The sequence below is a fragment of the Saccostrea cucullata genome, unplaced genomic scaffold (assembly GCF_032062105.1).
Source record: "Saccostrea cucullata isolate Sc308-1 unplaced genomic scaffold, CSIRO_AGI_Scuc_v1 ctg2684, whole genome shotgun sequence".
In the NCBI taxonomy this organism is placed as follows: domain Eukaryota; kingdom Metazoa; phylum Mollusca; class Bivalvia; order Ostreida; family Ostreidae; genus Saccostrea; species Saccostrea cuccullata.
Window position 1 is genome coordinate 278 of NW_026937124.1, and position 72,089 is coordinate 72,366.

General features: G+C 34.4%; 3 protein-coding genes and 2 long non-coding RNA genes across 5 annotated transcripts; 1 reads left to right on the top strand and 4 right to left on the bottom strand.

Moving 5' to 3' along the window:
* Window positions 1–795: 795 nt before the first annotated feature.
* LOC134247396 (uncharacterized) lies at window positions 796–2,321 on the bottom strand. The gene has a single exon (XM_062729771.1). The coding sequence runs from the start codon at window positions 2,251–2,253 to the stop codon at window positions 1,054–1,056; it is 1,200 nt and encodes a 399-aa protein (XP_062585755.1). The 5' UTR covers window positions 2,254–2,321; the 3' UTR covers window positions 796–1,053.
* Window positions 2,322–4,133: 1,812 nt separating this feature from the next.
* LOC134247398 (BUB3-interacting and GLEBS motif-containing protein ZNF207-like) lies at window positions 4,134–12,366 on the top strand. Its single transcript, XM_062729772.1, has 9 exons — window positions 4,134–4,195; window positions 5,990–6,116; window positions 6,490–6,628; window positions 6,906–7,148; window positions 7,404–7,422; window positions 7,542–7,671; window positions 11,447–11,584; window positions 11,845–11,901; window positions 12,346–12,366. Exons 1-9 carry the CDS (start codon window positions 4,134–4,136, stop codon window positions 12,364–12,366), a joined length of 936 nt encoding a protein of 311 aa, XP_062585756.1.
* Window positions 12,367–16,607: 4,241 nt separating this feature from the next.
* Window positions 16,608–25,289, bottom strand: LOC134247399 (BUB3-interacting and GLEBS motif-containing protein ZNF207-like). Its single transcript, XM_062729773.1, has 9 exons — window positions 25,182–25,289; window positions 22,440–22,566; window positions 21,930–22,068; window positions 21,412–21,654; window positions 21,138–21,156; window positions 20,889–21,018; window positions 18,165–18,383; window positions 17,812–17,893; window positions 16,608–17,148 (listed from the first exon to the last, which is right to left on the bottom strand). The coding sequence occupies exons 1-9, from the start codon at window positions 25,220–25,222 to the stop codon at window positions 17,012–17,014; spliced, it is 1,137 nt and encodes a 378-aa protein (XP_062585757.1). The 5' UTR covers window positions 25,223–25,289; the 3' UTR covers window positions 16,608–17,011.
* An 8,705-nt stretch (window positions 25,290–33,994) lies between these two features.
* LOC134247397 (uncharacterized) lies at window positions 33,995–38,032 on the bottom strand. The gene is made up of 4 exons (XR_009987825.1): window positions 37,971–38,032; window positions 35,660–35,799; window positions 34,750–34,905; window positions 33,995–34,454 (listed from the first exon to the last, which is right to left on the bottom strand). It is a non-coding gene; the product is annotated as an uncharacterized LOC134247397 (long non-coding RNA).
* A 6,463-nt stretch (window positions 38,033–44,495) lies between these two features.
* Window positions 44,496–45,770, bottom strand: LOC134247394 (uncharacterized). Its single transcript, XR_009987824.1, has 3 exons — window positions 45,713–45,770; window positions 44,863–44,961; window positions 44,496–44,550 (listed from the first exon to the last, which is right to left on the bottom strand). It is a non-coding gene; the product is annotated as an uncharacterized LOC134247394 (long non-coding RNA).
* Window positions 45,771–72,089: the final 26,319 nt, after the last annotated feature.

The following is a 72,089-nucleotide window of genomic DNA, read 5'->3' on the forward strand; positions in this document are numbered from 1 at the left end:
TTTTCAAAAGGTGAGTTATTTCCCCTGAAGGGAACTCTTTTACTGTGTTTAATACGCATGCGCTATAAATAAAGTCACTTCCGCGGACGTTCTTGATGTAAACATGTTCATGGTGTAATAGCCTAGTACCCGAGGCCTTCCGAGTGCTTGGAAGGCCTCGGGTACTAGGCAACATGGTGTAATGCCTCTGTCATATGGAAAAATGTTATTGTGTTTGTGAATAAAAAGAAATCTTAACTGATTCGTATTTTTTTTAAATTGCCCACTCATAGTCTCTTTCTGGATTTGTATTAATCAGTGTAGTACTATAATAAGGCCACCCCCCCCCCCCCTTACAAAAAAAAAAAAAAAAAAAAACGAAACAAATTACTGATAAATGCTGATACATATTCGAATAGGCCTATTTAAAATAAAAATTTTAAAAAAAAAATCTAATAAGCTAATTTTCGGTAGTTGATGTTCTACAGACGGATCATCATTATTTACAAATTGTGCAGAACAAATTTTTAGTTATAAAGTTTTTACGAATTAATCTAGCCTGCTGCAGCCATATTTTCTTTGTATCTCTAGGAATTTTTTGGAGACTGATGACATGTCCATCTACAGTTTTACCTCTGAATTTGCTGCATATACAGCAGTAGTTCGTCTTCCGCAACCGATATCAAGAAACTGCGTTTTTGCTCGATTGTATGTCATAACAAAGAACTTTTACTTACAAGAACACATTTGGTGATGTAAAATAATAGTCCCTGCCTACCAACCATTCTTTTTTTTTCTTTTTCTTTTTTTGGAGGAACCACACATTTTTTTTTCTTGGCCTTAGCTTTAATTTCCACATGTCAAGTTTCTGCTTTATTTTGATTACAATAAATTGTGAATTATTATATACATATGGTGTTATATTTTATTGGGAGATTACACACTTTTATCATTTGTCAGTATTTCTTAAAAAGGACTTCAAAGTTATACTTTGAAAGGAATTGTTGAATTGTACTTTGGAATGAAACACAGAGCTATTTTACACATTAAAATGTTTTGAGAGGATGATGAAGCTCATGCAGTATATCCATTAAATATTGTTATGAACTGACCAAAAAGATCAGCGGCTTCATTTATATTTGATGGTCTTTGGTGATTTGGCAAAATTAAGTTTGCAAGTTCTAAGAATTCTCCTGAACAGCCATGCATTGGGCGGTCTTCCCCGTAGTGTTCTTGACAGTAAATTATGTCCTCGGGATGGCAGTCGATTTTAAAATTTTGAGCACCGTATGATTCTGGAGTAAAAAATAATACATCAGGCTTTCCTTTTGGACTATTAGATTCTTTTTTAACTTGCATTCTGTGTTGATTCCATTGAATTACAATTTGATGAAGTTCCTCCTGAAGAACAGCCATAAAGCAGTATCTTAAACACTCAATATGCAAGTGGTCACCATCATTAAAAACATTAGTGTCACGTAAATCTTTAAAGAATGTGATCCACCAATCTGCCGCTTGCCGGCGTAAAATGCTCCACCAGGCCTCGATTCGTTGATTAGAAGTGCTTTTTCCGTATAAAAAGCAGTTACCATAATCCTGGTCTTGAAGACTATGCAACAGAACTTGTATTTCTTCCAACTCCTTGTTTTCCGTGCCGAGGTCACATCTACATACATTTGGACAACATCCTAATTGTTGCACAGTATCTAAAAAATATCTTGAAATAATTTTAGGATTGTTGTTGCTGGGTCCCACCTCCAACCACAAAATTCTTCGGGAGAAACCATCAATTGCGCCGTGTACGGCAAATCCAAAAGGTTTCAATTTGTCATATCCGTCGATATGCCAAATAAAATTTGGTCCAGGTGCAGCATACTGTCGCCTAAGTAATCGACGGTGCTTCCGTCTTTCTACTCCGTCTGGATCTATTATTCGCATCAGTTCCATGATTTTAGCACGCTGAACTACGAAACCGTAATCGGTTATCAAACGTTTCCATATTGCTCGATATCCTAGACATTGTCCACTGTTCTCTGTAATGTCCAAAATTGCATTCACAATATGAAAAAGGTCAACATCACCAGGACGACGCTTCAACCCTAAATTTCGCAATATGCGTTTCAAGTGAGATTTGCTGATTTTTACTTTATGAACGGTTCTGATCAGTTGTAAAATCTCTGTATTGGTGTACCCTTGTTGAAAATATCTTGTCACAAGCTCTTCCTTGGGAATATTATTAGGAGTCAGTGCCGGGGTGTATCTCGGCAACACCATAATGACCTGAAATTACAGTTTTTCAGTTGTATAATCATACATACTTTTTATATGTACTGTTATTTTTAGCTGGATGGAAATATAATTTTTGTAGGATTTTATTTTTTAAACATGGGCATCGAAAGCAATTTGAAAGGGGGGGGGGGCTAATTGAAATCGCTAAACCAACAGAAAAAGGTACCCCAATTTTCAATCCCTATATAATGTATATTTTTGCAAAAAAGAGGGAGGGTTGGGTGGGCTAACCCCACCCCACCTCTCTCCCATTTAGCAGGGTAATGTTAAAAATATCATTAACTATTCGGAACACCTAGCAATTTCTTTTCACCATATGAAAAGTACCGTTGTGTTCCAAAAAAAGTCATGAATATTCATAATGCAGCTAAGTAAAAGTTATATAGATAAGAAATGTTTTATTACTAATTCAGTGCCCAAATGAGCATACATTTGTTTATAAAAGGAGACGGTTAAGATATCCTCGATTCCATTTCAATTTAGGATATGTATTGTGAGTTCATCCGATCAAAAATGTTATTCAAGAAAGTACAGGATATTTTGATTGTATAAATTTGATAGGCAACAAGCGAATTCAAAGAATTGTGTTCCTCCGCTTTTGTGAGATGTCATTTTAATACCCCGCTTGAAAAGTGAGAGGGTACACTGTAATCGGTATGTCCGTCCGTCTATCCGTCTGTTACGCTTTGGGGTAACCATCGCTTGTCCACAACTCGTCTTATTCCACTGAGTGAAATTTAATAAAACTTTCACAGAATCTTGATTACATATTGCCATTGTTCACCTCCTAATTTACTTTTTGATCCGACACATATTTTGGGTTTACCGGCCACAGCAAAACATGGACTTTGCCACTATAATCATATGGAAGGCGGGGGGTACATGTATTATTAGTGAGTTCATTGCTCACAGTACCTCTAGTTTATGACATATTGTCTCAAATATGAACGCCCTATCATATGTCATTTAGAAATTTAAAAACCAATCCTGAAGGTCAAGGTCAAAAGGTCACAAATCAAAGCATGCTTGGAAATATTTTGTCACAGATAATGTACATGTTAAATATGAAAGCCATATCTCTTCTCAATATAAGGAACAAGATGTGTTTCTGAAATACCGAGGACACTTATGGCAATCTAGCGAAGATTAAACTTTTCTGAAATGCAAATTAAATATATATATATTACCCAAAGATTTTTTTTATATAAAAAGGAGGTCAAACGTCAAGTTCTTGAAATCCAATGAAAAGGTCCTGTTAAAAGGATTAAATATGTGAAACATGAAAGCCTTAGCCCTTTAAAAGTTATGGTCAAGGTTTGTTTTTTAAAAGTTAGTTACACTCCAAGGTCAAAAGGTGAAAGTTCTTTGTATCCAATATGAAGGGTCTTCTCACAAGAATTACATACATATGTGAAGTATGAAAGCCCTACCGTTCGCGAGTTATCGCCAAGGTTAAAGGTTTTTTACAAGTACAGAAATTTCCAAGGTCAATAGGTCAAGGTTATGGGTATCCAATGAAAGGCCTTGCCACAAGAAATACATATGTGAAATATGAAAGTCCTAGTATTTACCATTCAACAGTCATGGCCAAAGTAAAAGTTCAGAATTTTTGTGTAAAAGTGGGTCAAACTCCAAGGTCATATTTAGAGGTACCCAAAGAAAGGTCTTGTCACAAAGAATACACATATGAAATATGTAAGTCATAGCTCCACTAAATCAAAAGATATGGGCAATGTTCAAGTTTTTGTGACGGACGGAGAGACTGACGGAGAGACAGACATATACGAATGAGATTTAATGTCCCCTCGCTTTCGCGAAATCATCTTCGCTAGGCAAGGGTTTTCGGTCCACTCCGCTCCCCATAAATGGAGAGGGGAGTGGACCGAAAACCCTTTGCTAGCGAAGATGATTTCGCAAAAGCGAGGGGGCAAAAATATGAGGGCTTGTGCAACCCACTCCCCCCTTTTCTGGCACTTTCTACGGACCAGGCTTCAAGCAGATAATGCATATAACAAAGAACCCTTTTGTTATCTGGAATTCATAATAATACCCAGCAACAGCTGTAGCTATTTTTAATTTACCAGAACACGTGTTTGAATCTTTAATTTATAATCTTACGTGAGACGTGTGCTGTACTGGGTGTATCCTTAATGTCTACTGTAAATAAACGGTTCGAATTAAAGGCTCACATACAAGAAGAAAAGCACTGTCTTTGCCCTATTTCTATCACATATTTGCAACATCCTATCTACATGTACGTATATACTCTTACCTTTAAATTAATATGGCCACTCTTTACATTCTGAATTCTGATTCAGATATTACATTGTCTCTCATTGGCTTTTAAAACGGGTATTGTTACCTGTATTTCGATTGGTTAGTTTAGATATTGAATGTCGAATCTCGAATTTCGAATCTTGAATCTCGTACCTCGAATCTCGAATCTCGAATTCTGAATCTCGTATTTCGAATCTCGAATCACCATAAACAAATTTTTCACTCGCCATGATGAAAACATGTGAATAATACAATTAAAACAAGGAACTAACACTCATTAGTGTTATGTTTTTATTAAAGAAAAGATTACTAATTATTGTGATAGAAATCTTTTGCTTGTTGAAGGAAATATTTTTATTAGTTACAACACCCTTGTGGTTGTAATACATAATAGTACATGTACACAGAAGAACACAAGTAATCTGAGTGATCCTAGAATTAGTTTAATCAAAAGAAAAATAAAACTTTGACAGTTGTTGAGACAGGACTTTGCCAATTGTTTATCATGTTTACTTACTACTATGTATCTTACCCATTACACAGTCGTTATGAATGCTGCCAAAACAATTAATTGTGATATGCAAGCCGTTGACCAAATGCTTTAATAGCAAGGTCAGAGAAACTCTAGAAAGTTTACGATGTTTGGATGTCATTCTATCAGGGACGTTATGTATATACGTTTCTGGTTCTATCAAACTTCACTATTACAGCATTCTGTCATAGCATTACGTGATCTAAGTCCATGCGATGCTTTTTAAAGTGTGTTAAAGAATATATCTTTAAACGTTGTCTTGATAGAGAATCTTGAAAATGTAAATCTTGATCCCGATCAGAAAAAGATGGACATTGTCAGCCCAAATTTTCTCAGTCGCGAAAATGCGACTTATTTTAAATTTCTAGTTGTAAAATCAATTTTTTGGTCGCAAATGCTACCATTTTAGTCGCAACTTGGAGCACTGCTTTGTGGACCTTACAACAAATTTTTATTTCAAAGCGGTATTTTTGTTAGTTGAAGTGGTTAATTTGGCTGGTTGCCGGTTCTTAGGGAAAACACTGTTGGAATTCAATTTGAAATTACATGAAAAGTAGTCCAGATACCTATATCGAATTTAATATCATTTTAAAGAAGAGGCCATGAACATACAAATTACCATTTTCTAATAGACTGTAGGCAATCTGGATACATTTTCTTTGTCTGAATTGGAAAAAAACTCCCATAATCACTACAGCTTTTCTTAAATTTTCATTGGAAATGACAGTGTAAAATATATTTCATCTTGTTTACCTATAAATTATGCCCCGAAACACCTTATTTGACCTAGCTAAAGTAATAAAGCATCATTGAAGGAATTTATTTTTAAATTTGATAAAACTGTAGGCACCTTTCATTTACTAGATCTTGACCTTAATAGATGTACTATCTGTATATTCCTTAATAAAAAAGGTATTGCAACAGAGAATTTGATGATGAAAAGATTCTGATTCAGCATCAGAAAGCCAAGCATTTTAAATGCCACATATGTCACAAAAAGCTCTACATAGGACCTGGATTGTCCATTCACTGCATGCAGGTAATCCTCACAATATCACGTTAAATTGTGACACTCGAAATGGTGAGGTGAATTGAAATTGAGTTTGTCATAAATAAGGTTCAGGAATACTTGATCAGAACATTGTTTTGGGGGTGGGGAGGGAAAAGGATGTAGGGTCATGTGTTCTTTAGGAACACAAAGGTCAGAATGATATATGCATAGCACAGGTAATTCATCATTATGCTAGCAATGTAGTCTCAGAACTACATGTATGTTTGCTGTTAGAGACTTACAGTTCACCAAAAATGTAAAACGTTTGTTTGTTGAATGACTTGAAAAATGTCTTGATAATGGTTCATATGGAAAACAGAGAAAAAATATTGAGCTTGACAAATTTTTGAATTCTTACTAGGTTCACAAAGAAAAAATAGATAAAGTGCCAAATTCGCTGCCAGGGAGAAATAACTGTGAAATAGAAATCTACGGAATGGAGGGAATTCCAGAGGAAGATATAAAAGCACATGAAAAACAGAAGCAGGGGAATGAAGGAGGTAAAAAACAGAATCTTACTACTACAGAGATAAGTAAATATGGGTTATTGGATCTTGTTGTGTTTCAAGACATGGTACAACTATGGCTCTATTTCATTTGAAAGAATAGTTTGCTAAATAAATTTGAAGATTCAGTAACTTTGCTGGGATTAGAAGTTTTATTTTCTATTTGATTGGAAGGTTCAGTATCGTTGCTGCGATTAGAAGTCGTGTTTTCTAATTGATTGGAAGATTCAGTAACTTTGCTAGGATTAGAAGTCGGGTTTTCTATTTTTAGAGCCTCCCGGTAAGAAGTTGAAGGAAGATACAGACAGTAATGATGGAATGCCTGGTCCCTCAGGCAATCAAAACCCCCAGGTACCCCCACCGTACGGCATGAACAGAATGCCAATGCCTCCTGGTAATATGCCTTATGGCATGCCTCCCATGCCCCCTATGGGGCCTCCTGGGCCTATGGGTCCAGGTCCAATGATGGGACCAATGGGTCCTATGGGGCCAATGGGCCCTATGCCACCAATGGGTAAGTTATTACTTTTGAATTTGATCTTGTGTTGAAATTCCCTCTGAGCAACAATTTAAAATGAGTTTATAGACAATAAGCTTTTGAGAATCAGAAATATTTTTAAACCACCCCTGATATCAAAATCACAGATTTGATTTATAATCAGGTAGAGCTTTTAAAATTTTTTGTTTTTTTTCACTCCTTTTCCTTGGTGAATATATCATTAAATAATTTTGCACAACCATAATTTTATATTTTCCTCCTTTTTTGCAGGACCAATGGGACCTATGGGGTAAGAAATAATTTATTTTGAAAATCTGAGATTTAATACTCAGCAATTGTTGATAAATATGTAAGTAATAAATTAGAGAATTGAATAAACAAGGAGTATCCTTTATGATATCTTTGCAGTATGCCCCCTATGCCTGGGATGCCTCCACGCCCTAACTTTATGCCCAATGGACCTCCATCCACTATGCCCGGGACCATGCCTGATGAGTACGCAGAGTGGACCCGCAAACCACTATTTCCCTCAGCACAGGTCAGAAATTATGCCAAAGTTACTGTTGAGCTTCAGGCTACATACCAAACTTTAATGACGTTGTCTTAGAAAGTTTTATTTTATGTTAAGCAAAAAATATAGAAATACCTGGTATTATATGATCTGGAAAATACTGTAAATGTATTATATTTAGCGTGTACGATATTTGGCGGAAATTGATTTTATATATGCCCGTCTTAAGACTTGACGTATTATGTTATAGACTTCGTGTCGGTCCGTCTGTCTGTTAGCTTTTTCGTTTCCGGCTCATAACTTTAATACTATTAGTCCTAGGATTATCAAACTTTGTCATCTGATGCATCTTGGGTAGAAGGTGTGTCACGCACAAAAAGTAGGTCGCTCTGACCTTTTATTAAGAAGTTATAGCCAAATATGGAAAAATCCCATAAGTAGAAAACTACAAGACTTACAATCATCAAACTTGACCAGTTTATGCATCTTAGGCAGAAGGTGTGTCGCGACCTATTTCAAAGTCACTGTGACCTTTAATTTAAGTGAAATTTAAAAAAAAAATGTGTCTTTTTACTATTCATTTAAGTATCCCAAATAATGTAAGAGTATTGCACTGTCCTTATTAAAAAAGTGTTAAATCAAGAATACATGTACTTATTTTTTTAAGCATATACTTGACAGCAATCTATAACAAATATAATGTATGTTAGAGAAATCCTACCTCTCCCTTGAGTGTAATTATCAAGCACTGGTCAAGAAGAATTTTGATAACAGAAAATTGCATGTCAAATTAGGGAGAAATTAATGAGTTTTAAGTGTGAGGAGGTAACTGATAGAGCATTGGTGTTATCTATATCCCTTGGGTATTGGGCAGATGGGTAAGCCTGTTGGATTAAAAATAGCTCTTGTTGGCTAGCCTAAGTTTTAAGATTTGATGAAAAGTAATTACGCTAAAACTAATTTGATATTGCATAATAGACTAATCTGATATTATATGATATTATTAATTTAAAAACTAATTTTATGGGGTGGGATGGAATCAGCATGTCCATATGAATTACATATTAAAACCTGTGGGACATTAAATCTCAACCAAAAAAAATCTTTGAATATTTTATATGTTTAAAAAAAAAAGAATTATGGTAGATATTGCAGACCCATTCATCTCTTGGTAGTAATGAGTAGACAAGCATCCAGTTAAAGATTAATTAATGAGTTCATTGTAGGAAGGCCAGCTGTCTCAATCACTTTGATCAAGCAGTCTTATCTGTATCCTTTGGGGATTAGACAGAAGAAGTGCTGGTCAGTTTATAGCATATGTCATTTGATGGCCAGCTTTTTCTTTTCAAAATTAATTTGGTATAGATTAAGGTGTTCAGACTAATTTGATATTGTTTAATATGATGGGCATTTGACAAGGTCTCACACAACCAGCATAGAAATTTATTAATGATGTAATATTTATTATAATTAATGCCTACATCACAGGGAATGGATAAATATTTGAAGGAATGGAAAATCATGGAAATCTTAGAATCAAGGTTGATGTGATTTTCTTGCATGCTAAACTGTTCAAGAAAATTGTATTTTTTAGCAATGTGGCGCCCTCTAGATGCAATACCTGTTCATCAAGAACAGACAACTGATAAAAGAAATGTTTTTCCAGATGCATTATGGTCCTGTTCATGTTCTTCACCCTATAGCTATAGTTCTGCTAGACACGTATTACAGGTGACGCAAATATACTTCATTTAAATGGTCTCATATATGGGAACAATGAAAATCCTTCAACTCTCAACAGAATTTCATAAATATATATATTATTGCCATTAACGATGGGCCAGATGTAATAAAGAGTTTTTAGACATTTTGTCATAATAGATTAAATGTACCAGATCCATGTTACAACCACATAAAGATTGAGAGGCAATATGAAAACCATCTAAATTACTGTATTCAATTATCCAGAAGTGAAAGAAGAATTACATGATCAGTATATGGTCCCTGCTGACAAAGCAGCTTAAACATTTTCTTCGTCTGTGAGGCTCATTATATAAAGGGCTATATATGATAAGAGGCAATTCTGGCCCTGTAAACATTAACATTTTAGAATGATACTCAGATATGTTTAATCTATATTTATTTTGTAGAAGAGATTATATTATAGAAATATTTCCAATATATATATTTTAGGGAAAACGAGTACCTGGTTAACCGAGTATCGATCGAACGTCCAGATCGAATACTAAAATCGGAGTTACTCGGAAAATGTATATTTTTAAATATTTCTAAGCTTATTTATTAATGCATTAAAACATAGTTTTAAAACGTAAAATGTTCATTGCACTTGTACATACAGTAATTAGGGTTTCCTATGCCTCTAAATGACCGTTATCGCCTGTGGCAGTGTTTATACTGTAATTATCGTGACCAAACACCTGATGTACCTAAGGGCTTCTTTTGCACCTTCGACTGTCGTCTTCCCTTATATTTAGTTGAAAATGCTGTTAATTATTTGTTTTCATTGAACATCCTTGGTCCATTATATTTAAACAAATTAAATAATTTTGTCAATTCTCCACAGAAGCCGTAAATGTTGTCTTGAAAGATTTGCAGACGATATTGCACTCAAATTTTAAAATTTTGCATTTGATTACATGCCAAAAAATGCAAATGCTTTGAAAATTTATGTCCATCGTTGCTCTAAACTACAACATACCGTATCGTAAAATGAAATCTAGGATCAACAAGATGTGTTTGTGAAACACTATGCGCCCGGAGCAACAAAGTTCGGTTCATATTTTTAGCATATAGATCAAGATCAAGGTCCCAAGGTCATTGACCTTGGTGTCATTTGAAAGAGCTTAATTAGTGGAGTATGCAACTAAATATGAAGCAAATCTTGAAAAGTCAAAAGTTATGGCTGTAAGGTTAAAGTTTGGGGACATTTGAACACATCCAGCAAAGGACAAAAACCTACACAAGGCCACACATTTGTCATAAAATAGTGGGAAGATCGTAAATGATCTGTTATAGGATAACTTGATCAATTTATATGACAAAACATAAAACTTTTAATTTCACTTGGGGCCTGCATCTAGAGTTACATTACAATTATCTGTATACAGATTATTTTTTAAACAAAAACACTGTGCCAATTTCTGATTTTATTTCTCACAATTTACCTGATAAATAAATTGAACTTAAAAATATGTTAGATTAAATTTCGTCGGTTACAAAGTGGTCAAAAAAATTGTTACAACGCATTTGCAGGTAACCTCCCATGGTTTTGTTTCTACAAGAGTTTACAATGTTTTACAGTTATCAATATAACTTGTTCATATTTATTTACACTTTTACCAGTACCCTTATACTCGATCGGAAAAACGTCTGAGTAACCGAGATCAAATATTGACCGATTTGACATCAGTTATCATATATTTATGTTATATATTAAAGTACGATCGTATCAAAAATGCTGTGGCGTGCACTTTATTGAACAAGATAGAGTAGATTTGATTTAGTGGATTTCTCAATGTTCTTATATTGTATATATGTGCAAGACATTTAACGATTTTCATGAATTAGCAAAAGTTCCTTTCCGCCAAAAGCCACTAAAATATGAATACACAGCCAAATATAATATGTTTACAGTAACCTGCATTACAAAATTCAGTTTCAGATATTAAGAAATATAATCTTTTATAAGTATATAATGAATAGTAAACTGGATATCAGAGGGAAGTACACTTTCTAATTGTAAGCACTCTTAAAATGCAGTCATGAAAATTTGTTATTACAGCTAACTTTAAGGCAGCACCACATGGCTGCCCCTGTGAGAGCACGTTCCCCGCTGCTGCGGCGGCCCTCTCCAACTAAAATCAATAACAGTTTTACCATAACGGGTTACCCCCCAAATAAAGAAACGAGTCTAGTTCAGGTAAATTAATAAATATAGTAAGAAAATGCCTTTTAAGTACATGTATTTATTAGGGCTGGGTATCTGTCAACCAAGATTTGTAATGGTTAGTATTGGTTATTTTAAACATGCACCATGCATATTCCTTTCTAAAGTATTGTTTAGTCAGAACTAAAAATATTTTTATTTTTTGATAGAAACAAATAAAAATTATTGTAGATAAAGATTGATGCAACCTAAAATTATGAAAAAAATCTTTGATCAATATTATTTAATTTTAGGAGGAAAAAAGAGCCATGATGCCCAAATCTGAAAGGCATGGGGAATTTAAATCCCAAGTAACAAATTTTTAGGATTTTCATTTTGAGTGCTGCAATTTTAAAATTAGATTGCCAATATATCGAATATATTTAGGCAGTTTTAAATATTTATTTTGTTAGATATTCATGAGTATGTTTAAGTGCTATATGTCCTTCAATCTTCAGTTACATGTTTTTTTTATAGAAAATATTGCAAATGGTATATCGCAATACATGTAAAATGGGAGTGGGAATTTATCAAGGACAGAGTGGATCTTGGGCCAATGACCCAGCCCTAAAGACCACCTCTTTTATGTAAAGATATCAAATGTTTTTCAAATGTGTTTCACTACAGCTAAGTCAAGCGTTTGATTACCAAAATTTGTAACATTAGAGTTGCAGTATCAAAAGGTATGGTGCGAAATTGGACTGCAAAGTAAATGATTTTAATGTGTTTTATTTTGTGAGATTATATTATTGTAGATGATGATGCATGTACCATAAATTTTAATAATAATAAAGATCTGAGTATCAAATATAGAAAAACATAATCTGACAAAAGTGTTTTATCATCAAAAAGATACTGTTTAAGTCAGCTGTGCAGCAAATGTGTAATTCTCTTCATTGAATGTTCAGATCTTGTCTACATTTTTTAGTCACAATAAATCTACAATTTTATTTCACAATGACTGTCATGGTTTCAGGATAAAGAATCAAGTATGCACAATTAACACTGTATTGCAATCTATAGGTTGATAAATGGTTCCAAAATTGACCAAATTTGGAATATTTGAAAACAAGGCTGTAAAGGTTTGTACATCATGTATTGGTAAACTCTCCTGACACCCGATTCAAGGTTTCTTAAATTTTGTCATATGAAAAATCTTGTGTACAGTGTATTGCACCCCCAAAATGCATGTTGGTACACTAGAACAGCAGGGATTGATCCCTGTGTCAAGAAAACAAAGGCAAGTGGTCACAGCATAATCATCTGAGATTTGTGTGTTGGCAAGCTGATGGCAGGACTTTTGCCAGTATTCCAGACCCATGCATTCGGCACAGCAAGTTGTGTTGCTGTTGGGAGGCCCCCAATTTATGTTTATTTTGATCATGAAACAACTGGCTTTATGTCACAGCATGTATGCTGTTGAAAGGAAAAAAGAAACGTTGGTAAACTTTTGTTGGTGAATTGTACTGAGAATTGATAAAATAATGTTTTTATTTTGTAGAATCTACCTATTTAAAATCGTCTTTCAAAAAGATATAACCAAATTCTATTCTATGATTTTGTCATAATTATTATTGAAGAAAATACCCCCAAAATGAAAATTAACTCTCATTATCTTTAATGTCTATCAGTAATATTGTCAGAGTTTTGTTTTCTGCATGGAATAGGGCCCAGTCTGGTACAAATCCTGGCTATATTGTATCCAAACATGGGTAACCACGCAAAAGAGCATCTTACTGGGCGCGTTGGCAACATTGGTTGGCGATACAACATCTTAAAATGTTGATCTTTTCAATAAAACTAAATAAGTGAAGATTAAAATAACATATTTTTAAAAATTTTGTATTAATGTTATTATATATAAACATTAAAAATTTCTCTATAAATTTTGTTTTTGTGGATGGGGTAGGGGTATGGCTATCCTTAGGCATAGGACCAAAAGAGGTGGCAGGGGGGTAACCCGCTCGTAACATGACTCTGGGACAGGATTGCAATCTATAGTAAAACCTTGGTGTATTGAGGCCCTTTTTCTCTGAAGGGCAAAAGGGATTTGATTATTGAGGCCCCTGAAAAGATGACAACTAAATGGAGGATGGGTTGGGCATTATGAGGCCCCATCTGTACCTTTACAGCAGTTGTTTGATGCCATTGAACTGAAGGCTTCCAAATTTGTGTCAATTTTGGATAATGTTTATTAATTTAAAACGTACTCTTTTGCATACCTCATTGCATCAATAATGCAACAAGATTTGTTTAGTCAAAGAAAAAAATTATTGCCTTCTTTTCAAAATGACAGTCTCATGATAGTAACACGATTTTTATATTTATTGTGATAAAATTTTACAGATGTAGAGTAAGTTTTAAAAGATCGGATTTTGATTCAAGTAAGAGAATTACACATTTTGACCAATTTTGAATTTTGTCATGTGGTCAAATTTTTATTGTTCCTGAGAACTGAGTATCTTTTTGATGATAAAACTGACTTTTGTCAGATTATTTATTTACATAAATTTACTCAGATTTTTATTATTATGTTAAAATTTATGACAGTAAATTGATCATTCATTTAAATACAAGACAAAATATGTAATGTTGAATGTTTCATGTATTCAATGAAAACACACAATATAAAACTGTTTTGGTTGTCATATGATTTTGGCAAAATTCTGTGATTTCAAACTTTCAAAATATTCCTCGGAATCTTAAAATTATGTCTCAAATGAACTTCTTTGGAAGGATCAACTAAAAACATCATAAGGCAAGACTTATTTTGACAAAATCATCTTTTAATGACAACCAAAACAGTCTCTCAGCTTATATTGTAACAACTGTTTTCATTGATTACATACACACATTCAACATAATTCACATTATAACAGTAAACTTTACATCTTGATTTTTTTTTTCACAATTTTGTCAATGATCAATTTACTGTCTGGTATATTTCTACTTATTTTAACATGTTAATGTTTAATTTGCCAAAAAATCTGTTCTGCTTCCAACACCACTTCAGGTTCACATCTAATAAATAAATGTGCTCTTCTCCTTTAGAAATTCAGTTCATTTAAGTTCATTAGTCTTGAAAACTACTCACATTATTCAATCAAGAAATCAAGCACAGTTCTCAGTTCATGAACAATCACAGCAAATTCCATGTTCATTCAACAATTTCCTGAACAAGTGTTTCATTCAAATTTCCCAACACTAGTCTCAGTTCACTTGAAAAACCGCCATGTATAGAAGAAGTAAATGATATGCCATCTTTTAAAACTTGACCTTGACCTCTGAACTTGTCAATTCTATTTTTCAAGTCTGACAAAGTGAAAGTGCCTCCAAACATAATTAATACTTCCATCTTTAATATCCATAATACTTTCAACTATCTGAAAAGCATCTAACATACATATAATTTTTTTCTTTGAATCTAAAAAATTTCCTTAACATTCTTTTACACTTCACCATTGATATATGTAACTATACATGTATGCTTAAAAGAGTACATTTTACAATTAATAAAATATCATTTAGTCCCTGTGGTCTTAACAACCCCAACCCCATACTACATTTTGGCCCTATGCCTTCAGATCAATGGCATCAATAATCCCACATTCCCCTGTTTGAGCCTAAAGCTACAGATTATATAATGCCCAACCCATCCTCCATTTAGTTGCTCATCTTTAGATCAGGGGCCTCAATAATCACCCACCCCATCCCTTATTGCCCTTCACCCAGAGAAAAAGGGCCTCAATACACCAATTCCATTCCCCATTTCCCTGTTTTGGCCCTACAACTACAGATCCTCCATCCTGTCCCCAACAGAAGAGATCAGGGGCCTCAAATACCCCCACCCCCTACCCCGTTTTGGTCCTATGCCTAAGGATAGCCATAATAGCCCCTACCCCATCCCCCATTTTGGCTCAGGGGCAATCGATCTCTTCATTCAAAATTACTATAGAGGGGGTATTGCATGATAGCCTTTTTAATGTTTTCAATATATAATAACATTAATTAAAATTCTAATTTTTATTTTTTGGAAAATATGTTATTTTATATTTTCATTTATATAGTTTATTATTGCAAAAGATTTTAAGCATTTTAAGATGTTAGTGTCGCCAACCAATGTTGGGGGCCAACAGCCCAACAGTAAGATGCTCTTACTGTGACTGGGTACATACCAGTTTGGATACATAGATCAGCGGATTGTGTACCAGACTGGGCCCTGTTCTACAGAAAACAAACCAGTCTCATTATATTACTGCCTAAAGTTATTGATATTAGAAATTAATTTTATAAAGTGGAATAAAACATTTTCTTAATAAAATAATTTTACTTTCCTCTAGAATAGTTTCTTTTTATATGCATTACTTACAGTGTGTTGATTCTGTAAGATTCTACATGTACTAGAAATAAAAACATTATTTTATCAATTCTCAATACACCATGCAGCCAACTTAAACAAGAATGTCACCAACTTTATGTTGGGGGTGTTAAACCCAACAGCATTGACATGCTGTGACATAAAGCAAAAGTAACATGAATCAGTCACCAACATCATGTTGGGGGCCTAAAACCCAACAGCAACACAACTTGCTGTGACTACTCGCCTTCCAAAAACTGCAACAAAAGTCCTAAGCCACAAAATCAGCTGTCGCCAACACATGGTTGGGGGTGTGAAACCCAACAGCAAGACAACTTGCTGTGACCACTTGCCTTTGTAAATTGGACACAGTGGATCTAATCCTGCTGTTCCAGTGTCACCAACATAAATGTTGGGGGTGTAAAACCCAACAGCAAAATGTCAAAGGTCATTCTGCTGTGACCACCCACCTTAAATCGGGTGTCAGGAGAGTTTGCCAATAAAAGCTCTACACCAACCTTTACAGCAGTTGTTTTCAAACCTTCCAAATTTGGTCAATTTTGGAACAATTTAAAAGGTATTTACTATAGATTGCAATACAGTGTTAATTGTCTAGTACTTGCCTTCTTTTCCTGAAACCATGACAGTCTCATGAGTAACACGATTCAAGAAATATTTATTGTGATAAAATAATGCAGATGACAAGATCGGATGAACATTCAATGAAGAGAATTACACATTTGCTGTAATAGCTGACTTACCCCCTGAGTATCTTTTTGATGATAAAACACTTTTGTCAGATTATTTTATTCTTACCTTGATACTCAGATCTTTATTATTATTAAAATTTATGGACATCATTTAAATCTACAAAATATAATTAGTTCACAAAATAAAACACATTAAAATCATACACTTTGGCAGTCCAAGTACCTTCGCACAATACTTTTGATACATGCATATTTTAATGTCCACAACATTTTAAAAACGCTTGACTTAGCTGTAGTGAAACACATTTGAGAAACACATTTGATGATCTTTGGATCTACTCCTAGAGGTCATGGTCAGTACTGGCGGCTGGTCATCTGAGGCCTAAATCCACTCTGTCCTTGATAAGACATCCCACTCCCATACATGTTGGATCCACCACTACCATTTGCGCCGGACATCCCCATACTTGATGGCACACCTCCCATCATTGCTATAAAAAAACATGCAACTGAAGACTGAAGGACACTACAACACTTAAACATACTCATGAATATCTAACAAAATAAGATACTTTAAAACTGCCTTTAAATGTCTCGACAGTGTTTGCAGTTTTATTTTATCTCAAATCTAATTTTAAAATAAAACAAGCTGACAGCACTCAAAATGAAAATCCTAAAAATGTCAAACAAAATAAGACACTTTAAAACTGCCTTTAAATGTCTCGACAGTGTTTGCAGTTTTATCAATGTTATCTCAAATCTATCATACGCAATGTAGTTTGAACTTTTTTGGATTCTTCCCTGGAGTTGAAGAGTTCCACTAAATGAAGGACCTGTGTGCAATATTTTTGATGTCTAAATATGGATTTGTACACCTCTTCTAAAACAATATTTGATGGAAAAAAATCTGGAATTGATGTTTTATAATTTTTGTACATTTTTATTTGAATTATGCAAAAATTTTCAAAATTTGATATCTTTTCAAAACCCCTGGTAATGCATGCTGATTTTTTGTCTAAGAACATGTAATGATATTATAAGTTTAAATTTAGAATATCTTGAAAAATTATCAGTAGGTAAGGTACATTGCGTATGTCCTTAAAATAAAACAAGCTGACAGCACTCAAAATGAAAATCCTAAAATATCCTTTTACTTGATGCTGGTGGTCGGCCTGGCCCCTGATTTAAATTCCCCATGCCTCTTCTATATTTGGGCATCATTGCTCTTTTTTCCTCCTAAAATTAAATTATATATTGATCAATGTTAAATTGCACAAAGGAATCATTTCACAGCACATTTAAGCAATCATAATTTTAGGTTGCATCAATCTTTATCTAAAATAATTTTATTTGTTTCTCTATTAAAAAAATAAAAATATTTTTAGTTCTGACTAAACAATACTTTAGAAAGGAATATGCATGGTGCATTTTATCACGTAACCATATTACTAACCATTACAGTCGTTTCTCTGGTTGACAGAATCAGGGAACATATATAAATACTTACCAGGGAAATATCTTCCTCAGGGTGAATGAGTTTGGATGTCAAACCTGAACTAGACTCGGGTTTCTTTATTTGGGGGGCCCCCGTTATGGTAGCACTGTTATTGACGGGGGAGTTGGAGAGGGCCGCCGCAGCAGCGGGGAACGTAGGCTTGACAGGGGCAGCCATGGGCGCTGCCTTAAAGTTAGCTGTAGGAGGTGCTGAAATAGTCGCCGGCGATGACTGGAAGTAAGAGTGCTTACAATTAGAAAGTGTACTTCCCTCTGATATCCAGTTTACTATTCATTTGATATTCTTATAAAAGATTATCTTTCTTAATATCTGAAACTGAATTTTGTAATGCAGGTTACTGTAAACATATTATATTTGGCTGTGTATTCTTTTTAGCGCTTTTGGCGGAAAGGAACTTTTGCTAATTCAAGTACAACGCTAAATGTCTTGCACATATATACATAAATAAGAACATTGAGAAATCCACTAAATCAAATCTACTCTAACTTGTTCAATAAAGTGCCACGCCATAGCATGATACGCCCGTCAATTTAATATATAATATAAATATATATATTGGAAATATTTCTATAATATCTATAATATAATCTCTTCTACAAAATAAATATAAATTAAACATATCTGAGTATCATTCTAAAATGTTAATGTTTACGGGGCCAGAATTGCCTCTTATCATATATAGTCCTTTATATAATGAGCCTCACAGACAAAGAAAATGTTTAAGCTGCTTTGTCAGCATGGACCAGCATGTACTGATCATGTAATTCTTCTTTCACTTCTGGATTATTGAATACAGTAATTTAAATGGTTTTCATATTGCCTCTCAATCTTTATGTGGTTGTAACATGGATCTGGTACATTTAATCTATTATGACAAAATGTCTACGTCCTCTTTTTTACATCTGGCCCATCGTCTGGCAATAATATATATATTTATGAAATTCTGTTGCCAGTTGAAGGATCTGGGTTCCCATATATGAGACCATTTAAATGAAGTATATTTGCGTCACCTGTAATACGTGTCTAGCAGAACTATAGCTATAGGGTGAAGAACATGGACAGGACCAAATGAATCTGGAAAAACATTTCTTTTATCAAGTTGTCTGTTCTTGATGAACAGGTATTGCATCTAGAGGGCATTGCTAAATACAATTTTCTTGAACAGTTTAGCATGCAAGAAAATCACATCAACCTTGATTCTAAGATTTCCATGATTTTCCATTCCTTCAAATATTTATCCACTCCCTGTGATGAAGGCATTAATTATAATAAATATTACATCATTAATAAATTTCTATGCTGGTTGTGTTAGACCTTGTCAAATGCCCATCATATTAAACAATATCAAATTAGTCTGAACACCTTAATCTATACCAAATTAATTTTGAAAAGAAAAGGCTGGCCATCAAATGACATATGCTATAAACTGACCAGCACTTCTTCTGTCTAATCCCCAAAGGATACAGATAAGACTGCTTGATCAAAGTGATTGAGACAGCTGGCCTTCCTACAATGAACTCATTAATTAATCTTTAACTGGATGCTTGTCTACTCATTACTACCAAGAGATGAATGGGTCTGCACTATCTACCATAATTCTTTTTTTTAAACATATAAAATATTCAAAGATTTTTTTTGGTTGAGATTTAATGTCCCACAGGTTTTAATATGTAATTCATATGGACATGCTGATTCCATCCCACCCCATAAAATTAGTTTTTAAATTAATAATATCATATAATATCAGATTAGTCTATTATGCAATATCAAATTAGTTTTAGCGTAATTACTTTTCATCAAATCTTAAAACTTAGGCTAGCCAACAAGAGCTATTTTTAATCCAACAGGCTTACCCATCTGCCCAATACCCAAGGGATATAGATAACACCAATGCTCTATCAGTTAGATCCTCACACTCAAAACTCATTAATTTCTCTCTAATTTGACATGCAATTTTCTGTTATCAAAATTCTTCTTGACCAGTGCTTGATAATTACACTCAAGGGAGAGGTAGGATTTCTCTAACATACATTATATTTGTTATAGATTGCTGTCAAGTATATGCTTAAAAAAATAAGTACATGTATTTTCTTGATTTAACACTTTTTTAATAAGGACAGTGCAATACTCTTTCATTATTTGGGATACTTAAATGAATAGTAAAAAGACACATTTTTTTTTTTTAATTTCACATAAATTAAAGGTCACAGTGACCTTGAAATAGGTCGCGACACACCTTCTGCCTAAGATGCATAAACTGGTCAAGTTTGATGATTGTAAGTCTTGTAGTTTTCTACTTATGGGCCGGAAAGGATTTTTCCATATTTGGCTATAACTTCTTAATAAAAGGTCAGAGCGACCTACTTTTAGTGCGTGACACACCTTCTACCCAAGATGCATCAGATGACAAAGTTTGATAATCCTAGGACTAATAGTATTAAAGTTATGAGCCGGAAACGAAAAAGCTAACAGACAGACGGACCGACACGAAGTCTATAACATAATACGTCAAGTCTTAAGACGGGCGTATAAAAATCAATTTCCGCCAAATATCGTACACGCTAAATATAATACATTTACAGTATTTTCCTGATCATATAATACCAGGTATTTCTATATTTTTTGCTTAACATAAAATAAAACTTTCTAAGACAATGTCATTAAAGTTTGGTATGTAGCCTGAAGCTCAACAGTAACTTTGGCATAATTTCTGACCTGTGCTGAGGGAAATAGTGGTTTAGCGGGTCCACTCTGCGTACTCATAGGCATGGTCCCGGGCATAGTGGATGGAGGTCCATTGGGCATAAAGTTAGGGCGTGGAGGCATCCCAGGCATAGGGGGCATACTGCAAAGATATCATAAAGGATACTCCTTGTTTATTCAATTCTCTAATTTATTACTTACATATTTATCAACAATTGCTGAGTATTAAATCTCAGATTTTCAAAATAAGTTATTTCTTACCCCATAGGTCCCATTGGTCCTGCAAAAAAGGAGGAAAATATAAAATTATGGTTGTGCAAAATTATTTAATGATATATTCACCAAGGAAAGGAGTGAAAAAAAAACAAAAAAATTTAAAAGCTCTACCTGATTATAAATCAAATCTGTGATTTTGATATCAGGGGTGGTTTAAAAATATTTCTGATTCTCAAAAGCTTATTGTCTATAAACTCATTTTAAATTGTTGCTCAGAGGGAATTTCAACACAAGATCAAATTCAAAAGTAATAACTTACCCATTGGTGGCATAGGGCCCATTGGCCCCATAGGACCCATTGGTCCCATCATTGGACCTGGACCCATAGGCCCAGGAGGCCCCATAGGGGGCATGGGAGGCATGCCATAAGGCATATTACCAGGAGGCATTGGCATTCTGTTCATGCCGTACGGTGGGGGTACCTGGGGGTTTTGATTGCCCGAGGGACCAGGCATTCCATCATTACTGTCTGTATCTTCCTTCAACTTCTTACCGGGAGGCTCTAAAAATAGAAAACCCGACTTCTAATCCTAGCAAAGTTACTGAATCTTCCAATCAATTAGAAAACACGACTTCTAATCGCAGGAACGATACTGAACCTTCCAATCAAATAGAAAATAAAACTTCTAATCCCAGCAAAGTTACTGAATCTTCAAAATTATTTAGCAAACTATTCTTTCAAATGAAATAGAGCCATAGTTGTACCATGTCTTGAAACATAACAAGATCCAATAACCCATATTTACTTATTTCTGTAGTAGTAAGATTCTTTTTTACCTCCTTCATTCCCCTGCTTCTGTTTTTCATGTGCTTTTATATCTTCCTCTGGAATTCCCTCCATTCCGTAGATTTCTATTTCACAGTTATTTCTCCCTGGCAGCGAATTTGGCACTTTATCTATTTTTTCTTTGTGAACCTAGTAAGAATTCAAAAATTTGTCAAGCTCAATATTTTTTCTCTGTTTTCCATATGAATCATTATCAAGACATTTTTCAAGTCATTCAACAAACGTTTTACATTTTTGGTGAACTGTAAGTCTCTAACAGCAAACATACATGTAGTTCTGAGACTACATTGCAAGCATAATGATGAATTACCTGTGTTATGCATATATAATTCTGACCTTTGTGTTCCTAAAGAACACATGACCCTATATCCTTTGCCCTTCCCCACCCCCCAAAACAATGTTCTGATCAAATATTCCTGAACCTTATTTAAGACAAACTCAATTTCAATTCCCCTCACCATTTCGAGTGTTACAATTTAACGTAATATTGTGAGGATTACCTGCATGCAGTGAATGGACAGTCCAGGTCCTGTGTAGAGCTTTTTGTGACATATGTGGCATTTAAAATGCTTGGCTTTCTGATGCTGAATCAGAATCTTTTCATCATCAAATTCTCTGTTGCAATACCTTTTTTTTTTATTAAGGAATATACAGATAGTACATCTCTTAGGTCAAGATCTAGTAAATGAAAGGTGCCTACAGTCTTATCAAATTTAAAAATAAATTCCTTCAATGATGCTTTATTACTTTAGCTAGGTCAAATAAGGTGTTTCGGGGCATAATTTATAGTTAAACAAGATGAAATATATTTTACACTGTCATTTCCAATGAAAATTTAAGAAAAGCTGTAGTGAATATGGGAGTTTTTTTTCCAATTCAGACAAAGAAAATGTATCCAGATTGCCTACAGTCTCTTAGAAAATGGTAATTTGTATGTTCATGGCCTCTTCTTTAAAATGATATTAAATTCGATATAGGTATCTGGACTACTTTTCATGTAATTTCAAATTGAATTCCAACAGTGTTTTCCCTAAGAACCGGCAACCAGCCAAATTAACCACTTCAACTGACAAAAATACCGCTTTGAAATAAAAATTTGTTGTAAGGTCCACAAAGCAGTGCTCCAAGTTGCGACTAAAATGGTAGCATTTGCTACCAAAAAATTGATTCTACGACTAGAAATTTAAAATAAGTCGCATTTTCGCGACTGAGAAAATTTGGGCTGACAATGTCCATCTTTTTCTGATCGGGATCAAGATTTACATTTTCAAGATTCTCTATCAAGACAACGTTTAAAGATATATTCTTTAACACACTTTAAAAAGCATCGCATGGACTTAGATCACGTAATGCTATGACAGAATGCTGTAATAGTGAAGTTTGATAGAACCAGAAACGTATATACATAACGTCCCTGATAGAATGACATCCAAACGTCGTAAACTTTCTAGAGTTTCTCTGACCTTGCTATTAAAGCATTTGGTCAATGGCTTGCATATCACAATTAATTGTTTTGGCGGCATTCATAACGACTGTGTAATGGGTAAGATACATAGTAGTAAGTAAACATGATAAACAATTGGCAAAGTCCTGTCTCAACAACTGTCAAAGTTTTATTTTTCTTTTGATTAAACTAATTCTAGGTCTAAGGATCACTCAGATTACTTGTGTTCTTCAGTGTACATGTACTATTATGTATTACAACCACAAGGGTGTTGTAATTAATAAAAATATTTCCTTCAACAAGCAAAAGATTTCTAATCACAATAATTAGTAATCTTTTCTTTAATAAAAACAAACACATAACACTAATGAGTGTTAGTTCCTTGTTTTAATTGTGCACCGGTAATTCACATGTTTTCATCATGGCGAGTGAAAAATTTGTTTAGCGATGGTGATCATAAATTCTGTAATTCGTCTTGCTTTTTTGAAATTTGAAAAGAGTCACAATGCATTCTACTGATTCGGTAAAGGATTCGCCATTTGATGCAATTTGACCTTAAAGTAAGTGTGACTTGGGGCACTGCAAAGATTTTGTTCATAAACCTCACGACATAGCCTGTTACAATTGATCTCTAACCCTTTATTTTGAAATAAAGGGAAAATACTGATTCCATGAAAACCCTTTATTTTCTACATAATCCTATTAGAGAGGTGAAGTACGGGAAAAAGAGAGTTGAAAGTTATTATAATGTCATAATAGATCTAGCACCAAAAAGTTAGTCTAAAGACAATTACTAGATCTTGACCTTAAGCACACTAGTTTATAAGGGCGTTAAATTCACATTAAAGATTAACGAAATAAGCAATTACGAAGAAGAAAAATTAGAGAATGTAAATATAAGCTATTGCGCGGTATTCAATTTGTCGGCACAACCAGTAGGGCTGTCACAGGTACCCGAAATGACCTGGAACCGCGGAACAATTAATTCCGGTCAGGTTCGGTTCTGTTTTTCCAGAATCTGGTTCGGTTACAATTTGTACAATAGAGTAGGTTTTACCATCAAAATGGCGTCTAAAACGAAAGGTTCATTAGTATATTACCATTAAAAATGGTTATAATGTGATTTGAATCATTTAGTTCAATTATTTTTCTAGTTACGAAACTTATTTGAACCAATCATTAATTTTCTGTTTCTTAGATTTTGAAAAAATATAAAATTTTTGTTGAATACAATTCAAATCATGTTTTTATTCTATTAACATGATTAAAAACCCGAACCGAATTCAATACTTAAAAACCCGAAACCAAACCTTAAAAAATATAAGCAATTTCTAACCGACCTTGAATCAGAGAAAAATTATGGAACCATGACAGCCCTAACGACCAGGTGTGTTATAGGACCGACGACATCCAATAATATGAATTATCAGAATTCAATACTTAAATAGCCTATTGTTTTCACTTTTGGTTACTTTCAATGCTTAATGCTTACATTACGAAAAATCGTAATATATATGTATTGTACATCTTTTAATTTAATTAAGAAACGAATCTGGTAATATTACAATTTTTAGTAAACGTAACTGATATAATTCCCATCAAACGACTGCTGTTGTACACGGAAGAGGGACAAGTATAATTTGGGCGAATCATCTTGGGCTAAATTACGGCACGCAAACAATATCTGTCTGGTTGGGATCTGGCAAAACTTCTGGAAGGGGCAAACTATTATTTCTAGGAATCGTTCGATATAATTTAACTTTTTCAAACTGTATCAAGAACTTTACAAAAAGGATACCAGCACCAAGGCTTCAATTGCTTCTTCTTTTTTCTTCCCATTTTAATTTCTTTTCAAAATATTCTAAATGAAATATTTTTCAATATGGCGTAGCGTCAAATCCGGAAGTTGATGTGTACTTTTGAAACCATCCAGAATTTTAAATCCGAAATAATCAAATGTCTTGAAAGGAACTTGATACTCAAAAAGTTAAGTTCTGCATTCTCCAGAAGTACTGAAAATAACAAACTCATTTATTTAAAAAATGTATTACATCTAGAAATGATTGCGTAACATAATTATTTTACAAAATAATGACGGTATGATTTTTAAAATTATGATAATTATGTACATGGACCCATATATACCAGAGACATAAACTAAGTATAGTTAGTATAAGTATATAGGTCCCTGTTATGTATAACCTTTATATTTAATATGTTGACGGTGCGACCGTTAGAGCGAGCGCAAACTCCTCTATTGTTAAAATTTAGATCGGGCTCGTCAAACCGCAAGTTGGGTGCGTTCACAGTTCTGCCGTTGGTAGACAAAAGTTGCCGTTGGTAAAATTAATTGCCATAGGCATGCCAGTGGTACCAATGTTTTTTGCCAATGGTATATTTTTCTGCAGACAGTCTAGAGTGTGGTTAATGTTGGTAAATGACGTCACAGCTAGTTATCGACATGGCAACAAGCTAGAAAGACTTGGATCTTGGATTAACAATGATATAAACGATTTTTCCTCTAGGCCTTTTTAACAAATCATGCCAAAATCACATAAAAATCATATCAAACACTTAAATTCATGATTTTGAAGTATGATTTAGACATGATCCATTAAATGTATTATATAAAACTCATAGATATGGCAACTAAAGAAGTGTGATCCTGATGTGGTTTGTTTCTCGGCTATGAGTCTGCTATGATTTTTTTGCGATTCTGGCATGTGCCAATAACTTAGAAGACAAATAAATCTGTAATTCAGTATTACCAACGTTTCCATTAGCCTCCCATTGGTAACATTGGTAAAATCGTTACATTTTTATGCCAATATCCGTTCAGGGTTTATTGGTACAGTTGGTACCATTGTCAAATTATTGCACCAATGGTACATTGAAAGTTGGTACTAATGGTAGAACTGTGAACGCACCCATTTGAACAGTGCTGAAAGTTAATGAAAAAAGTTACGTTTACAATTTTTCTTCAATATGTATCATAGGCGTAGTCACAGGGGGGCAGCGGGGGCACTAGCCCCCCCACTTTCAGATCTGGGGGGGCAAGAGTATGTCTGTGCCCCCCCACTTTTTAATGAAGAACAAAATCACAGCTATTTTAAAACAATATTAAACCTCATTTTATGGCATTTTTTCTGTATTCAACAACTGAGTAAGCATATAGTTGTATAATGCGGGTCAAAAAATTGAAATTGAAAGTAACTTGCCTTTGAAAAAAAAGTTGTCCACTAACAACCCCCCCCCCCCCCACCCCACGAAATAGGATTTTCGAGTTTGGGGAACTTTCACTTTTGGGTTTTTTTTTTTTTTTTTTTTTTTTTGCCTGTAAAAGAATTTCTGGACTTGAGCCCCCTCACTTTTAAGTTTGTGTGTTTTTTTGTTTTTTTTTTTTTTTTTGCTTGTCAAAGAATTTCTGGACTTGTGCCCCCTCACTTTTAAGTTTGTGACTACGCCTCTGTGTATCCATTTAATAAAGGCGAGTAAACTTTTTGTTGAACATTGGCCGTCATTCTCGCGAGAACGCAACTTTGCTAAGTGATGCATTGTGGGTCAAAATTACTGCAGCAAAAAATTCTAAAGAATGAATGTGCAGTAGTCCGAATTTTCTCTTCGCCCAGGCGTTGTCGTTAGAGCTCGCAGTTACGACGCTCGCTGCGCTCGCTATAATATGTTGTGTCTTTTCCAATTATTGTAATTGTGTTTGTGCCAACAAATATTTTTTTGGTCAGCACTTCCCTGCATGCTTTTTGTGCGTCTGCTTCTCAGTTGCGTGTATTCAGTTTTAAAAAAAAGTGTTTTTCAAATGACATTACAGAACATAGCTACAGGGGGGCCTGCATTTTTTTTAGATAATTTGAATTGAAATTTTATTTTCAAAAGGTTATGTCCCCTCAAAATCGGAACTCTTCCTAACTTCCGCGGAGCTTTCTAGTGATTAAAAGCTAAAAATACGGTTTGCATTTTTTTAAGATAATAAATTATTCTATAAAATTAGCCAGACACGAAGCATCATCTTTAAAAGTGGGGGGGGGGGAAGAAATATTTTTTTTCTTACCTGGAAAAGTTGACAAGCAAAGAAAAACCTTGCCCAAAGTTGAAAAAGATACTTATTTCAGTACCAGTTCCTTGGCATACAATACTACATTTCCCTTATATAACTTTACCGTAGTATTAACTGTGTGTGCGTGTGTGTGTGTGTGGGGGGGGGATTGGCAACCTGTCTATCAATGAACATTTTCAATAGAAAAAGTTATATTGGGAAAAAAGTGGGGTTGGGGCTAAGCTCCTTGACCACCACCCCCCCCCCCCCCCCGTGCGTACAGGTACATAGAACGAATATGTAAATGGGTTGAACAGTTGAATATGAACCATAGTTGTGAAAATTTAAAATTATTAGAATTACTATAATTGTGATTTCAATAAAATTACGGTACATATATTTTTTCACAGATGTACATGTATGTCAGTTACACGGGGTTACATGAGTCTCTCTCTCTCTCTCTCTCTCTCTCTCTCTCTCTCTCTCTCTCTCTCTCTCTCTCTCTCTCTCTCTCTCTCTCTCTCTCTCTCTCTCTCATTGTTTTTTACACACTTTGCAAAAAAGAATAACTTAAAAAAATAAATACATGTACTTACACTGAAAGGATTTTTAAAAAATAAAAATCAGTTGAGAAAAGAATGTTTTCCGTTAATTAACGAGAAATACGCTAGGAAATTATTGTATCAATTTCGTGGTTCTGCTCTCAATTCTCTGATCTAAAACAAAATGTGTATTTTACTCGGGAATATACATGTACATATGCTTAGATCCTACACTAAAACTTTGATTAAATGCAGCTCAGACTTTATACGACATATGTAACACGAATTCAGGTCAATGCTATTTTAATTAGTCTTTCTTCGTTACATGAGGACATGAGATTAAATTATTCATTTAGAATTCTATTCAAAGTTTTAATACTACATATGGTGAACCAATTATTTTACAAATAAAAAATTCTAGAAACACTGTTAATTCAAATGAAATAGGCCTTTAATTGTCACCAAATGTGTTCTTGTAAAAGTAAAAGTTCTATGTTATGGCATACAATCGAGCAAAAACGCAGTTTCTTGGTATCGGTCGCGGAAGACGAAGTACTGCTGTATATGCAGCAATTTCAGAGGTAATCATCAGTCTCCAAAAAATTCCTAGAGATACAAAGAAAATATGGCTGCAGCAGGCTAGATTAATTCTTAAAACAGAGACGTATAATAGAAAAAAAATTTATAACTAAAAATTTGTTCCGCACATTATGTAAATAATGATGATCCGTCTGCAGAATATCCACTACCGAAAATTAGCTTATTAGATTTTTTTTTTAAAATTTTTTTTTAATAGGCCTATTCGAATATGTATCAGCATTTTATCAGTAATTTGTTTCTTTCTTTTTTTTTTTTGTAAGGGGGGGGGGCACACAGCACCTTATTATAGTACTACACAGATTAATACAAATCCAGAAAGAGACTATGAGTGGGCAATTTAAAAAAAATACGAATCAGTTAAGATTTCTTTTTATTCACAAGCACAATAACATTTTTCCATATGACAGATGCATTACACCATAAACATGTTTACATCAAGAACGTCCGCGGAAGTGACTTTATTTATAGCGCATGCGTATTAAACACAGTAAAAGAGTTCCCTTCAGGGGAAATAACTCACCTTTTGAAAATGGGGAATTTTATTGATTTTCTTACTGAAAAATAATTTATTGTTCAGTTATTTGTTATTGGTTGAAGATAACTTTTTTTTTAAATATATGACTTTAAACTCCAAAATGTTTTTCTGAGAAAGTAACCTTGATAATTAAGAGATATATTTTTGCCCAAGGGGGGGGGGGGGCTGCCTTGTTTTTCCTCTTTTTTTTGTTTCGTTGTTTTGAAAAAAATTTAACATCTGTATATAAATCCAACCTGGAATATTAATTTGAGTATTTCTCACGCAATCTCGCGACCTTAATTTCAGTAGAAATGTACATATTACCACAGAATGGCGATTCAACTACATAATTTATCTTTTTTTATAGGGGAAAATACTTTTTTCTTTTTACATTTTCATAAGGTTTCATCAGGTCTCAAAGACTACAAACAGAGAAGAGTACAGTATGTCAGTCATATTTATCATATAATCAAAAGTTATACATTTGCATATTTAAAAGAAAACAATTTTTTTCATTTTCAAAAATTAGATAAAAAATCAATAGAAATATTTTCAAATTTATTTAAGGTCTGTTCTCCTTTTCTAGTCTTGAGATTTTTAATTCAAACCAAATTTGTTTCATGCCAGAACATTTTACACCTTGGTCCAATTCAACTCTGATACAAATAGGACAAAAGGTCATGACCCAGGTGTCCTTAAAACAAACTAGTGAATCTTCAGTGAACAACATATTGTATACTGACCACTGATTAATTAGCCAATACTGCTTAAAGCTAGTGTACCTACATGGCAAAGTAACTGACCATTGTTCAGTATAATAATATCCATATAATATATTAGATAAACTACATGGGCCTAGTTCTCTGTATTTCAACAGTGAATGATATATAGATACTCAGTACATGCACTGTCAAAACTTGCCATTCTGAACTATGGGATCAAGAAAGAATGTTTGAGATTAAGAGTATTTCGACCATTTTGGACTTCTAAATCACTGTCATTCAAGATACCCAATTATTCAAGGTACCAAAGTTCAGTTCCACATCTGTTTATAATCTCTTTAAAAATATTTAACTGATATTGTGATATGTCTCCATTGGCGTGGAGGACTGCAGATTTATACCTATATTGGTAACTCAGGGACTCACCCCAAGGACTGTCCTATGGTTGGAGTATTCCGCATTCAAACCTGTGATGTAAAGATCAACTCATTACTTCGGCACAACTCTTCAGCAAATGCCCCAACCACTGTACAGCACAGTTATATATGTAGATAAATCATAACAAGAACATTGTCTTTTAAAAAGAAATGATAACTAAGAAATTTACACACATTTATTTACATTAAAAACACAAAAAACAAGAAATGGACAATTAAAGGTTTTAAGAAAATAAATTAACTAAACATACACAAAACCCTGGCATACCAGGGTACCTGAAAAAAAAAAAGCTTAAGGTGTGTGTACCTGATGAGCAAGAATGGTTATTGAATTGCAACAAAAGCAAGTACTGATGAAACAGTGTAGATTATGACATAAAATATAGGTCAGACATTTCAATGTTCATACAAGTAGCTATAATGAGGTATATACCCTATATTATAAAAAAAGGTTTAATAAATCCTCGAGATAACTTCAGTTAAAATGTAATTCCTCTGAAAAAATTCTGATTTTGAAGTAACTGGAAAGAAAAAAAATATTTTTCTGATAATTTGATTGCAGTTTTTGTTTTGGATCAAATCACTGTTCGTCATCTTCAAAACTTTCATTGACTCAATTTTTCATAGAAAAATAAGAGAAAGGAAGAAGAAAGACAGAATACCTAACAATAAATACCATACATTGGATAATCTGGTGGTTATCATGACTGAAATATTTCAGCTTTGTTTGATACTGAATTTGAGCACGGAATATTACGTTTCTCTGATCATTACATTATGCTAGTGACAGGTGTGACCGGATCGTTATGGAATGCTTAGTCCTCCAAGGCACCTGATCCCACAGCTGTGATTTCCTGTGATCCTTGTTTTATGCCTTATTTACAGATTTGTATTGATTACAATTTTTGTTTTGGATCAATCACTGTTCGTCATCAACAAAACTTTCATTGACTCAATTTTTCATAGAATTTTCAGTTTGATAAAAAAAAAGTTTTGCCATTGAAATGAATTAAAAAGCAGAAAAAACTTCAAACAGAAATTATACTGTTCTAATTCGTTTCACTCAAACAAACATAAATTATTTACTATCATTACAAGAACACTTGTCTGTATAATAATGGAAGCGCTTGCTTGCTAGCATTTAATAGACGTATACATTTACAAAACACAAGTCTTCAATAGTACCGATTCTCTACCTTCCTTCTAAAATATTTCAAAAAATAATTAATATTATAGAACAGTACAAAATGCATTTAACACAATGTTTTACATGTCCTCCCTTCACTGATTAAAAACATAATATAAAGTATGTATGAACACATTATGCTTCCCTCGCCACCCAGGAAAAACCATAGATAAAAAAACAACATCGATTTATGTTGAAAAAACTATGGAAACCTGTAAGTCCGCAGCAACTGCGAGGTAAACAAAATGAATGGCGGACTCATTCTCACAAACTTGCAAGTGTCATGAATTATAATGTACAATTAATTGATTTGTTTAAGTAAAGCCTATGCAAAATAAATGTAAATTGGAACTATCTGTAAACACATTTCGACTATATGTAGCTATAATATGTACCATTACACAACAATTTTAGATTTATATAAAATTTTACATAAAATTATCTAGAGCGACAAAGCAAATTTTTTCCTATCTTTGACAATTAATCTGTTGTGTACAAAACTTTTTTTTTCTTGTGATGAAAATAGTTTGATCAATCCTTTAAATAAAACTTTCTTTATTAAACAATACAAATAAGAGGGTGGAGTAAGAGGGTGGGTGGTTGGGTGGGTGTGAATGCCGGAAAGCAAAGCCTTCGAATGAGTTAAAAGCGTGATTAAATTGAATACCTGTTCTACAGGTATCTTCCTTTAAATACTGACCAATAGTTTCTGTCGCTTTTATTAGCACATAATAAACAAAAGCACGTGTTCCTAGTACATATGAAAAATTAAATTACCCTTTCTAAATTATTTTTGTAAAAATTTAACTTCCTTATTAAAAAAATCTGAAGAAGTGTGACATTCTCTTGTTAAATAAAATTAAACATTTTAATGTTAATAGTTGTAATAGGGTATACAGAGAGGTTTTATAAACCCTTGACTCCTGTTACAAAAGCTTTTAATTAGTATTTTGATAAGCATAAAAATCCTCCTTGCTTTTGAACTCAATAGTTTGGGAATAACAGAAGATCTCAAATGCATTTAAACAAACAATAAATATACCTCAGCCTCATCTTCATGCAGGCACTACCTCTCTCATCTTATAACTTAGATATGCGGGCAAAATACCAACCACTTTAAAAATTCTATAGGCTTAGTAAATTTCAGGCAATTACTTAAAACCTCCCTCATTTAAAATTTCATTGTTAACACAGGTCAAACACTAACAACCTCGCTCACTTTAAAATTAAATATTCAGGCAAGAACTACGTCCCTCATTTTTTGAAACTTAAATATTCAGAAGAGCACTAAATACTGAATAATTCCTTCGTTAAATACCTCCCTCATGTAAAATTTCCATATTAAATGTCAGGCAAGCACTAAATACCTCCTTCGTCTTAAAACTTACATATTCGGGCAAGTGCTAAGTACCTCCCTCCTTTAAAACTTCCATTTTTAATACAGGTAAACATTGACAACCTCCTTCCTTCAAAAAATTAAAATATTCAAGCAAGAACTAACTCCCGTGTGTTTGAAAACTTAAATATTCAGGCAAGCACTAATTAATTATCTCACTTTTAAATTTAAATACTCAGGCAAGAAATTAAATATACCTCCCTCACTTTTAAATTTAATTTTTTAAACTTAAATATTCAAACAAGCATTAAATATCTCCCTCACTTTTTAATCTAAATATTCAGGCAAGCACAAAAAACCTCCCTCTATTTATTCATTATCAAGCACTGATTTAACTAGAGGTACTGTGAGCGATGAGCTCACTAAATGATACCCCCCGCCTCCATATAGTTATAATTGCAAAGTCCACGTTTTGCTGTGGCTGGGAAACCCAAAATATGTGTCGGATCAAAAAGTAAAATAGGAGGTGCACAATGGCAATATGAAATAAAGATTCTGTAAAAGTTTCATCAAATTTCATTCCGTGGTATGAGAGGAGTTGCGGATAAGAGATGGGTACCCCAAAGCGTAACAGACGGACGGACGGACAGACATACAGACGGAATAAACGATCACTATATGCCCTCCCGCTTTTCAAGCGGGGGGTATAAAAAAAAATTCCTTATTTTCAAGGTTCCTAATTCAGACAAACACTACCTCCCTTGTTTTTAACTTTAAAATTCAGACAAGTGCTGTTTCAAATACATCTTTTGCTTTCAACTAAATCTGTTATACTAAGACAAGTGTTGATCGGGGGAAACCTTGCTTTAAGCTTAAATAACTTATCAAAAGAATTGAAATAAATGGAAAATATGAAGAAAAAAATCGGACAGTTACCTAGATTTCTTATGTATAGAAACAATCTAAGGTAATATGCTAAAATTAGTTTCTTTTCAGCGTTCAGGAAGTGACTGGTAAAAATACCTCCATTGCTTTTTAGCTTAAATGATATATCTAAAAAAAAATTATACATGTATTAAAAAAATGTTCAAAACAAAGACATACAAATAAATTTTGAATCAATCTTAAGAGTTCAACAAACTTCAAAAAGGAAATTTAAGTAAAAGGAAAAAAGTATAATTAATGAACCTCAATACTTCTAATCTGTAGGGTCTGTTAACTTAAAAAACATCATTAAATGCTCTCTAAAAGATACTGTCTCATTCAGATAAAACAGTAAGCCTAAGTAATCTTAAACAATTATCTAGCAAAATGAATTCTTCTATTATCCTAGATATATCTTAGAAAATGTCATGGTTATACAATACAATAATACATCAAATTCCCACAACCATCCAAAAATTATAAAGTTTCCTTCACATAGTATTCCTGGGGGTTTGTCCTGCTTCAGGCCGTATGGGAATTAAATCTTGGAAAAACATGGGTAGCAAAAAAATATCCATCTCTAGGTCACATGGAAACTTTTGGAAGAACACAAAAAGCGAAATTATCTCCTATAACCGAGACTGCTCCAAGCTCCATCAGAATTCTTTGAAACACATCCATAGGGAAAATGTCTCTGGACTCCATCCCCACAGCTCCAGTTTGAGTAGTACCAGGCAAGGCTCCAGTTATCCAACACTATAGAAATACAATGAATCCCGTAATTTTTTTTACTATATGATACTTTGTGTATAATTTAAGTACAAGTTTTTAGGGTATATATAATGATAATGATAGAAACATCCTCATTTTACCTACAAGAATGTTTTTAGACTAGAAAAATTCAAATAGTTTTTTTTTTTTTAATAAACATGACAATTGTAATTCAAATACAAAGTAAATAAATTCATTTAGCTAATGTTAAAGATAGATTGAGACAGAAACAACACTTTTTGACAAAATAAGGATCATTAATACTTAATAAACCAATTACCTGGTAGTCTGGTAGTTTAAGATCAAACATGATGAATGTTGGGTTTATGTATATTTTTCTGCTTGTGAATGGCACCAAATATTGGCTCACAGTAATTGTTGACTCAGTGACAGACAGTAATTGTTGACTCAGTGACAGACCACTTTCACCTAAAGCCTGAAATGATAAAAAGGAACCTGGAGAAAACTTAAGAATCATAAATCAAATGTTTTTTTTTTCAAAAAAAAAAAATCATATATGATCTACAGTATATCAAAGGTCAATTTTAAATTCAAAGTTTAAATCTCTCACTGTGACATAAGCAAATTTCAGGTTTACGAGGATCAGAGATTTTGCCAGATTCCCAAGGGAGGGTACAACAAGATGGCATTTAGGTCTTAAAAAAGGAAATGAATCAATTTTTAAAATACCATATATACTTGCCTATAAGTCGGTATTTTGGGAGTTAAATTTTGGTCCAAAATTCTATGTCCGACTTATAGGCGAGTCATAAGGAGGCTTTTTTCTGGACTGTGAAATGTAGCATTTTATATATATTTCTGACAACTATTGAAGAATAAAGTCTGGATTACATAATATACATTCAAGGATGATACATAAATTACAAATATTTACTTACTCTACTGGTTTATTTTTATCTCAAGCATGCATTGCTTATTTGTTAAATGATTTAAAATTAAATATTGGCATCATTTAGAGAAATAATTAAATAATTAAATACAATAATTTAATTAAAATCAGGTTAAAAAATCACTGCATTGATTTAAAATTCTTAGCCGATTCTGGCAAAAAGTTTCGACGACTTATAAGCGGGTCAATGGCAAATCAATTTAAACTTCCTCAAAAAATACAACCGACTTATAGGCGGATCGACTTATAAGCGAGTATATACGGTAATGTTTTTTCTTACCTGTCTGATGAACACAACAAAGGTTACAAAGGTGATTGGTAGAATACAGGTATACAGGTGTCAAAACTCTCCATTGATGACTAGACTGCATGCCGCATTGTATGTTGTGAATGATTGATCTTTTACAGGGGAAACTACTCCTGAAATCAGAGAAATTGTCAAAATGAGAGTTATCTGCTCCTCTTCAGTTCACATACAAGGAAATAATTTCACTATATATAACATGTATTATACAGCTTGAATTAAATGAATTAATTAAATAGACCCTGAAAATAATTACCGGGTAATGAGAGAGAAAATAAGGATTAATGCTTAAACAAAAATTTAAGCTAAGACCAGAAGTCTCTGTCGAGACTGTAGCTCTACTGGTTTGTACTTATAACGAAGGATGAGAAAAGAAGCCATTGCCATCAGACTAAAACTGTAGAAGGAGTACCGTTTTAAAGAAATTTCACAGGCATTTCTATTTTTAGTAACCATGGCATCAATGTTCATCAAAATCAAAAACGGATGCACTGTTTCATGTATCTTAGTGAATTAAGTCTACTTGTGTGCCTAGTAATTTTGAAATAATACCAAAACTGTAGAAGGAGAAGCATTTTAAAGGAATTTCACAGAAAATTCTATATTTAGTAACCATGGCAACACAGTTCATCAAAATCAAAAACCGATGCACTATTCTATGTATCTTAGTGAAGTCTACTTGTGTGCCAAGTTATATTGAAATCAGATCAAAACTGTAGAAGCTTTGACCATTCTGTTCTTTACCAGATTTCCCCCTTGTAGTACATAATGCATCCCCACCCTACCCCACTGATCATAATTAAGACATTTTGAAATCTACACTACCCCAGGATCCTTCCATTTGCAATTCAGTTTCAGCTTTTCTGGCCCAGTGGTTCTTGAGAAGAAGATTTTTCAAAGATTTTTCCTATAAATTTCTATGTCAAACTTTGATTACCAATTGTGGACTCGTCCTTCCCCCGGGGGTCATGATTTGAACAATTTAGAATCTACTCTACCCCAGGATGCTTCCACATAAGTTTCAGCTTTTCTGGCCCAGTGGTTCTTGAGAAGATTTTCAAAGATTCTATGTAAAATTTTGATTACCAATTTTGGCCCCTCCTTTCCCCCAGGGGTCATGATTTTTACAATTTGGAATCTACACTACAATAGAAAGCTACCACATCAGTTTCAGCTTTTCTGGCCCAGTGGTTCTTGAGAAGAAGATTTTCAAAGATTTTTCCTATATATTTTTATGTAAAACTTTGATTCCCTATTGTTAGTTTGTTACCACGCCCTACCCCCGGGGGTCATGATTTTTACAGTTTAGAATCTACACTACCCCAGGAGGCTTCCACATAAGTTTCAGCTTTTCTGGTTTTTGAGAAGAAGATTTTCAAAGATTTTTCCTATATATTTCTATGTAAAATTTTGATTCCCCATTGTGGCCCCGCCCTTCCCCCAGGGGTCATGATTTCAACAATTTAGAATCTACACTTTACCAGGATGCTTCCACATAAGTTTCAGTTTTTCTGGCCCAGTGGTTCATGAGAAGAAGATTTTCAAAGATTTTTCCAATACATTTCAATGTTAAACTTTGATTCCCCATTGTGACCCTGGCTTTCCCCCAGGGGTCATGATTTGAACAATTTAGAATCTACACTATACTAGGATGCTTCCACTTACATTTCAGTTTTTCTGACCCAGTGGTTCTTGAGAAGAAGATTTCTTAATGACCCCACCCTATTTTTGTCTTTTCTTGATTATCTCCCCTTGTGAGGGGACTTGGCCCTTTATTTTAAGAATTTAAATTCCCCTTCACCCAAGGATGCTTTGTACCAAGTTTGCCAAAATTTATTCAGTGGTTCTTGAGAAGAAGTCGAAAATGTGAAGTTTACAGATGGACAGCAGACGGTCAAAGACAGACGGACGGATGACAGACAAAATGTAATCAGAAAAGCTCACTTGAGCCTTCAGCTCAGGTGAGCTAAAAATTGTAAATTTTTCCATCGAAATTGATCTTTAAAGCGCGCATCATATTTTGAAATATTCTCATAGGTCAGAAGAATATAGGGACCACCAGCCTAGTCCAATTTCTTGTTCCCAAAAGAAGACTAAGTAAAGAAGAGTTTCAGGACATTGTTTGGCCACAGAAAAATGGAATGTTTGCAGCTATAGATGCCTAGTGAAGAGCCGAGGCAGTGAGATGAAGATTATACGATTCAGGCATATCCCTGGAATTTATACAAAGTACTTCACCAAGAAAAGACTGCTAAATTGTGGAACAATGCATTTTAAGAACACTCACATAAGTTTCCAGACTGTGATGGTCTACTCAACTGAAATCAGCATGGGGAGGAAAAACGAGGCCTGGCATGGATCCTTTCCATCAGATGTAAGAAGTGCAACTATACAAGTCTCTGAGAAAAGCTTTACAAAGAGGTGAGGAGATCTGGCAGGGGATGAAGAGCTACACAGCTGAATAAGGCCATGGATGTCGGTCGCTTGGGTACCAGTCTTACAACAGAGGGTATGCCCGGCATGCTTCTTGATGCAAATATTGAACCAGCATCAGCCACAAACATGCAACAGACCTACAACAAAGTGGGTAAAATTATCGCCAATGTAATATGAAGAAAATATAAGGCAAAACCTTCAAGAATTCAATGAAAAATGTGGACTACTTGATATCCTTCCCCCATCAGAGCGTAAGGATATGCTTGGTACATTAATGCCACCTTCAGTGCCTTTGGATAAACCCAATTTCAAGCTGCATTGTGACTTCAAGTGACTTGTACCATATGTGAAAATGTAACTCATAGGAAAAATGTTGTGGAAGTGTTCTGTGGGAATACACTATGCAAGAAAGGCACACACCTACGAGGCAAAGGAGAGAAAGTTGCCTGCCCAGGACACGTAGACTGTACTGCAACCATTCCTCTGGAAACCACCATTGGAGATGAGAAGAGATGGGCCGCTTATTGTGTTGTTGATGACCGTCCACTAGTCATACACTGTATCCCATTTCACAGACAGTGCCACTGCATATGAAAAACAAGGACACATCATTGAAAACCTTAAAGACTTGCTAAGGCTCCACTTAGCAGTCACACGTTTCTGGGGAGAACCCAAGCCTTAAGAGAATCCATGCAGGGAAGATTTGCCTCGGACCTGAAGCTTCGATGCAGGACAGAGTACAAGAACTGCTACGAACACTGCTCTGGAGACTTACCTTTGATGAAGCTGGCTATTTCTACTGTGGTTGGTTCCATCATAAGCTGGTGCCAGGGACAGTGTAGAAATAAGTCCTGTCAACTTTATTCCTTTTACAGTCGTGGACTGAAAAGCAATAAGTAGATATCTTCAGTGTTGCCTAGTGACTTTGAATTAAACATTACAGAAGAAGACAAATTTTGTTTAATTTAAAGACTGCACAAATTTGATTTTTGAACCAATTTAGTAATCTTAATAGAATTAAATATCATACTTGTACACAAAAATCTGAATCTGAATCATATTTAAAATCAAATCCAAAATGTATTACAAGGAGTAGAAATTTGAAAGTAGAACACTGTAAACCAACTTTTATTTGCGACGACTTTATTTCGTAATTTAGCAGGGGTAAACTAGTTTGCAATGATTAATTTTTGCAATCAAGCCTTTTTGAATCTGTTATTCATATTAAACACATAACACCTTAAATATTGGCGATGACAAGGCTCTCGCAAACTTCGCGAAAATTTCTCGCATACGAATAAAAGTTGGGTTACAGTATACATGTACATAAAGTTGTGCACTCACTGAAAAGTCATGGAAACTCAACACTGTAACTTCGAGAATCTGAAGGGGCACCTGTTGTATAAAGATGTAGAGTGGTCTATCATCTAAAATAAGTGCCACGCCACAGCATGATACGCCCGTCAAAAAATTACAATTATCTTAAACAATTAAAAGTGCAAGAAAATCATGTCAACCTTGATTTTAAGATTTCCATTTTATCCATCTCCTGTGGGTTAGGCATTAATTATAACATATACTGCATCATTCATAGATTTCTATACTGGTTGTGTTAGACCTTGCCAAATGCCTATCATATTAAACAATATCAAATTAGTCTTAACAACTTAATCTATACCTAATTAATTTTGAAAATAAAAGGCTGGCCATCAAATATAAACTGACCAACAGTTCTTCTGTCTAATTCCCAAAGGATGCACTGTCAGTTAATTAAGATAATGCTCTGAAGAAATGATTGAGACAACTATAGCCTTGCTACACGAACACATTAATTAATCTTTAACTGGATGCTTGTCTACTCATTACTCCCAAGAGATTATTGGATCTGCACTATCTACCATAAAGCATTTTTAAAACATATAAAACCTCAATGATTTTTTTGTTAGATTTAATGGCAGACAGGTTTTAATATGCAATTCATATGGACATGCTGATTCCACCCCAACCCCATAAAATTATTTTTTTAAAGTTCATAATATTATGTAATATCAAAATAGTTTATTATGCAAAATCAAATTAGTTTTATTTATTTCTCATCAAATTCATTTTAAAACTTATGCTAGCCAACAAGAGCTATTTTTAATCCAACAGGATTACCCATTTGACCCAATACTCAAGGGATATAGATAGCATCGATGCTCTTCCTCACACTAAACTCATTAATTTCTCTAATTTGACATGCAATTTTCTGTTATCAAAATTCTTCTTGACCAGTGCTTGATAATTAAACTCATGGGAGTGGTGGGATTTCTTTAACATACATTACATTTGTTATAGATTGCTGTCAAGTATATGCTTAAAAAATAAGTATTTTCTTGATTTAACATTTTTCTAATAAGAATAGTGCAATACTTTTACATTTTTTGGAGTGTGTAAATGAAGAGAAAACAAGACATTTCTTTTTTTAATTTCACTTAAATTAAAGGTCACAGTGACCTTGAAATAGGTCGGGACACACCCTCTACCTAAGATGCATGAAGTGGCCAAGTTTGATTATTCTAAGTCTAATAGTTTTCTAGTTATGGACCGGACAGGATTTTTCCATATTTGGCTATAACTTTTTAATTATAGGTCAGAGCGACCTACTTTTTGTGCACGACACACCTTCTACCCAAGATGTATCAGCTGACAAAGTTTGATAACTCTAGGCCTTATAGTATTCAAGTTATGAGCCGGACACGAGAAAAGCTAACAGACGGACAGACAGACGGACATGAAGCCTATAACATAATACGTCCCGTCTTAGACGGGCGTATAACAACACAAGAGGCCCAAGGGCCACATCGCTCACCTGAGCACATCTACTAGGAAAAAGCACATATCAGATAAAAACTGAAAGTTTACTGGAGGGGGGGGGGGGGGGCTTTAATTTTAACCCACCTGGGTGTCATGATTTGAACAATGTAGAAACTACACAACCTGAGGATGATTCCAAATAAATAGAAAAATAACACTAATCATGGCTTGGAAGTACTTGAAAAGAAGATTTTAAAAGGTTTCCCTATATATCCTTATGTGCAACTTTGGTCAGCCATTTTGGGCCCAAAACTAGCCCCAGAGGTCATGATTTGAACAAGCTTGAATCTTCACTCACTGAGGATGATTCCACATAAGTTTCGTCTTTCCTGGCCCAAAGGTTATTGAGAAGAAGATTTTTAAAGTTTTTCCTATATATTCCTATATAAAACTTTGGTCAGTCATTTTGGCCCCATCCTAGCCCCAGGGGTCATGATTTAAACAAACTTAAATCTACAAGACCTGAGGATGATTCCACATGAGTTTCATCTTTTCTGGCATAGTGGTTCTTGAGAAGAAGATTTTTAAAGAATTTTTCTATATATTTCAATGTAAAACTTTGGTCAGCCATTTTGGCCCCACCCTAGCCCCAGGGGTCATGATTTGAACAAACTTGAATCTACACTACCTGAGGATAATTTCATTTAATAAGTTTCATATTTCATTTCTCAATGATTTTTAAGAAGATTTTTAAAAGATGTTTCCTATATATTCCTATGTAAAACTTTGGTCGGCCATTTTGGCCCCACCCTAGCCCCAGGGGTCATGATTTGAGCAATGTAGAATCCACACTACCTGAGGATGATTCCACATGAGTTTCATCTTTCCTGGCCCAGTGGTTCTTAAGAAGAAGATTTTAAAAGATTTGTTCTATGCATTTCTATGTAACTTTGGTGGCCATTTTGGCCCCACCCTACCCGGGGGTCATGATTGGAACAAACTTGAATCTACACTACCTGAGGATGATTCCACATGAGTTTCATTTTTCCAATTCCAGTGGTTCTTGAGAAGAAGATTTTTAAAAGATTTTTCCTATATATTCCTATGTAAAACTTTGTCATTTTGGCCCCAACCTAGTCGGGGGTCATTTTATTTGTCAAACTTGAATCTACACTACCTGAGGATGATTCCACATGAGTTTCATCTTTCCTGGCCCAGTGGTTCTTAAGAAGAAGATTTTTAAAGATTTTTCCTATATATTCCTATGTAAAACTTTACCGGCCATTTTGGCCCCACCCTAGCCCCGGGGGTCATGATTTGAACAAACTTGAATCTACACTACCTGAGGATGATTCCACATGAGTTTCATCTTTCCTGGCCCAGTGGTTCTTGAGAAGAAAAAAGATTGTTTTATATATTCCTATGTAAAACTTTTCGGCCAAAACCCTAGCCCCGGGGGTCATGATTTGAACAAACTTGAATCTACACTACCTGAGGATGATTCCACATGAGTTTCATCTTTCCTGGCCTAGTGGTTCTTGAGAAGAAGATTTTTTAAAAATGCTATTAATTTTTCACTATATAATTATCCCATTGGAAGAGGGCGTGGCCCTTCCCTTGAACAATCTTGAATCCCCTTTACCCAAGGATACTTTGTGCCAAGTTTGGTTGAAATTGGCCCAGTGGTTCTTGAGAAGAAGATGAAAATGTGAAAAGTTTACAACGCCAACAACGACGACAACGACAACGCCAACGACAGACGACGGACAAATTTTGATCAGAAAAGTTCACTTGAGCCTTCGGCTCAGGTGAGCTAAAAATTGGCAAAATTGCTTAAGAAAAAAACAAAAACTGTTAAAATTTAAAGCTCAAAGAAAATAAATTAGATCTAAGATATCAGCTGTACAATAAAAAAATTCTAAAACCAGTGTTGCATTAGACTGTGAAAGGGAGGGGGGGGGGATATTGATGCTGTGAATATTTTCACATATTTTGTGAATTGTATAACTGTACAGAATAATAAATACTGTTCCTATGTTTTATTATGCACAGATTCTTTTCAACTGTGTAAATAGAGAAAACGTGGACATGTAAATAATGTATCATTGTATGTGTAAACTAGCAACGAGCTCACTAAATGCCTCCCATATGATTATAATGACAAAGTCCCTGTGTTGTACTTGCAATTGTGACCAGAAATAAGTGTCAGATCAAAAAGTAAAATAGGTGGTTCACATTATGTAATAAAGAATTTGTGGAAGCATCATTAAATTTTATTCAGTGGTATAGGATGAGTTGCAGATAAAAGATGGGTACCCTTCAATATTTTAGAGAAAATTGCAGTGTCAATGCTGTGCTCTGAAAAACCCAAAATATTTGATCCGATCAAAAAGTGGAGTGGGTCACAATGGCACTCACTAATAACAAAGATTCTGTGGGAGTCTCATTCAATTTCATTCAGTGGTAAAAGAGGAAGAGAGGAAAATGTACCCCAAAGCATAACAGACAGACATCCCGATTGCTATCTATCCTCCGGGCCTACTTTTCAAGTGGGGGGTATTATAATGTATCACTCTATCTGTAAAATGTGACATTTTCTTATACAAGAGAGTCTGAACATATAAAAATGTTATAACATTTTTTTATTATTTATCTCATTAAAATCATTATATTTCCATTCCTATTTTTTTCTCTGCGATAACTCTTTGAAAGTTGTCGGAGTTTATTTCTTGATATTTCTGCCGTAATGTAAATTAGGCAGGTCGATAGGTCAGGAGCTAAGGAGGCCTAAAATGCATGCGAATCTCGTGCGCATCTGTCTCTGTGTCTGACACTAAGGTGGCAAAATGTGCATGTGAATCTTGTGCGGCTGCCTAGGTGTTTGACGTCATTGGGCGAGGACTATTGAAATTGGCATGGAAGTCCTCGTGTAATTTAAGTCTATGTCTACATTTTTAAAGTCTAAATCTACCATTTTATTTCACAATGAAATGAAAATATAAGGAATCACTGCCTAGTTAGGAGAGTATGCCAGGGACATCAACAATAGTGGGAAACATGGGATAATTTTAGCGTTAACGGGCTTCGCCCATTATGCAAATTATCCCATGTTTCCCACTATTGTTGATGCCCTGGCATACTCTCCTAACTAGACAGTGATACCTTAATTAATTAAATAATCATTTTTCTTACCTGTATGATGAAAACAACAAAGGTTACAAAGGTGATTGGTAGGAATACGGGTATAATACAGGTGTTGAAAGTCTCTGTTGATGATCTGACTGCATGCTGCATTGTAGATCTGCCATTAGTGATCTTTAACAGGGAGGAATACTCCTGAAATCAGAGAAATTGTAGTCAAAATGAGAGTAATCTGCTTTTCTTTTGGTCTCACACAAGGAAATGATTTCGCTATAAATTAATTTATAGCTTTAATTAATTTAATAACTAGACTTTAAGTAGATAATTCATGAAAAAGAAAATAAAAGATTAATCTTTAAACAAAAATTTGAAATCACAATTTAAAAATAAACCTTAATTATGCTGCTTTGCAGAAAGACAACTGACAGTAAAAAAGATACCCGTGGGTTTCACATGTTGACAAACAGCCTACACACCATCCAGGAAGCTGCTTCCTGCAAAAAAAAAAAGTTCCCTTTAATTCAGTGGGGTAATTCTGCTAAAGATATGAAATTCCTAGTATGAGTCTAAATTAATACTGTAGGCCTCAAAAAAGATGCCAAAAATGAAAAAGGATAAAAATAGTCAGGTATATAATTACAATTGACGAAGTTAATTTTGATTGGCTGTTTCCTTGCATTATATATTTATAGCCATAAGAAGGGTGTCAGTACAGATCACATTATGCTGGAATGAACACCTGTATCTTATGCACTGTCAAACACTATGGCTGTTATCTAGTAACTTTTCCCTTAAAAATGCAGTACCTTTGGCACTTATTTTGGACATTATTGGTTCTAATGGCTTCTGTCCTCAGGATTGTAGTACTTTCAGGACATCACAAGGGTTTGGGGTCCCTCCAGGATCTAAAATATATTCTTCTTTCTTATAATTCATGAAATGATGCATTACTGCATATGCTGAAGTTTTAGCAGGGTCCTATATTAAAGCAATATGAGCTGCATTTTCGAAATTTTTATTTTGCTGTTAAAATGTTTTATTGTGATAAAATTGTATGTAATTTTAACCTTTTTGATCAATTAGACTAAAATAAAGAATTAAATTGCTTCAGAAGAAAGACTGTTATACAATCCAATATACAGTATTATATAAGAAATCATTATTGTACAGGACAATAATAATGTAATTTTGATTCAGTCAAGGCTTATAAATAGTTCTTACATCGCAAATATGAACAACATAAGTTTTTAAACATTCTTTTTTCTGTCATTGAAATAGTTATTTACAAAATTGCAACACAAAAATGCGACATCAAAGTTGCAGCTCATATTGCTTTAATATATATACATGCAGTAGCAATATTTAAGATTGGAGCTTTGGTATTACTTTTAAAGTTGAGATAGCTAAATTTGAACATAACAATACATTCCACTTACAAGTTACATAACTATTGTACATCTAGGCATCAATAAATTGATAAAATTGCTTATTACAATTTAATCATACAACTTGATTGACTGCCTTTAACTTTACAGAAAAAGTCAATTTGCAATATCAATTTAACTGCATAAAACTTCATGTATACCTTGAAACTTGAACATTTCAGTTCTAAGTATTCAGAACTTCCTTATAATTAGCAGTTTTACAGACACATACCGGCAATAACTGGATATGGCTTAATCTTCTTCGGCAGGGGATGCTCACTCCTCCATGGCACCTGATCCCATCTCTGATGTTTTGGAGGTCCATGTTTGCTCTGCTCCTGATTTGTATTGTGTACCTGGATCGACTTTTTGAACTTGAATACTGTTCATTATCTCCATGTCTAATATAGTCTGTTTTCTTTGCCTTTTCTTACACAGTATAGTACGTGGTGTTATGTCTTTAGACAAATAATGCACTGAACATAATATAATCTGACCCATCCAAGATTCATTCCAAATTAGTTTCAATTTCAATGACTTTAACTGTAAAACAATAAAAAAAAAATCCATGAAAATAGTTAAGTTTTTGATGAAAAAAAAAATAATGTAGTAACTGTCTTGAACCTGAATAGCAAAACAATCTATAAAAATTAGTTCCAATTTAATGAGAAAATAAATCATTATTACTGCTTTGAACCTAGAAAAAAAATAAAATTTACGAAAATTAGTCCCAATTTTTAAGAGAAAATACATGTATGTTATATTGTATGGAACCTGAAAAACAAAAGACACGATCTATGAAAATAAGTTCAAACATGTATGAGAGAATACATAAGTTATCTGTCATGAAGCTGAAAAACAAAACACACAATCTGTAAAAATTAGTTCCAATTTTTAAGAGAAAATACATTGTACATGTGTTACTGTCTTAAACCTAAAAACAAAACACAAGGAATTATAGGTCTAATTTGTAGGAGAAAAAACATTAATTATTTGTCTTGAACCTGAAAAACAAAAACACAATCAATGCAAATTAGTTCCAAAACTTTAAGAATTAAATACATTGATTAAGTGTCTTTTAACCTGAAAAAAATCTAAGAAAATAAGTTCTAATTGCAAAGAAGAAATACATTAGTGACTGTCTTGAAGTCTTGAGATCCAAAACACAAAATTTAAGTTCCAAATCTGATGAAAAAATAAATAATAATTTTTGTCTTGAACCTGTAAGACAAAAACATCATCTTTGAAAATTTGTTCCAAAATTGAAAAAGAATTATCTGTCTTCAACCTGAAAACAACAAAAATTACAATCTATGGAAAACAAGTTCTGATTTCTATTAGCAAAACATTAATTACTGTCTTGAACCTAAAAAACAAAACACATAATTTATGCAAATTAGTTCCTTCCATTTTCTATGAGAAAATACATAATCTGTGTTGAAGCTGAAAAACAAAATCTTAGAAAATTTATAGTTCCTACTTCTATGAGAAAATACATTAATCAACAGTTACTGTCTTTAACCTGAAAAACAAAACAAAAAAATCTATGAAAGTTAATTTCTTAGATTAAGTACATTAATTACTGTCTTGAATCTGGAAAACAAAGAACAAAATCTATGAAAATTTAAGTTCCAATTTCTAAGGATTCAATACCCTGGTAAAGTAGTTACTGTCTCCAGAACCTGAAAAACAAAATGGAGGATCTTTGAAAAATATGTTCCAAATTCAATGAGGAAATACATAAATTTCTGTATGGCATCTGAAAAAAAAATTGTGCAAATTAGTTCCATGCAATTCCTATGAGAAAATACAATAATTGAGGTCTTGAACCTGAAAAACAAAACAAACAACAATAATCAGTCTTGGACCTTAAGAGCAAAACAAACTACAATAATTAGTCTTGAACCTGAAAAAACAAAACATACATGTACTACAAAAATAAGTCTTGAACCTGAAAAACGAAACAATCAGCAATAATCAGTCTTGAACCTGAAAAACAAAACAAACAACAATAATTAGTCTTGAACCCAAAATTTTTTTTTAAAAAAATACACGTGTAATTAGTCTTGAACCTGAAAAACAAAACAAATTAAAAGACTTGTCTTGAACATGTTGAACCTGAAAAAACTAAAAAAGAAATTATCAATACTTTTTTTTTTTTTTATTTTTGTTTTTTTTTTTTTTTTTTTTTTTTTTTTTATTTTTTTTTTTTTTTTTTTTTTTTTTTTTTTTTTTTTTTTGTATTTTTTGATTTTTTTTGTATTTTTATAAATAAACATGCAAGTATTCATAACTATATAAACAACTAACTAGATAATGCACAGACAGACAGGTGGGATGAGACTGACGGGGTGTCCACAAAAAAAGGGGGGAGGGGATATCATAACTTCTAACAAGACAGCTCTAGATGCTATAAACCACCTGCTTCTTTATACTTTACAGGATAAATGAAACTATATGATGGAGGAGTGGAATGATGGGAAAAAAAGATGTGCAATATACAATACGAAAGGATATATGCTTCTGCATTGCCTGATATTCAAAAACGACTAGATGGAATAGTCACATGCGATAAGACATATAAATGAGAAATTCCACAAAATACAAGATACGCGCACGATACAATAGGATACACACAATACGATACCGATAGCTTAAATACACGAAATGATAGGATACACGCAATACGTGAAGACTTGCAAATAAAGAAGCAGGTGCTGTTTATGTAAAAATTGCCTCTGTATATAATGCTCTTCAGAGCATTATGTATAAACTCTGTCCTTCATGGTGGTAACAAATAACTCAAGTGCATATCGTATGCAGCAAATGAAGCTTAATTAATGCATTTCTTTGTAAAACTTCATAGAACATAAACACAAGGATGCATAGACACAGGGTTTCTCATAAGAAACTATAACGGAAACTAACAGATGGAATCAAGGTCACTGTGGCTGATGACATCAGCAGTAGGTACCTGACTGATCAAGTACCCAGGTATGCTCAAGGCAGTAAAGATAACCTGTTTCCAGAAACAGGCACTGAATCATAGTAATATAGGTCAGAGCCAGAGACCAACAGACAATATCTAGGTCAATGTAGCTAATGACATCAACAGGAGGCATCAGACTTATCAAGTATTCTCAAACTGGTAAAGATAACCTGCTTCCATAAACAGGCACTGAAACTTAGAATAGGGGTCAGGGCCATATACTATATACTATAAATATACTATAAAGGTGAAAGGGGGCTGAAAACCAACTAAACATAGGAGGTAAGGGAATTTACTTAAAATAGGAAATAAATATGAAAAAAAAAACCAGACTACTATTATCCCACTATTGCAATGCCTATAATGGCGGTGTGTGCATGATTGATTCATTTAGACATTGCATTCATCAAATTACATCTAACCTTAACTTAATTATTAAATCAGTGATAGGCTATGCTGGGAAATATACTTTAAAGATGAAAGGGGCTGAATACCAACTAAACAGGGGAGGGAAGGGAATTTACTTATAACAGGAAATAAATATGAAAAAAAAACCATACTACTATTATCCCACGATTGCAATGCCTATAATGGCGGTGTGTGCATAACTGATTCATATAGACATTGCATTCATGAGATTACACCTAACCTTAACTTAAATAATAAATCAGTGATAGGCTATGTCGGGAAATATACTATAAAGATGAAAGGGGCTCAGAATACCAACTAAACAGGAGAGGGGAGAGAAATTACTTAAATCGTGCACTGAAACATGGACTAGATGTCCGGGCCAGAAATCATCGTCAATGCAGCTGATGACATCAGCAGTAGCACCTGACTGATCAGGTACATGTGTACTCAAAATGCTTAGGATAACCTGTTTGCATAACATAGACACTCTCAGAATATTTCGAACAACATGAATGATGCATCCATAGTGACACCATAATTATGCAAGTTTGAAATAGAACCCAAAAACATAATCAGCTAGTTCAGAGGGAGTAAATCATCATTAAATTTCAACAAAAAAAAACAAACAAACAAACAAACACAAAAAAACAAAAGGCATAATAACCAACTAAGCAGGATCAGAGGAGGGGAAAGGAATTCACTTAAAACAGGAAATACATATGAAAAAAAAACCTACACTACTATTATCCCACTACTGCAATGCCTATAATGGCGGTGTGTGCTTGATTGATTCATTTAGACATTACACCTAACCTTAACTTAATTAGTAAATCAGTGATAGGCTATGGCCAGGAAATATACTATAAAGATGAAAAGGGGCTGAATAACCAACTAAACAGGGGAGGGAAGGGAATTTACTTAAAACAGGAAATAAATATGAAAAAAAACCCTAGATACTAATATCCCACGATTGCAATGCCTATAATGGCGGTGTGTGCATGAGTGATTCATATAGACATTGCATTCATGAGATTACACCTAACCTTAACTTAATTATTAAATCAGTGATAGGCTATGCTGGGAAATATACTATAAAGATGATAGGGGGCTGAATACCAACTAAACAGGGCCGGGAAGGGAACCTAACACCTACATCTAACCTTAACCTAATAATAAATCGGTGATAGGCTATGGCCAGGAAATATACTATAAAGATGATAGGGGGCTGAATACAAACTAAACAGGGCAGGGAAGGGAACTTAACAACTACACCTAACCTTAACCTAATAATAAATCAGTGATAGGCTATGGCCGGGAAATATACTATAAAGATGATAGGGGGCTGAATACCAACTAAACAGGGCAGGGAAGGGAACCTAACACCTACATCTAACCTTAACCTAATAATAAATCAGTGAAAGCTATGGCCAGGAAATATACTATAAAGATGACAGGGGGCTGAATACCAACTAAACAGGGCAGGGAAGGGAACTTAACACCTACATCTAACCTTAACCTTATAATAAATCAGAGATAAGCTATGGCCAGGAAATATACTATGAAGATGATAGGGGGCTGAATACCAACTAAACAGGGAGGGAGGGGAATTTACTTAAAACAGGGAATAAATATGAAAACCTAGATACTAATATTCCATTATTGCAATGCCTATAATGGCGGTGTGTGCATGAGTGATTCATATAGACATTGCATTCATCAGATTACACCTAACCTTAATTATTAAATCAGTGATAGGCTATGGCTGGTAAATAATTACTATAAAGATGATAGGGGGCTGAATACCAACTAAACAGGGCAGGGAAGGGAACCTAAAACCTACATCTAACCTTAACCTAATAATAAATCAGTGAAGGCTATGGCCGGGAAATATACTATAAAGATGATAGGGGGGTCAATACCAACTAAACAGGGCAGGGAAGGGAACCTAACACCTACACCTAACCTTAACCTTATAATAAATCAGTGAAGGCTATTCCCAGGAAAAATACTGTTAAGATGATAGGGGGCTGAATACTAACTAAACAGGAGAGGGATGGGAAACTTAAACCTACACCAAACCTAAACTTAATTAATCAGAGATAAGATATGGGTGGGAATTATACTATAAAGATGATAGGGGGCTGAATACTAACTAAACTCGGAGGGAGGGGAATTTACTTAAAACAGGAAATTAATATGAAAAAAACCCTAGATACTAATATCCCACGATTGCAATGCCTATAATGGCGGTGTGTGCATGAGTGATTCATATAGACATTGCATTCATGAGATTACACCTAACCTCAGTGATAGGCTATGCTGGGAAATATACTATAAAGATGATAGGGGGCTGAATACCAACTAAACAGGGCACGGAAGGGAACCTAAAACCTACATCTAACCTTAACCTAATAATAAATCAGTGAAGGCTATGGCCGGGAAATATACTATAAAGATGATAGGGGGGTCAATACCAACTAAACAGGGCAGGGAAGGGAACCTAACACCTACACCTAACCTTAACCTTATAATAAATCAGTGAAGGCTATTCCCAGGAAAAATACTGTTAAGATGACAGGGGGCTGAATACTAACTAAACAGGGGAGGGAAGGGAACTTAACACCTACACCTAACCTTAACCTAATAATAAATCAGAGATAAGCTATGGCCAGGAAATATACTATAAAGATGATAGGGGGCTGAATACCAACTAAACAGGGGAGGGAAGGGAATTTACTTAAAACAGGAAATTAATATGAAAAAAACCCTATATACTAATATCCCACGATTGCAATGCCTATAATGGCGATCTGTGCATGAGTGATTCATATAGACATTGCATTCATGAGGTTACACCTAACCTTAGCTTAATTATTAAATCAGTGATAGGCTATGCCTGGGAAATAATTTCTATAAAGATGATAGGGGGCTGAATACCAACTAAACAGGGTAGGGAAGGGAACCTAACACCTACACCTAACCTTAACCTAATAATAAATCAGTGAAGGCTATGGCCAGGAAATATACTATAAAGATGATAGGGGGCTGAATACCAACTAAACAGGGCAGGGAAGGGAACCTAACACCTACATCTAACCTTAACCTTATAATAAATCAGTGAAGGCTATGGCCGGGAAATATACTATGAAGATGATAGGGGGCTGAATACCAACTAAACAGGGCAGGGAAGGGAACCTAACACCTACATCTAACCTTAACCTAATAATAAATCAGAGATAAGCTATGGCCAGGAAATATACTATAAAGATGATAGGGGGCTGAATACCAACTAAACAGTGGAGGGAAGGGAATTTACTTAAAACAGGAAATTAATATGAAAAAAACCCTAGATACAAATATCCCACGATTGCAATGCCTATAATGGCGGTGTGTGCATGAGTGATTCATATAGACATTGCATTCGCATCCTAACCTTAACTTAATTATTAAATCAGTGATAGGCTATGCTGGGAAATATACTATAAAGATGATAGGGGGCTGAATACCACTAAACAGGGGAGGGAAGGGAACTTAACAACTACATCTAACCTTAACCTAATAATAAATCAGTGAAGGCTATGCCCAGGAAATATACTATAAAGATGATAGGGGGCTGAATACCAACTAAACAGGGCAGGGAAGGGAACCTAACACCTACATCTAACCTTAACCTTATAATAAATCAGTGATAGGCTATGGCCGGAAATATACTATAAAGATGATAGGGGGCTGAATAACAACTAAACAGGGGAGGGAAGGGAATTTACTTAAAACAGGAAATTAATATGAAAAAAACCCTAGATACTAACATCCTACGATTGCAATGCCTATAATGGCGAAGTGTGCATGAGTGATTCATATAGACATTGTATTCATCAGATTTCAACTAACCTTAACTTTATTATTAAATCAGTGATAGGCTATGCTGGGAAATATACTATAAAGATGATAGGGTGCTGAATACCAACTATACAGGGGAGGGAAGGGAACTTAACAACTACATCTAACCTTAACCTAATAATAAATCAGTGAAGGCTATGCCCAGGAAATATACTATAAAGATGATAGGGGGCTGAATACCAACTAAACAGGGCAGGGAAGGGAACCTAACACCTACATCTAACCTTAACCTTATAATAAATCAGTGATAGGCTATGGCCGGAAATTTACTATAAAGATGATAGGGGGCTGAATACCAACTAAACAGGGCAGGGAAGGGAACCTAACACCTACATCTTACCTTAACCTAATAATAAATCAGTGAAGGCTATGCCCAGGAAATATACTTTAAAGATGATAGGGGGCTGAATACCAACTAAACAGGGCAGGGAAGGGAACCTAACACCTACATCTAACCTTAACCTAATAATAAATCGGTGAAGGCTATGGCCGGGAAATATACTATAAAGATGATAGGGGGCTGAATACCAACTAAACAGGGCAGGGAAGGGAACCTAACACCTACATCTAACCTTAACCTTATAATAAATCAGTGATAAGATATGGCCGGAAATATACTATAAAGATGATAGGGGGCTGAATACCAACTAAACAGGGCAGGGAAGGGAACCTAACACCTACATCTAACCTAAACCTAATAATAAATCAGTGATAGGCTATGGCCGGAAATATACTATAAAAATGATAGGGGGCTGAATACCAACTAAATATGGGAGGGAAGGGATAAATAAGAAATAAATGGTATCAGGGAGGAAGAGAGAAAAAAATTGAAATTTTAATTGATGATTGAATCTCCAAGGAGGAATTCAGGAAGTCAGGGTCCACATCCATAAATAAAGACAGGGGCCCTCAAAGGGGCAAAAATACCTAAACAAGTTGGTATGGTTCATGTGAAGATGCAGACAAACACTTCTGGGTAAATCACTGCTCAACCACAGTGTAATGTCAGAAGCTCTCAAAGGAGACACAAACCAAAAGAGTTGGTATTGACACGATAAAGATGAGGATGTACATCTCTGGCCATATAACTGCTCCAAAGAGCAATATAAGAGGGCCTCAGAAGGGGACACAAACCAAAAGAGTTGGTATCGACAAGATAAAGATGAGGATGTACATCTCTGGGTATGTAACGTACTGCTCCAAAGAGCAATATAAGAGGTCCTTAGAAGGGGATGCAAACCAAAAGAGTTGGTATTGACACGATAAAGATGAGGATGTACATCTCTGGGTATATAACTGCTCCAAAGAGCAATATAAGAGGGCCTCAGAAGGGGACAAACCAAAAGAGTTGGTATTGACACGATAAAGATGAGGATGTACATCTCTGAGTATATAACTGCTCCAAAGAGCAATATAAGAGGCCCTCAAAAGGGGACAAACCAAAACAGTTGGTATTGACACGATAAAGATGAGGATGTACATCTCTGGGTATATAACTGCTCCAAAGAGCAATACAAGAGGGCCTCAGAAGGGGGCACAAACCAAAAGAGTTGGTATGGTCCATGGGATGATGTACACCATGGGGCATATCACTGCTCACCCAAAAAGCAATGCCAGAGGCCCTCAAAGGGGGACAAACCAAAAAGATGACACTGCAGTCTACATGCTGCATTTCCCTTTCTTCCCGAATTCTTCTACTCTGAACAGTGGACACCCCTGACAGACTGAGATGTAAACCCTGACTTTCAGCTAAAGGCTGAAGTTCCTCTTCTCCATGATGTCCTTCTTTCTGAGGGCTGGAACATTCCTCCTGGGAGGTCTGTATCCAGTTCAGGAAAGGCTGGACTTCCTGGAGAAACACTACAGAGGGTAGTGTAGGAGGTGGCAGGGCAGATGCACAGAGTTCTTCATTTCCATGAAGCCTTCCCTCCTGAATGGTGGATCGTTCCTCCCTAGAGGTCTGAATCCAGTTCAGTGTGGGCGAGACTTCCTGGAAACACACCACTGGAGACAGTGGTGAAGGCGACTCTGTTAGCCTGTGCTCCATACCTTCACCTTCCAGCCGGCACTCGTCGGGCTCCTGGAGTCTTCCATCATCAGAATCATCAGATATGGTTGGCTGCTGGACAGAGCTCTGTCGCCATGGCAGGGTTGGCTCAATGTCTGGGAAGAAGACCACTGGGGGCTGGGCTGGGGGCTGGGCTGGGGGCAGAGGGTCAGGATCACAGGGTGCATCACATCTCTCATCTTCTAAAATAGAAACTGGAATCATAATCACAATTATCTTCAGGACTAAAACAATTGTTAAATATCGGCTATTTCATGTTAATGTGTTTTTGATCAAGAGTCATGGAGAAATAATTAAGATAATCCACATGAACATTAAAAATCCCACACTGACAGCTGGACATGGAGACTGGTCTTGTGCTCACAATACAGTCATATCTGCATTAAGGCTTAAGCAGTCACCTATGGGATCCATCAAAAGTGACCTTTATAGAGAGGTGACCTTTGGATAGAGGTTCATCTTTTTTAAAGAAATTTATATGTCAGTTTTGTGTTTATATATTATAATTTCACTACAAAATATACAAGAAAGTTAGGTATTAGACATTAGTAATCTCATTTAAATTATTTTTTTTTTATTCAGTAGATGAATTACTTTAATTATGGATGAATTCAAACTAAATCTAATGAATCGAAGAAAATTAATAAAATACTTGTATATTGAATATTACACTTACAGGGTGTTGCATTATCCCCCATCAAAACAACATTTTTTTTCTTGTGTAAGGAATGAATAAAATCAGTCAAAAATTATTTTATCTACACTTGATGCATAAAATTTACCTTTGTATATGTTTTTATAAGTATATGTACATGATTTGTTGTATAATTAAATCTCAGACATACTCTCAGCTAGTTGATCAACAAGTAGACAGGTGTCCTGAGCAATGAAGCGTTACTAATCCAACATACAACATACTCAAGTCACAATGTGTATATAAACCATAATCATGGCTTCAATAAATGATTCAAGTTTCCCAGGTGTGAAAATTAAAATGCCGATCAAGCGTACATACATGTAATACATTTACAACTCTCAGAGTATGCAGAGTGGGGCGCGATATCGACACGTACTGTACGTAAATGGTAAACAAAAATATCATATACATTAATAGATGTTTATAGCGATGTTTTTTTTAAAACTTGTTTTAAAATCCAGAATTTGTTTTTTTTTCCTGTTAACTTTTTTCCTCATAAGCCTTGTTAGAGTTTTGTAAAATATAGAAGCAGTTCCTGTAAAACGATTCATATGCTTATCCAGTAATATAATTGGCATTAAATAAAGTCCAGTTATTAATTTTTGTTCACGATCCCGCAACACTTGAATGATTATTTACATTAGTAACAAAAATTGGGAATCAGCTGACTCCAGATCAGGTCACATGATTGGACAAAATAGCCGCTAAAGACAGGGAAAAGTGGCGATTTTGTTTGAAATTTGATGACCGCTGACCGTGTTACGCAGGTGACCGCTTAATAGAATTACTTTATACAGGAAATTTCATTGGGAGGAAATAAAATGACCGCATAGGACAAGTAACCGCTGGATAGAGGTGACCGCTATGACAAGTTTGACTGTACTTAAATTAACTGTCCTCAGAAATACAAACCTGATGACTTTGTGCTATATATATTATAAGAGATATTTAATACTTTTACTTTCAATTTTTTATCCAGTGTGTGCTGACAATTTGTCTGATATCACCTTTAGAAGAAATCTCAGTATATATGATACCAATATTTACATGAATAAAACAGGGAAAAAGTTACTGGATTATGACATTAATGTGTCTTGAAAAACAAGAGGCCCATGGGCCACATCGAGGATCATCGATGATTTGAACAATTTAGAATCTACACTACCCCAGGATGCTTCACATGAATCTCATTCACATTTTATCACACTGAAAAATATAAGAAAATAAAAGTGATGTATGCTAAGTTCAGCTTTTCAGGCCCAGTGGTTCTTGAGAAGATTTTTTAATGACCAAACCCTACTTTTGTCTTTTCTTGTTTATATCCCCCTGTGAAGGGATTTGGGCCTTCATTTCAGCAATTTAAACTACCCATCACTCAAGGATGCTTTGAACTAAGTTTGGTCAAACTGGCCCAGTGGTTCTAATGAGAAGAAGTCAAAAATGTGAAAAGTTTACACACAAACAGACTGATGGATGATGGAAAAAATGTGATCAGAAAAGCTCAATTGAGCCTTCTGCTCAGGTGAGCTAAAAAATGATTTACTGTTATTGATTAAAATACAGTAATGTGTCCTGAAAAAAAAAAAAAAAAACATAGGTAATCAGAGATTACAAAGCTCACCTCAACGAATGTTGTCTTTAAGTTAGGCAAAGTCACACAATTAACCAACAAAAAGTGTACATTCCAAAAGTGAAAATATTTAAGCAATTTTTATCTGATACTTTGAAATAGACCTAAATAAAAAATTTAAACTAGTTCTTCTTCATGAAAATGTAATTAAAATCCAGCATCTGAAGCAAATTTGAGAGTTTTCATCTCTTGATGCAACATTTGTGCAAGTTTGGTTTATACACATGTACAATATTATTTAAGCCTTATAATTTTTTGGTAATAGACCTGCATCCATAACTTTTACCTGGTCTATTATCTGAAAAATGTATGTCGAATTCAGCATCCGAAGCAAGTCCATTAGTAAGCATCCTAAGATGTATTGTCCATGCAAGTTTGCTCATTATAGGGCTCATAGTTAATTGGAAATGAAACATGCATCAAAAACTAACATTTTCATTCATCCACAAAAAGTAGGTCAGATTCAGCATCCGAATCAAGCCTGGTAGTTTTCCTCCTTATATATATTATCCATGAAAGTTTGGTCATTAAAGAACTCATAGTTACTTCGAAATGAATCATGCACCAAAAACTTTAACCTGTTCACTCAACCAGAAAATGTACGTCAGATTCAGCATTCAAAGCAAGCCTGGTAGTATGCATCCTTAGATGTATCATCCATGCAAGTTTGGTCAACATAGGGCTTATAGTTACTTGGAAATGACACCTGCACCAAAAACTTTAACCTGTTCACTCAACCGTAAAATGTAGGTCAGATTCAGCATCTGAAGCAAGCCCAGTAGTGTGCATCCTTAGATGTATCATCCATGCAAGTTTGGTCAACATAGGGCTTATAGTTACTTTGAAATGAAACCTGCACCAAAAACTTTAACCTGTTCACTCAACCGGAAAATGTAGGTCAGATTCAACATCTGAAGCAAGCCTGGTAGTATGCATCCTTAGATGTATCATCCATGCAAGTTTGGTCAACATAGGGCTTATAGTTACTTGGAAATGAAATCTGCACCAAAAACTTTAACCTGTTCACTCAACCGGAAAATGTAGGTCAGATTCAACATCCGAAGCAAGCCTGGTAGTATGCATCCTTAGATGTATCATCCATGCAAGTTTGGTCAACATAGGGCTTATAGTTACTTGGAAATGAAATCTGCACCAAAAACTTTAACCTGTTCACTCAACCGGAAAATGTAGGTCAGATTCAACATCCGAAGCAAGCCTGGTAGTATGCATCCTTAGATGTATCATCCATGCAAGTTTGGTCAACATAGGGCTTATAGTTACTTGGAAATGAAATCTGCACCAAAAACTTTAACCTGTTCACTCAACCGGAAAATGTAGGTCAGATTCAGCATCCGAAGCAAGCCTGGTAGTATGCATCCTTAGATGTATCATCCATGCAAGTTTGGTCAACATAGGGCTTATAGTTACTTGGAAATGAAATCTGCACCAAAAACTTTAACCTGTTCACTCAACTGGAAAATGTAGGTCAGATTCAGCATCTGAAGCAAGCCTGGTAGTATGCATCCTTAGATGTATCATCCATGCAAGTTTGGTCATCATAGGTCTTATAGTTACTTGGAAATGAAACTTCACCGAAAACTGCACCAAAAATGTTAACCTGCTCCAAAAACATTAACCTGGTCATTCCTTTGCTGAAATTGCAGCATCTGAAACTTTAACTGGTACAATGAAACATCATCTTCCATCTTCCATACATGTCTAATCAATATAGGACATAGAAGTAGTTAAAAAGAAAACTGCTCCAAAAAACTTAACCTTAACCTGGGATGCAGACGCCGAGGGTATTACATAAGCTCCCCCAACTTCGTTGAGGTGAGCTAAAAATGATTACCACTAGTAAAGCAATTTAAGCTCAATGTCTGTGGCAGACCCTGAAATGTGTTCTCTAAATCATTTGTTTCATTAATATCTCAAGACTTCCTACCTCTGTCTGTCTGGTGCATTGCCCTAAACTCCGCCTGGGGGTCCGGGAGAGACATCTCAGGTGGGCAGGCTGCAGGGGACTGAAGCCAAACATGCTTCCTGGGCTCCTCAAAGAACATCAGAGGGGCCTCTTCCATAGACTAAAATAGTATAAAAACATTTTATAGGGCTCATTTATTTCAATGTAAATATTTTATATATATTAAGACATATATTTGAACATAATTAAGTAAACATGATTATTATGATTTGATTTTTTTTCCTAAATAAATATTCCTTAGAATTAAATTTTAACTTTCCACTGTGGCCTCACCCTATCACAGGGGGTCATGAATTGAAAAAAAAAAACATGAATCTACACTACCTAAGGAATGCTTCCATATAAATATGACTAATTATAGCTTTTTTGTGTTTGGGAGGAAGACTTTTTAAAGATTTTCCAAACATATTCCTTTGTAAAACTTTGATTGTCCATTTTGAATCTTTAATACGCGTGTAAGTACTACCTTAGACTTTTCTCCAGAATTTTCAACTTTTTTTGCACAGTATTTCTTAATAGAGCCCCTGATTTTTAAAACATGCCAACAAAATTTCACTATTTCTGAATAACCCCCCCCCCTCCTGAATAAGGGTGTGGCCCTTCATTTAAACAATGTATAAATGTATTATATATGGCGTGTACAATATTTGGCGGAAATTGAATTTTCAACAATTTGGCGTAGATTTGAATTAGCACTTTTAGAATGTGCGTTGTATAAACCTTTATACACAAAGCATATAGTGATGTACTTGATTTAGTGGAGGCTGCTTTCCACGAAAGGCCCTAAAAAGAATACACAGCCAAATGTAATACATTTACAGTAAAACTTTGACAGTTGTTATGACAGGACTTTGCCAATTGTTTATCAATTGCTTACCTGTTTACTTACTACCAAATTATGTATCTTACCCATAACACAGTCATTATAAATGCCGTCAAAAGCATTTAATTAATTGTGATATGAAAGCCATTGACCAAATGCTTTTGTAACTATATATATAGGTCAGAGAAATTAACTCAAAAAAACTTTACGAATTTTACGAATGTCATTCTATCAGGAATGTTATGCAAATACTTTTCTGGTTCTATATCAAACAGCATGCTGTCAAAACAATACATGATTTAAGTCCATGCGACACTTTGTTAAGTGTGTTAAAGTATATATCTTCAAACATTGTCTTGATAGAGAATCTTGAAAATGTAAATCTCAATCTCTATCATAAAAAGATGGACGTTGCCAGCCCAAGTTTTCTCAGTCGCAAAAATGCGACTTGGTTTTAATTACTATAAGTCCCAAAACCAATTTTTAAGTCATAAATGCAACCATTTTAGTCACAACTTGGAGCACTGCATAGACACAGATTTTGAAGTTAATTTTTTCTCAAATTTTCTGTATATAATTAGTCGTAATATTATACAGAAAATTTGAGAAAATATTAACTTCAAATAGCATTTCACACGAAAATAGAATGAATATCTTTCTTCATCTCAAAGTAATTGAAACTTAAGTATTTCTGGATGGCTTGATTGACACATCCTTGCACTTTCACAAATTATAATTTTTATTCTTAAGTTAATACTTAAGAAAAGTGGCAATTTAGTTGCATATTAATGAATAATATTAAAACTATTATTAATAAATACAGAAAATTCAGAGTAGAAATGTTCAAAAGCAAAACATACACCCAGTCTAGTCGTATAAATTAAATCAGTCCATGCTCAGTGTTCTGACTATATACAGAGTTGAACAAATTGAATACACATGTGAAACATATACTTTTTTTGTAAACAGGGTACGAGCTGTGTTACTGTTAATGTTTACCTCACTCTCCTCATCCATTAGCCGCAGCTCCTCCTTGGCCGCTAGTCCGTAACATCTGAGCGCCTCGACTTGCTCACACAACAAGCGAAACCTCTCATCAAACCTACAATCAGAAGTCCAGGATCAAACTGTGTCATAATGTTTTATTTCTCTTAAATACTTGTGGGCAAATTGGAAATAATAATTAAGCCAATTTGATTAAAAAAAAAGTTTTTTTCATTATATATATATTTCTGTATACAGAGAAATTTTCACCCCTTTCACCTATTCCCTCACATATTGGTGCAGCATGGCATTGATAAACATGTTTTAAAAATTATAAATAGGTGCAAGAGTGGAAGGGGAAAAAAATGGATTACTCTACACTTCATAATTTTTAAGTTTATAATATGAAAAGAGTTAAAGAAAGACAGATGGATGGACATGAACACCATACAATGATAACTGCCCATTTCTCACACAGTAATAACATTTCTTGTATAACGACAGGCATAGAATTATGTACCTCTGATACTCATCTTTCTGCGAAAAATCAACAAATTTATGCCGAATTTCCAGAAACTTTCAAAATACTGTAAATCAAGTTTTTATTCACGAGAACTTTATATCTGCGTAATTAAGCAAGACGGTATGCTCGCGAAAATTTCATTCTCGTGTATATAAGAATTCCTTAAGATTATATAGAGAAATGACCATAATTCATGAAAATTTTATCTCGCTAATAAAGAGTCAATGACTATCTCACGAAAATAAGTGGTCGTGAAACTTAAGTGATCTACAGTATAATTTTCTAAATCATTCAAATTCTCGAAGAAAAAAAACCCAACCCATCTGATTGAACATTGAAACTTTTTTGTTAAAAAATATGAATCTCTATAGATATAAAAGAAAATCAAGATTTCTTTCAATGGCAATGTGAACCTTATTCAGTAGTTTGTACTTTCAAATTTAAGGTCCCTCCCTTTAATGGCCCCTCTCTCATCAAACTAATCAATTAGTTTTTACTCAATCATAGTCCCTCTCTCTTTAAACTAATCAATTAGTTTGTACTTACAATGGCCCCTCCCTTTTTAAACTAATCAATTAGTTTGTACATACAATGGCCCCTCCCTCTTTAAACTAATCAATTAGTTTGTACATACAATGGCCCCTCCCTCTTTAAACTAATCAATTAATTCGTATTTACAATGGCCCCTCCCTCTTTAAACTAATCAATTAGTTTGTACTTACAATGGCCCCTCCCTCATCAAACCTATTTAATTAGTTTGTACTTACAATGACCCCTCCCTCATCAAACTAATCAATTCGTTTGTATTTACAATGACCCCTCCCTCATCAAAACTAATCAATTCGTTTGTACTTACAATGGCCCCTCCCTCATCAAACTAATCAATTAGTTTGTAGTCTTACAATGGCCCCTCCCTCTTTAAACTAAACAATTAGTTTGTACTTACGATAGTCCCTCCCTCGTCAGCTCCTCATCACATGCCTCCCTCTCAGCATCGTCCATGGGTGACCCCACTGGAACACAGAAAATGAAATACAGTTGACCTTCAGTATATCAAACACGAATATTTCAAATACCATGGATAGTGATTTTTAAGTCCCAATGCCCAACTTCATAAGTAGTTTACCCTGGATATGAATACATCAAAATATATTAGTGAACTTCAGTATCTCGAATACCCATATCTCAATATCTTAGATTCTCAGTCCACACTGGTCCAATTAGGTTCAAGATAGCGAAGTTTGAGTGTAAAAATATATTCATTATTATGTTCCCCAAACGAAGTTGGGGAACATATTGTTTTTACTCTGTTTCTTATTAAGGTCTTCCGTTTCAGACGGAAGACCTTATAGTGATTCTACTGTTTCTTTTTATTATTATTATTATTTTTTTCCCTTTTTGTTTTCGTCAATTTCTCAGAGATGACTGGACGGATTCTTATGAAATTTTCAGAGATGATAGAGAGTCAAAATATCTTTCAAATGCAGTTTTCAGTTTTTCAAATTTCACTTCCGGTCGTCAGATATGTCCGATTTCCGCTTTTTTCAAAATAATTTTGTCCGAGTCATATCTCAGAAACGGTAAGAGATGAAGACACCAAACTTATATGAGTAATAGATCTTGATAAGTAGGCAAAACCATTTGGGTTAACACAGTCCGCCGTTACTTCCGGTCGTCACAGGAAGTGATTAAAGAAATCAAAAATTTCAACTTTTCTTTTTTGAAACTTTTTTTGCAGCACAATATAGTATTTTATTTGTAGGTTCGAAACATATAAGTCCCACTGGAAACAAAAAACGACAACTTCCGGTTATAAGAGAAAAACTGCATATTTTCAGTATTTTTCTTTCCCATAAATACTTTTTATAGATAAAGTATTTGTAATGATTTTTGGATATGTTATTCAAACTGCAAATGACTACAGTAACGTCGCATATCTTTGTAAAATTCACTTCCGGTCGCGTGATTTTCTGTCCTCAAAATGAGAAGTTATCATAGCTAGATCTCGTAAACGATAAGAGATTAAGGCACCACACATACGTAAGTGGTAGATCTTGATAAGTAGGCAAATTCAGTTGGGATAAGATCGTCCGCCGTCACTTCCGGTCGTCACAGGAAGTGATCCAAAAATCAAAATTTTTAACTTTTCTTGCATGAAACATTTTTTGCATCACACTATAACATCTAATTTGTATTTTTGAAATATATCAGTCCCACCGGAATCTAAAACGACAACTTCCGGTTATAAGAAAAAAACTACATAATTTGTGTATTTTTCTTTCCCATAAATATTTTTTATACATAAAGTATTTGTAGTGATATTTAGATATGTTATATAGACTGCTTATGTCTACAGTAACCTCAAATATCTTTGTAAAATTCACTTCCGGTCGCGTGATTTTCTGTCCTCAATATGAGAAGTTATCACAAAGAGATCTCGGAAACGGTGAGAGATGAAGACGCCAAACTTGAATGAGTAATAGATCTTGATAAGTAGGCAAAACCATAAGGGTTAAGATCGTTCGCCGTCATTTCCGGTCGTCACAGGAAGTGATCAAAGAAATCAGAAATTTCAGCTTTTCTTTTTGGAATACTTCTCGGCATCACATTATTGCATCTTTTTGGTTGTTCTGATATGTGTCCGTCCCACCAGAAACAAAAACGGCAACTTCCGGTTATGAGAGAAAAACTGCATAATTTGAGTTTCATACTATCACATAAATATCTGTTATAGAAAAAGTATTTAAAATGATTTTAGAACATGTAATTCAGACTGCAAATGTCTAGAGTAACTACAAATATCTGTTAAAAATTGCTTTCCAGTATCATGATTTCCTATCCTCAAACTGAGTAGTTAACACAGCCAGATCTTGGTTATGGTAACACATCAAGACACTTAACTTATATGAATAATTAAACCTTGAAGAGTGAATAACAGTTATAGGAATAAATGTCTCCGCCGTCACTTCCGGTCGTCACAGAATGTGATTTGTAAAATCGAAAATTCCAACTTTTTTCTTTCAAATTTTTTTTTTCATTACTTTATTGCATCTAATTAGTAGTTTTGAAATATGTCAGTTCCACCAAAAATAAATAAAAAAATAAGAACAACGAAAACTTCCAATTATAAGAAATAAAACAACACCAAAGGTCAAAAGGTCAAGGTCATTCGAAAAGTATTTAAATTGCTTATATATGCAACATGACCTTGACCTTTGATGTTTGACCTTGACCTTTGACCTTGAGCCTTACCCAAGAGTTATTTTTTTATATTTAACTCGATACAGCTTCAAGTGTTCAAGTCGAGTTTAAAAAGTTTTTGAATGACCTTTACCTTTGACCTCGATAAATGACCTTGTCCTTTGACCCCATTGACCCAAAAGTCACAATCAAGCTTGAGTCCTTGGAGATGTTTACATCTCTCACTTTAACAAATGCTTATATACCCCCCCCCCTTTTTTTCTTTTTTTTTAAATCAATAGGAACCTGGAAAAATTTTCTACAGTTCAAACGACGACACAAATCGACATGAAATTTAAAGATTGCAGTAGAAGACACATCAAAGAAAGTGTCCAAAAGAAAGTGTCCTGAGTGTTTAACAGTGAGTCTCTGGAGTATATAATGAAATTCTAGTGAGTGTCGGCAACAACTACATTTTTTTTGTCTGAAATTTAGGTGCTGATGAGCATAAAAATTAATTAAAGCTTGTATTGGGTATTTCTTCACTTTTTGTCAATAGCATTCGATTCTCCTGCTCAAATACGAAATTTTAATACCAAGTATTCTTGATCTCCTTTGTATGTAGAGTTTATTTCAATTTTATTTACACTGAATATTAATTGAATGAATCTAAGAAATAGCGATTTTTCCCTACCTAATCAATTTCTACGCAAATTAGATAGCTTAGATAAATTGCAGTTACCTCCCTTTGAACGGCGTGGTGTAAAGAAAATGTCCATGACTCACAACTGCATGAGATGTTTTGACCTTTGACCTTGAAGAGTAGGTCAAGGTCATTGGAAAACTAGATAAATTGTCGATTCAAGCTTAAAATCCAAATGACCTTGACCTTTGACCCCTTACTCAAAAAGTAATAAAGAAATATTCATTAACTTTATCTACATTCAGCTTCAAGTGTTAATCTCAAGTTTATCTCTCTCTCTTTTTTGGATGACCTTGACCTTGATAAATGACCCGCTGTTGATCCAAAGGTCACAATCAAGTTTAATGTCGTTGAGGTATTTGCAACTCTTACTCTAACAAATGCTTATATCCCCCCTCCTTTCTTAAAAAAAAATCAACAGCAGTATAGAGAAAATGTCTACAAGTCAAACTACATGATATATCGACATAAGATTCGGAGTAAAAGCATGAAAAGACCTTAAAGAAAGTGTCCTGAGAGTTTTAAGGTGAGTCTCTAAAATATAATGAAATTCTAGTGAAAATCGGCAAAATCTGCATTTTTTTTCTGTCTGAAATTTTGTGTTGCTGAGCATAAAAATTAATTAAAGCCCGTATTGGCTATTTCTGCAATTTCTATCAATATCATTCGATTGTCCTGCTCTATTACGCCATTTTAATACCAAGTATTCTTGCTTTCTTTAGTGTATGGAATTTATTTCAATTTTATTTGGATTAAATATTAATACAGTAGAATGAATCTTGATTTTATTTGAAATTTGATTTTTTTTTTCAAGAATAACACAATCCCAAGAAATAGCGACTTTCAGCATAGTAAAAAGAAATACACCTTTCTTCCCTGTGTTTCCCATCTAGAATTGCATCTTTGGAATTTTATTTATGCTACTTACATAGAATTTCATGCCTTTTTCGGTCAGGAATGTTAAAACCCGAACCCGATTCTCTGTTTTTCTTTTCCATAATTACAAACTGCCTTGCATCTCTCGCTCATGTTTCATAAATAATTTATCGCCATCCATTTCAAACATAAAACAACTCAAATCGGATATTTTCAAACATCTCTTTAATACATGTATAATGCACATATGATGCAGGTACACATGGGACATTTCACAACGTTTTCACTTACGCTTCCGTCTTGATGCGCAGATCAAATGCATGTTATTCATATTATTAGGTATATCGTAATTTTAATCAGACCCTACCCCTAACATCTTAACTCGAAAACAATCTCATTCAAGCTCATATATACACCTAGGAGCGTGTTACAATGTTTTGAACGTGCTCTCTTTGCGTGATCAATGAAATCGTGGTTATCTCCGAGTCGACTCGTAAAATCCAGGAAGTCTGTCTAGGGTATATTTATACCAACTGCGAGCCCGATCTAAAATCCTTGTACAGAAATCAGAATTTTGCTGTTTTATTTATTTCTTGCTTTTTTTTTCTACTTTTTTCAGCCCAAATGATATTGAAATGCTTAAAAAGGTGGACAGGCCGATAATTGTTCACTGAACAATTAGTCTACTAGTTTATTATATGTCTGTCCTTTTTAAAATAGAAAAAAACATCCTGCATACAGATTAATAGAGGAGAACGGAAGACCTTCTTTGTTGCTGTAGCAACAAGAGTTTCTAGTTATGTTCCCCAAACGAAGTTGGGGAACATATTGTTTTTACTCTGTTTCTTATTATTATTAAGGTCTTCCGTCTTCACGGAAGACCTTATAGTGATTCTACTGTTTCTTATTATTATTCTTTTTTTGACCAAAATTTTGTGCAGGCGATTTCTCGAGAACTATTCGGCCGTTTTTAATGAAATTTTCAGGAATTATGCGTCATTATATGAGTTTTATATAAAATTCCGTTTTGGGGAAAATTCGCTTCCAGTGCCAAGTTATGGACAATTTCCTGATTTTAAAATGCAATTTTGTCGCCCCTTTTTATCGAAAATGACTAAAGATATGAACTGGAGACTTATTGGAGACAATAGTTCGTGACTTTCTGGTTTGCAGAATCACCTTTTCGTGCGTCGTCAATACTTCTGCTCGTTACGATATGCAAATTTTAAAAATCGTATTTTCTAACTTTTTTTGTTTTTCAATATTTTTTATTTATTTTTGGTATGTTAATAGAAACTTTTCTTATAATGCTCACTATATAATTTGTTTGAATATTGATAAATCGAAACTCTAGATATTAGCATTTAAAAATCTGAAGCGGGTCCAAGATGGCGGCTGTCTCTGTCAACGCCGACATTTCGCAATAGGGGTTTACGGAGTCAGCCGAGCGTTTGCTTGAACGAAATAAAGACAAGGAAAAATAAAATGTAAAGGAATACTTGGATTGTCACGTCGTAGTTACGTTGCAATTCTGTGTCGATCTATGTTCTTCTTAAACGTCTTCTATAATTGGTTTTGGCTGGTTCTCAAAGTAGAAAAAGAAAATACTAAATGTGAAAAAGAAATTCGATACCTAATACCGGTACCTTCTGATTTGCAACACGTGAAAACAGATCTTAAATCATAGTTATAAGTAATAGTTTTTCTAGAAACAATATCAATGAATATAGTATGTATAAAAATTACAATCTGTTTTTCCCATGCACACTTGTGTCATATGAAAATAATAGAAAAGACAAAATAAGACATTTTTTTAAAAGATCGCTAAATGAAGTTTATATTAACATTCTTGTCTCAAAGATCTGATTCAAGTTATTGAGCATAAATGGTATCCGATTCATTGACTGTCTTCGGGCGACACGTGTTTTTCGGCAAAACATTTCAACCTTTTCATGAAAGCTTAGCTAATCAGGATAGTTCACTTAGGGGAAAAACAGGAAATTTTAAAAAGTTAAAAATGCATAACTGTTTCACTGCTTTAGTGTTACTTGCTTATATACAATATGAAATTTGTAAAATGTGCTAATTATACTGTCTTCATCTTGATGTTTTAGCTATAAGAACGTTCTTTTTTTCTTTCCATTGAAGCTATCACACCTATTAAATGGAACATTCCAAAGAATAGGTGCAAAGATTTACTCGTGGCGTTTGACGCAAAATTATGAATAGTGACTCGCCTTTCATTATTCTAAGACAGATGTACTGTTGCAGAAGTATATACAAATACATTTAGAGCTGTGGTCCCAATAGCGTAATAGTAAGCGCATTGCATTTTCACGCTGGCAATTCGGGTTTAATCCCATTTGTCTCCATAAAAAATTTGATCACTTTTTTCAGCTCGATTTTGAGGGGTTTTTTTCAGAATCAGACGGAAGACCTCTCGTTGCTCGCAACGAGTTTCTTTTCTAGTTATTCTTATTATTTTTCTTCCTGGGAAAATTTTGTCCGCGAGTGATCTTGTAAACTACACATCCGACTTAGGTAAAACCTTTTTAGGGTAAGTAGGCATGTTATGTAGATTTGCGGAATCAAGGTCATTTTGCGCGCACGTGCTTGCAAGAGCGCGCACGTGCAAAACTTAAAATGACCAATATAAAATGGATACAACCATAACTTTTCTATTTTGTGACGAAATGTTTTGAAACTTATAATGTAAGGATATATTAGTGGTAAGCACAAGATGACATGGTCAAAATAGCAAGATCGCACGCGCATGCACGTGCGCTTCGCTCTGATTGGCAGAAACTAAAGTCTCAATATCTTTTTTGTTTTTTGATAAAATCATTTGAAATTTTGAACATAGTCATATATTAGGGAGATCTACAGCCTGTATTATAAGATTTATCATGAAAGCATGTGCATGCACATGTGCTTGCAAGAGCTCGCACGTGCAACACGAGAAATGTCCAATATAATTGATACAGACGTAACTATTTAAATTATTGATGAAATGCTTTGAAACTCATATTATAAGTATATATTAGAAGCTTAGACAAAATGACATGGTCAAAAAAGTAAGATTTTACGCGCATGCACGTGCGCTTCGCTCTGATTGGCTGAAACTAAAGTCTCAATATCTTTCTTGTTTCTTGTCATAATCCTTTGAAATTTTGAACATAGACCTACATTATGAAGATCTACAGCATGATGTATAAGAATTTTCATGAAAGCATGCGCATGCCCGTGTGCTGCAATCTGATTGGCTGAAACTTTAAATGGCTATATCTCCTTTGTTTTTTGACGAAATGCTTTGAAATTTAAAACATAGTCATGCATTAGGATATCCTACAATATGATATAGAAAAAAAATCATGAAATCACGCGCATGCACATGCGCTGCAATCTGATTGGCTTAAACTTGAAATGGCTAAAACTCCCTTGTTTTTCAACCAAACAGGATGGGATTTAGAACATAGATAGATATAAGGGACTCCTACAGGAAGGTATGGTCATCATACACGTACACGCACGTGCGTGCATTTTTGGAACGAGTGAAATAAAAACACATTTGAAAGAGTGATTTTTCATACTTTTGGACTGAATGCTTTAATATACTGTATATTTAAATATGTAGATAGTGTAGACAAGATGATATGATTATAACGCACGTTCATTAACATGCGCACGGGTGCAATGCTAAAATTTGAATATAATTGGTATCCTTCTGAGAAAACGTTGTTAAAGTCAAAAATGCACAGAGTTTGTCTTATTTAATTAAGCTTACAGGGAATATGGCACAAAAAAGGAGTTGGGGAGCGTTTGGGGAACATCTGTAACGGTTCCCGTTACAATTAGCACTAGTTATGTCGCCCCGAACGAAGTCGGGGACGACATATTGATATTGTACGCATGTTTTTTTTATCCAGGCTGTTTCTCGGAGATGGCTGGGACAATCTTCCTGAAACTTTCCTCAAAGGACGATCACTGGTTGTAGTTGTGCAGTGAGGTTGTTCAGTTCCAATATGTCTACCGTTGCCATGGAAACCTGTAAAAAGCGACAAATTTTGTCCGAGAGTGTTCTCTCTGGTCCCTTAAACGTTCGTCATAAAACTTTTCTTATTTTAATGATTAGTATCTGTAGTTATGCAACTCGCATTTAAAATTTTCAAATAATCGATTATTGCCATGGAAACCAGGTGAAAGTTAAAATTCTTTAATTTCGATTTTCTCAATAACTACGCAGGCAATCGTTTTGAAACTTTCAGTGTTTATTCCTTGCAATGTGTCAAAGTGATTTCTACTTTTAAAAAAATTGTAATGAGTCGCTCACAGTTGCCATAGAAACGAAACAGAAAAAATGATTCAGATGTACACATGTGTTCTCCAAGGTCTAGGTCAAAGGGTCAAAGTTCTTGGTGTCCAATAAAAGTTCTTTTCACAAGGATTACATATTTGAAATACGAAAGCCCTAGCCCTTACCGTTCAAACGTAAGGTACTATGTTCAAGACACCCCCCCCCCTTTTTGAAGCGCACTGCCAGGTAGAATACACAGATATAACATATACAATTTACAGGTAACGTTTTAAAAGTTTCATTCATAAAATTCAGTTCTTCTGATGTGATTTGATAGTTTCCCAACAGTCATTCTTCTGTCTTGTCTCTAGATTTTATAATTATTTTGTTTTTTCTATATAAAAAATAACGATTGTCAACTTCATTTATTAGCATTTCGCGTTTTTTGGTATATCTATTACTTGTATATTATTAATTTCATTAAATAGTGCAAGAATAAATTAGAAAATTGGTACGTTATTTCCATAGTTTTTATTCATTCATAAATCTTTGGATCCGCTCCTATACAGGTGCGCTAAGCCTTGATCACTACTGTAAACAAAACATTCATCTCGCCGAAAATGTTCATGATTCCGCTAAACTGAGAAAGTTTTCACATGATTTATCATCTCATAAGAAACATCAGACCTGTACAGTGCAGAAATGCTTGAATTGACTGTGGCATGTCAGATTCGTTTTCCGGCAGAACCTCTACAAATTAAAGTGAAAGTAGGGAATTTTCTGAATTCTCACTGGCGTTTTAATACACAAAATAATTCGGCTGATCTTCTTAATAAATAATATTTGCAAAGCATTTTTGGTAGGAAAGATACTGCCAATTAACAAGTATGAGACTCAGTTCAGTACATCTGCCCAATTTCTTGTATGCAAGTCTGCAATTTTGGACTTGTAATTTTTTTCCTGCACTACTTTCTTCTCCTACAGATTCTAAAAATAATGAGTGGGATGTACCCAATTAAGGTCTTCCGTTTCTAACGGAAAGAACTGATCATACGACTGGATGGTTGTCAAAGCTTAGCTAATGGACCATTGTTTTAGTGATGATAAAAATGAAAGTCTTGTCCAAAACGGGGCGACATATGCTATTGCTTGCAATAGCAGACTTTCTAGTTATTATTATTTTTAAGGTCTTCCGTCTTCACGGAAGACCTTATAGTGATTGTACTGTTTCTTATTATTATTCTTTTTTTTGACAAAAATTTTGTGCACGCGATTTCTCGAAAACTATTCAGCGGTTTCTCATGAAACTTTCACAAAATATGTGTCATGATATGAAGTTGTTACATCCGAAGAAAAATTTGGAAAATTCGCTTCTGGTGCCAAGTTATGAACAATTTCCTGATTTTAAATTGCGATTTTGTCGCGCACTTTTATCGAAAATGGCTAAGGATATGAACTGGAGACTTATTGGAGATGATAGATCATGACTTTCTGGTTTGCAGAATCACCTTTTCCTGCGTCGTCAATACTTCCGGTCGTTACGAGAT

Bases quoted from the DNA above. Each gene is read 5' to 3' on its own strand.
- LOC134247396 (XM_062729771.1), bottom strand. From the start codon at position 2,253: ATGGTGTTGCCGAGATACACCCCGGCACTGACTCCTAATAATATTCCC.
- LOC134247398 (XM_062729772.1), top strand. From the start codon at position 4,134: ATGGAGAGGGGAGTGGACCGAAAACCCTTTGCTAGCGAAGATGATTTC. The intron at 4,196-5,989 runs GCAAAAATATGA...TTAATAAAAAAG, and splicing joins GATTTCGCAAAAGCGAGGGG to GTATTGCAACAGAGAATTTG. The intron at 11,902-12,345 runs GTAACAAATTTT...ATATTATTGTAG, and splicing joins ATGGGGAATTTAAATCCCAA to ATGATGATGCATGTACCATA.
- LOC134247399 (XM_062729773.1), bottom strand. From the start codon at position 25,222: ATGGGAAGAAAAAAGAAGAAGCAATTGAAGCCTTGGTGCTG. The intron at 18,384-20,888 runs GTCAGAAATTAT...TCTTACTTCCAG, and splicing joins CACTATTTCCCTCAGCACAG to TCATCGCCGGCGACTATTTC. The intron at 17,894-18,164 runs GTAAGTATTTAT...ATTTAATTTTAG, and splicing joins CTGAGGAAGATATTTCCCTG to GAGGAAAAAAGAGCAATGAT.